The 61,796-nt window shown below is 34.1% G+C and overlaps 2 protein-coding genes across 2 annotated transcripts; both read right to left on the bottom strand.

The window, feature by feature from the left end:
* Positions 1-9,806: 9,806 nt before the first annotated feature.
* LOC133327988 (apyrase-like) lies at positions 9,807-34,189 on the bottom strand. Its single transcript, XM_061536536.1, has 7 exons — positions 34,176-34,189; positions 31,513-31,738; positions 31,254-31,451; positions 30,788-31,196; positions 10,553-10,807; positions 9,981-10,338; positions 9,807-9,903 (listed from the first exon to the last, which is right to left on the bottom strand). Exons 1-7 carry the CDS (start codon positions 34,187-34,189, stop codon positions 9,807-9,809), a joined length of 1,557 nt encoding a protein of 518 aa, XP_061392520.1.
* An 8,855-nt stretch (positions 34,190-43,044) lies between these two features.
* Positions 43,045-44,876, bottom strand: LOC133327978 (lipid droplet-associated hydrolase-like). Its single transcript, XM_061536524.1, has 2 exons — positions 44,675-44,876; positions 43,045-43,799 (listed from the first exon to the last, which is right to left on the bottom strand). The coding sequence occupies exons 1-2, from the start codon at positions 44,874-44,876 to the stop codon at positions 43,060-43,062; spliced, it is 942 nt and encodes a 313-aa protein (XP_061392508.1). The 3' UTR covers positions 43,045-43,059.
* Positions 44,877-61,796: the final 16,920 nt, after the last annotated feature.

Here is a 61,796-nt window from a genome sequence, read left to right as displayed (position 1 = left end):
CCTACACAACTACCACGGAATTCTAACCTTCTGCGGATATTTACTCCGAGCCTGAGCAATATTTCGTGATATTTGAACCCTCTTGCCCGATTACAGGTCAACAACACCTCTTCCTTACAATGACATATTTTCCGAATATTACAGTCCTTCTAATTACTTGTCCAGATTTGCATCACTGTGGGTTGCATGGCGAAGTTTGGCTTACAATTGTGGCCTATAAATCGACTCAAAAAATACAAAAAAAAAATAAGTTTTCGGTTCACTTCATCCCAAAAATATTATCTGATCATCACCGAAAATTATAGGCGTTGTCTTTGACCAAAACTGGAACCTCATGGAACATTTCAAAGCGATCAGCGCTATATTTCCGCGCTCCAGTGTGGTATTGGGTTAGTAAATAATACCTGAATACGTAAGCACCTGTAAATATTTATGTGCAACTCCCACATCCGAGTACATACGAGAATATAATTGGTATCAAGTTAAAGGTGAACCACTTGTCTTGTGTATACTATCAACTTCTTGGGTCTATGTCCTCCAGGAGTAAATATATACGATATAGAATACAAATTTTGTAATTTTTCACACAAAAGTCAGGGTTCATTTGACCCGACGGATCTTTATCAAAACAGGCATTGACGGATCTTTATCAAAACAGGCATGCTTATTCTATGGCCCCATATAAAAATTCGCGATTTTTGGGCCATAATTGCGGCCTCAAAAGCGACCAGAAAAACCGAAAAAATTAAATATTAGGTCCATTTCATCCCCTTAATCTTAACCGGTCTTTATCAAAAACAATAGGGGTCTACATTGGCCCGAACCCTCCTACATGCAAAATTTCGTGAAGATTGGTCCATAACTGTGGCCTGTATCGTGTTTACAAATTATAATGGACAGACGGACGGACGGACACACATGTCTAGATCGACTCAGCTAGTCGAGATATGACGATTGGTATACTTAAAAGTGGGTCTAGGACCAATATTTCGCGGCGTTACAAACTCTTGGGGCTGCACAAAGCTATATAATTGTGTAAGGTATAAAAAGGGGTTATATGGGGACTAGCCCTAAAAAGGGGCGTATATTAATATTTTTTGGGAGGGAGGTTTGTTACCATATACGACTACAAAAAAAAAAAACCAAATTACAAAGAATTTGGTTGAAAAACACGTTCAGGAACCCCAAAATACCGAAAATTGGGTGTACCCTTATATGTGGGCTATCCGAAAAAATGTATCTATATTTATAATATTTAGTAGGGAGATTTGCTACCCAATAAGAACTCAAAGTACCAAATTTCAGCAAATTCCGTCGAAAAATGCGATAAAAACACCCAAAATACCGAAAATTATGGGTACACTTATATGGGGGCTATCCAAAAGAATGGACCCAAAGTACCAAATTTCAGCGAATTCAGTTGAAAAACGCGCTCAAGAACCTCGAAATACCGAAAATTGGGGGGTACCCTTAAATGGGAGCTATGTGCTACGTGGACCGATGTATCCCATCTTCTAACGTGACCTACAGACAAAAGATGAATCTATGCAAAATTTTGGCGATCTATCTCAATTCGTTTAGACGCTATAGTGATTACAACCGACAGACGGACATGGGAGGCAGTGGGTGGTACTTAATAAGAATTTTGTAAAAAAAATTTTCCACACCTATTTTTTTTAATAAAAATTAATTTTTAAAAAATCCACGCCTATGTTTATTTAATGAAGATTAATTAAAAAACACGCTTATGTTTAATAAAAATTATTTAAAAAAAAATCCACCCCTATGTCAATTTAATAAGAATTAATTTAAAAAAAAATTCACCCCTATGTTAATTTAATAAGAGTTAATTTAAAAAAAAAACAATGAAACTACTCAAAAAATTTTTTTAAAAAATCCACGCCTTCATAAAAATAATAAAAAATAATTTTAAAAAATCCACGTCTATGGAACTACTCAAAAAAGTAATTTTAAAAAATCAACGCCAACATTATATTAATAAAAATAGTTTTTAAAAAATCCACGCCTACATTATATTAATAAAAATAGTTTTTAAAAAAATCACGCCTATGAAATTATTCAAAAAATAACATAAAAATAATCCATACCCATGAAACTACTCAAAAAGTAATTTTTAAAAACCTACATCTACGAAAGTACTTAAAAAATAATTTTCAAAAAAGTCCACGCCTATGAAACTACTCAAAAAACAATTTTAAAAAGCCTATAAATCTTCAAAAAAAAAAATTGTACAAAATCCAGGCCTAAGAAACGGCTAAAAAATAATTTTAAAAATTATTGAATATAGTTGATACGCCTCAATATCATATAAATTCTGCAGATGGGATACCCTGACTATAAAAAAAAATATTCCCTACAGTTCTCCAATATTGTCTTAATAGACTATTTAATAAAAAAACATATACTTTATATTAAAAAAAAAAACGAAAAGAAAAGAAAAATAAATTAAAATGCATCTGCTGTCTGACACTGAATCAATGCCAAGAACAATTATTTAGCTGGCAGAAGGGTAAAGAGACACACGCTGCTATAGATGTAAACAAATCCTGCTGATTACACTTTTTTCCTAGCAATAGGGGCGATTTCTTGTTTATTATTAAGAAGGAGAGAAAGAAAAGAATATTGAAAACAATTACCAAGTTTGCGTGTCATCGGAATTGTTTTCAACGCCCACTAATCTATACAAATCTGTGCAACTAGGGAAGGAATGCAAATCGGTTTGTAGTTTGTGAGGATGTATATATTTCGATACGAGAATATTACTTCATTATTTTGTAAATTGTTACAAATTAATAGAGAAATGATTTGTTGATATGACGATTTTGGGAACGAAATTTATTAAGATTGTTGATAATAAATTTGAAAGGATTTAAATTGTTATACAAATTAAAACCCGATACTAATTAGGAAACTAATTCAACGGGTATACATATATGTAAACAATATATTTGTAATATTTATAAACATTCATGGTAAATAAACGATAGAGCTGTTTTTGTCAGTGTGTTGACCCACATAAAAATCCCAAAGAATTTTAGATCTTAGCCGGATTTTTCAACTGAACTGGCAAAAAAGAAATATTCGATTTTCTCAGTATAAAAATCTTTATTGTAAAGTATTTAAAGTATACGTTCATGGTTCGTTTCCTTATACAGGCCATACCTCTTTTCGGAATTTTCCATATTTATGATAGAGCTTTGAAATTTTGTGATATATCGGTTCACTTCTTAGGATAGACTCCATATGACCTCCATAATACTATTGGGCCCAATATCCCAAATATCGGTCTGCGTGTAGCCCCCCTATAATCGAAACAACCGCCCATTTTTCTGTATTCTGGGGGCTTGGTCACATTTTTTAACCAAATTGGCTCTAATTCGTTTTTCAGGATCTCTTTAGTTGTCAAATCTTTTTACCACAAATTTTCAGTATAGAGTTTATTTTGTGTAAAGCGCTCACAAAGTTAACTCTATATTGAAAAAATTGTCTATAGAGATCCGATTTTTATACAGTCCCCCGCCAAAGAAGAAGCAGGGAAATTAACTTCGTTTTCAATCCGGAATATTCTAATACCAAATATCAAACAGGTTATCCTGAATACAGAGGGTATAGAGATACATCAAAGTGAAAAAGTAAAAGTTCTTTGGCAGAATCATAACGAATTCTCTATCAAAAAAGGTCATTACGATATTAAGTTCAGAGAGATTTATGAAATCATAAGTGAGATAGCAATCTGGATCACCTTTATAGACAGCCTTGCGGCTCTGGGAGTTCTGACGATTTTCTAGATGCTGAGTGTTATAATTTGTTGAGGAGAGCAAGTGTAAGCAAATGCCATATGGTTTGGACGCCGAGTCAACAATCTATACAATTCAATGATGTAGTAGAATTTCTGGCGAAACAAGCTGTAAATGTAGGAGCACAAATTGTGACGAATCTGATCTTAAAGAGGCTATAAAACAGAGTAAAAGAAATGTGGAATGTTTTCAACAGTATTTGTTTCTAAAGGCAGATACCTTTTCCAATTCTTTAATGATGTTCATTTCATTTTTACCTGCCCAAATTATGGCCAAATAAAATACCAAATATCCAAAATGCTTGAACCGGCCCGGCATTGACGTTCGAACATCTTATACCCTCCACCATGACAATGACATTCAAAATATGTGAAATTAATGGAGGCTCTTAGTAGAAAACTCCTATAATATTAGAAGTTTGAAAATAGTGAAGAACACGCAGGAAATATGAGATAATGAATTTAATTTTTACTTAGATGTGAGGGTACCGCTATATATACTTTTCAAAAAAATTATTTTTTTCCCTAAAACATCGTTTAGATTCAAAATTCGATTTTTTTACCAAGTTACCGAAATTTTTGTGTTTTTTTTCAGAAAATAGTTAAAACAGTTAACATATGTATGAAACGCCCTCTAGCGGTGGGCATAGGTAAAAATTAAGATCAGAAATGAATTTCTTGACCCCCCATATACACATAAAGATAATATAACCATGAATAAAAAATCGAATTTTGAATCAAAATTATGTTATAGGCTTTTTCCTACAATTTTTTTAAAAGTGGGAGGCTCGAAAATCGATATAGACTTACGGTTCCTTCACCAAAGTTGCTTAGATTTGTCCATAGAATCATCCTAGGGGCTGGATTTAATCAACAAAAAATTTGGCCCGCCCTATTGTACATATTAATGAAAAAATTCTTAAACAAAAACAAATCCTCTACAATTCCACATCATGAAACCTCACCTACCACTGTGCTTTCACTGAATACCTATAAAATATAATTAAGTCTATCAGAATTTTATCAGCAATTAAAAAGTGATAGTGAAAACTAAAAAAAAAGAAGCAAATATGTCATGATTGTCATAAAAAAAACTTATGTATATATATAATGGGAAAATTAAAAATTATAAAATATCGTTTACGAATTATCTATCAAATGCAAAAAAAAAATAAACAATGTCATTCTTATATTCTAATTTGAATTGGGCGTTATGACACTGCGAGAGAGAGAGAGGAAGATAGAGAACAGATTATGTGGGGGTAAGTTGCCAAAATGTTTGACTATTGTTTGTTGTTGTTTTTTTGTTTTGCCACATATGTAAACAACAAATAAAGTTATCACAGTAGTTACCTGAAGAAAGACTGCAGCAGAAGAACCCACAATATACTCAAGATAAAGATGCTGCTGATAAAGAAGATGATGGATAGATGTATGAATGGATGATAATAAAGTCAAGTGATGCTAATGACGACAATAGAGGAATTGTGGCTGGCTGACTGGCCACTTGTGTTTGTTTGATTGTGTATTTATAGAACATGTGTTTATTTTAGATGCCAAATTTGACACAAGAACAATAAAAAAACTAACTCACACACAGCAACAACACCAACAATGAGACGAGGAAAAACAAAACAAACCAACACCCTACAACAGCTCTGGCAAATTGAAGGTCAATATACATAAAATATTGCAATGATGATAAACATACACTAAAGAGAAATGCCAAAGCACAAAAGGAAATTTGAAAAAATAAATCACAACATTCTTCTACTTTCATATCAAAAATATAAAAATGTAAAAAAGGAGGACAAGAAAATATTTACTTATGTTTGGAAAACCCAAAGAGTAAAATGATTGCGTGTTAGCGGGGGCCAGGCCAGCCAGCCAGCAGCCAAACAGGCGAGCCAAAAAAAATCATATCATATGTGTGGTGTTTGCTGTGTATTTATAAAATGACCTACATAATTAATAAAATAAGAAAGCACATCAGCAGCAACAACAACAAAAATACACAAAGAAAATCAAGAAGGAAAAAAGAGGATGATAACTAACCCCCCCAGAAAATTTTATACAGTTTTTATTCTTCAAACATGAAAACGTCTGCCTCCTACTGACCCATCATGATGACGGCGGCGACGATGAAAAACAATAACAACATAAAACAAAATCAGGCAAAACCAAGCAAAAACACACTCATATGACCACAAATACATACAAATTTACAGTTGCGTATTTTCTCTGTCCATCCGTCGTTTTTTTGTTTGTTTGTTTATTAGCTGATGGTGTTCGTTCTTTTATCTGCTGTTCTTAGCTTTTTCACTGCACTGCAATGTTTATTTTGTTTGTTGTTATTGTTGATGCATTTGCATTCGTACTTTGAACCACTTTATGTTGTTGTTGTTGGTATTTTTTGTTTGTTTTCTTCTTCTGTTATGACTTGTTGTCAATTACAATGTTATCGCACTGCATTTCTGAACCGAACAAAAACAAAAAACAAATTTAACACACAAAATACACAATTTCAAAACGCCTCTTCTTCTTCTTCGTTTAAATTTTCATATTTCTTTGGTAGAGAGCCAGCTCCCATTTGACAGCTCTGCGACTGCAAAGTTATTAGAGCAGAGGATATACCGCTGTCAAATTTGTCATTCACTCTCTCTGCCTCTCTTTAAGACAGATAGAAGAAGAAAAAACAGTGGCAGCGGCAGCAATAAACACACACACTTTATTATCTATCTTATTATCTTCTTTCTCGAGCGGGGGACCTTTATTGCTTAAATTTGTTATCTTTTTTTTTGGGAAGATTTGTTTTTGTTGTTATTTTCTCATACACATTTGCAAAAACACATTTTTTTCGCACAACTTTCTTTTGACGTTACCGTGCACGTAACTTCCCCCTTTTTATTTTCAATTTGCAAAAATTTTGCCACACCGAAACCGCTACAATTGACAATTCGTTAATGCACCATAGGCTCTTATCAATGGCAAATCCCTAGAACCCGTAACCATATGATAACACTTTCCACACCTCCTCACAAATACCTTTTTTTCTTTTGAAGCACTGACAACCAACCAAAAGGCTACCAATTGGCAAGTGTTAGGGCAGCAGCAGCCTTTTGGGGAAGTTCTTCTTTTATTTCTTTACTTTAAGAGGTCACCAATGTTGTTTGTGTGGAGTTGCCTCAAACACTAAGTCACCGCCGCCGCCGACAGTAGCTATGTAAATTGTATGTGGAACAAGATTATGCTTGCAATAATAATAATTCTCGCGTGTTTTCAATTCAATGGCACGACAGCAACTGTTTTTTTTTATTTTTCCATTGGCGCCGCTCTCATTAACGCCGGAAATGTGTTGTTGTTTGTCGGCTTTGAGGCAAGGTAAACTGATAACAGTTTTTAAGAGTGAAATTAGTGGACAACGTAACGTAACAAAAGCTTGTAGTAAGGCAATTAATTGACGTTAGTTATTGGTGCACATGAACATTGGCGAAAGCAGAAAAAATATATCAATGTTGTGTTCACACAAGATAAAAAACACAGTTAAAAACACAAATTATATAAAATGAAACAAATAAATTGACGTATTTATAGTTTTATAGAATTTTTGTTTTAATTATACATACATAAAAGCAGTGTAAGAGAGGATTTTAAAAATCTCTGTACGTAACAAAACGATTAATTTCATCATGGCACTATTCGGACATGTTCTGGCATTCACTTCAACGGTAGAAGTGTATTGAACACACGTCGAGCTGTTCTGTAACACACTTTACACCCGTTTGAAGCGAGTTCTTTAAACTTACATTTTCATAGTGAGAGTCGGGTGTATTCATGTTTTTCTATATAAAATAAATGTTTTTTTTTTAATAAAAAAGGGACATGATGATATTTAAAAATTTACATGAAACGCCATTAAAAGCAAATTTTAATTGGATACTAAGGTTTGTCTTGTACTTTTTTCAACTGAATTGCTCGCTTGACACAAACAGCTGATTTGAAGTAAAGCCAAGGAAGATAGGGTTACCAAATGTTCCGCTTAAACCAATCAACAAATTAATTATATTACAGAGTCTTTCATACACATATTTTATGTTGCGAATAATAAAATATTAAAAAAAAAATAATAAAAAATATCGTTTGAATTAACGGAATTACAAAAAAATTAGAGAAACAATGTTAAAAAAGAATACAGTTTATATTGTATGACAACACTATTTCTGCCAAGTACCATGTTGACGTTTATTTTTGACACAGTTCGAAAATTTCAATTCACGCGAGATGCAGAACAGGAGGTAACGTCTGAGGTGAAGTGTAAAAAAGACGCCGTGTGTTCCAGAACATACCCAATGTGCGTTAGCTATATGTCAAATAAATCCTCATAGAAGATGTTAACCCGGCAAATAGTTCTTATGTAAATGCCGTTTGACTAACATTTGCTACCACAAAAAGTATTCGTACGCATTAAGGCTTATTCTGGCATGCGAAACAGCTGTTTATTGTTTTGGTGCAACAACTACAACAGATTGCAAAAGACATAAACCGCATTGAACGATGTCAAAGACACAACGCAGTTAATGTGCCTTTTTAATTAATTTCGATATTTTATCTCCCTAAATTACACAAAATGCCTTTTTTCGCCTCCCAATAGCATAAAACTCGGTTTTTTTATATTCCGTGGCAATATTTTGTTGAGCATGCATCGTTACCAATAGGATTTCCAACGTTTTTGAGATAAAAAATATGCATACAATTAATAATAATATTTAAAATCGTCGTAGAATATGTATTGTGTAGATATTTTTCATACAAATATTTAATACTAATATTTTTGTAGTCAGCTCCCTTTACATTTTTTAGCGAACAATTTCGCACAAAATATCATCACATTCTCCCACTCCCTGTAATCCCCCAAAGCAGATTTTTTTTTTGCTTTCGAACTTGATTCAGAACAACGTTAAAGTGAAGAGCGAACAAATTCACGGTGAATTGATGTCCAGAATAAGACTATGTTTACACTACTAAATCCACTCGATCTCAAACGTCAATTCCATAGCGTATACGTCACCTTAATCGTGTTCACAAATCCAGTGTATTATATTTGACGTATACGCAATGAAATTGACATTTGAGATCGAATGGATTTCGTAAATCTAAACGTACCTTTATATGATGTAGATTTCAGAAATCCTGAAAATAAATTGTCAGCTGGCATTTGTTTACACATACGCACACTCACACTTGTTAACAAAAATAGTAATAAAGCTTATGGTGATTTTACACGATATGTATTTTACATATGTACTGTCACTTTTTCCGTCCATATGTAACTCCTTATGTGTGTCAAAATTAGCTGCGTACACAAGACTTTTAGTTTTTTCGTTCAAACCAGCATATGTATTTTTCATATGACATAACCTATAAACAAAACCTTTATATTTTCTTTTAAATCAACAATTTATAATTTTTGCCTTTTCATTCTTTTCTTTGACTTGCAATAGATATATTTTCTTCCATCAATGTGTTTCTTTCAAACAGCTGATTTCCTTATGTTTCACATACGAAAATGGAGCGTGTCCTATTCGGAAAAGTACATATGTATGTAATTACATATCATTTTGACACATTGAAATTTTCGTATGTTTCACACGACGAGTTCGAGTTGCATATGTAAATAAAGTGACAGTACATACAGTGTAAAAACACCATTACCTATATTCCAGAATGTAATAACGGTCCATAACCTAACAAAATTTCCATTTTTTAGATAATGTTCGTAAATTTTATTTTTCCAATGCAAACAAAAATATTGAAAATAATAAAATTATATTATATTTGTTTTAAAAATTGTTTACTCTGTAAAATAGTCGTTCCCTTGGCATTTGTACATACATCTTCTTAATACTCTTTAGTTACGTTAATACTTAGTACAATTTAACAAAACAAAGTACAATAACAAACAAAACTTTTTTATGTATTCAATTAATTACTAATAAACAATTTTGATTCTACCTTCCAAACCTGTAGTAATTGGGCTATTGTCTTTGACATAATCACAGACAGCTTCTAGATCTGTCAACTCTTTTCTGAAACAATATACACAATTAAATATATTTATATTTATTAATTTTTTATTATATTAATCAAAAATATATTTACTTACTGAAAATCTTTTCCATAATCCCGAAACATTGTAAATCCTCCGCCACCTTCGGCAATAAAATCAGACGTTACAATACGATATTCTCGATCCGCCACTAAAGGCTCATATTTGGGCACCTTACAATCCTGACAAAGGACTTTAATTTTCTGTACTCTTTCGCCAAAGGGTTTGGTAATATTATAGGTAATTTTCATGCCAGATACTTGTAGAAAAATACTAGATGTTATTTTTCCTTCATTTAAATTCAGTTCCTTTAAACTGAATTCCAAGGCATTCAAAAGTTTCGCTCCTGGTAGCATGAAGGCTGTCATTTTATTTTCAAATGGTGACATTGTGGATAAATGGCCATAGGTAAGATCTAAGAGGAAATAAATTTGGATATTGAGGATAAAAAGTAACTCATGTAAAAGTGTGTTTTCGATTTACGAAATCCACTCGATCTCAAATGTCAATTTCATAGCTTATACGTCAAATACAATCCGATGGATTTGTTAACAGGATTTAGTTGACATATACGCTATGGACGTTTGACGTTTGAAATCGAGTGGTAGTTTAAACGTGCTATTACATACTTCCTTTGGAGAGTGGCACTCTTATGGCACCTGTATTTATTAGTGCAATTGATGCCTGGGACCAATATATTTCATTGTAGGGTGTTAATTTTGTAAATGCATATACAGCGGCATCGGCAAAAAAATTACCAATATTACATTCGGTTCTATCACAATCACTTTTCTCGAGATCCACTTTTGTTTCGCCTATAATTTGTGCAATTTGTTCGTCGAGTGATAACTTCCAGGGCTTCATGGCTTCGATGACATCTTTAGCTGAAATCAGAGCATAAAAATTAATTTAGAAATAGTCATGTGATCAATGCTTTTGTATTTTCAATACATCATCTCATATCTCGCTTAATTTCTATAGTACGTTTACATTGGACTGGATTTTTTAAATCCAGTAGATCTAAATTATTATTTTCATATATGTTAAGTAAATAATCACGCGGCAATAACTTATAATGTAAATGCCAAGATCGAAATGACTATTCTAGAGAAATACAACACTGGTTTTGTAAATCTTTTTGGATGTACCAAAAGTTGCAAGTGTTTCTTTTTTTTTTGTAAACTCTAGCAGTGTAAAAACGCATATACACTTAGAGCGCGTTTAGACTACTAAATCCAAACGATTTCCAATGTCAATTCCATAGCGTATACGTCACTTTAATCCTGTTTACAAACTCAGTGGATTATATTTGACTTATACGGTATGGAATTGACAGTTCAGATCGAGTAAACATTATTTTGATTTAGGATTTCATCTCATGATTTATCATACACAAATAAAGACGCCTTCTAAATCGAGGTATTAAATCCTAACTGTTTACACTATTATTTAAAATGGTATATAAAGTTGACAATCAGCTGTTATTTGTTTACGTATTCAAACACATTTCCTCGGTTTCATAACTTCTGTAGCAATTTTTGTTGGTAAAAATTTTCACAATGCCAATAAAATTTGCTCTCCATTTGGTAAGAAATCATAAAAACATATTGTGTTTTAAAATATCATAAACAAACATAAAAATTAATTGTTGCATTTTTGTTGTTTGGAATTTTAACGTAAACAAATGACAAAATAAAGGGTTGCCATTATAGTACGTTTAGGAGAAGTGATGCATTTTTATCTCGATTTAGTGTAGGATTTCAGACAAATCGAAATATTGAGTTAATTTAACTTTGTATGGTAAATCGAGGTAAATTCAACTTGATTTAGCAATTAAATAAATTCACATTATCACACTAAAAGCTATAGTCTAAACACGTCATAAACGTACATTTACATTCATAAATGACAGTCAGCTGATGATTATTGGTATACACCATGATGCAATAATAAGGTGATGTATCAAAACAAAACAACCTTTGTTTTTGTCTATTTTCAATATATTTCACATGGTTGGCAACACTGCACATCGAATTCAAGTGGAAATTACCCACTTTGACAGTTAATCAAGGCATCAGCTATGCTAAATGGACTATCTATTCATTGTGTACAATTATAAAAGGTAACAGCAAAACTCAGTTGTTTTAATTCCAACGTAATACTAGTGTCAATATGAATATGACAAACTATGTTTTTAAAAATCACCCAACAGGAAAATTGGGAACGCATACAATTCGAAATTGTTCTTTATTAAATGTCCTACCGTATTCAATTTACTCAATCTGCCTGCTGGGAAAGTTTGAGGAAGCAAATCTTTCTTCATGGAATAACTCGCATTTCGCAGCAATTTTATATGTGTTACACATATAAGTGGCAATATATAATCTATCTATCTATAAATTTGATAGATTTTTCATTCATGTTTTTCAATTTTGTTTTGAGTATTCGAAAATATTAAATTTTAAAAATAAATCTAATTTGTTTCTTTGTTTACATTTTTCTGCCAAATAACGTTGACACTTTGACGTTGTTGTAGAACAACACTTGCTGTTACCTTCTATTATTATACCATGTTGCCATAGTATGAACTTTGACAGTTAATCGGATAGTCAGCTGCGCTATTTATTGTGTCATGGTACTGACTATATTCTCAAAATAAATAAAATGTAAAATTTTCGAATTTTTTGTTTTTTTTTTTTTTGTATATTATAACAGTCAATATTTTTTGTAATTAAATTAATTCACAATTTGAATTCGTCCTTCGATACCAGCCACAATTGGTTCTTTGTTTTCCATATATTTTATGAAGGCCTCCAAGTCCCCAATACCTCTTCTACAATTAAAAAAAAATTAGCCACATAATTTAAAAAATATATATTTCATTCCAAACAACTCACCTCAAATCTTTGGCATTTTCACTAATTAGGCTAAAACCATTTTTACCATTTGCCAAATATTCCATTACCACAACACGATAATCTTTCTGCTCATCAAATTCCACATACTTTGGAATTTTACATTCTGTGCACAATACATTCAATTCTTGTACCCTTTGACCCACAGGCTGGGTTATATTGTATTTGATTTTCAATCCGGAAACTTGTAAAAATCTTGATGATGATTTTTTCATGGCGGTAAATGGTGCAATGGAATCTTCTAGTAGCTCTCGTATAATGCCACCTGGTAGAGTAAGTGCATAGAGGGAATTTTCATAAGGACACATGGTAAATAGTTGATTATATGTGATATCTGTAATGGGGAAGTTTTTATATTTTAGAAAATGGTATTTAATTCAATATGAGGTTTAACGATACTTACTCCCGGGGTTTAGCGGGACACGAAAATTACCCTGCGTTGTTAATGCAATTGTAATATTACTCCAATTTGAGGTTTTGTATGACTGTTCACCTAGAAACTATTAAAACTACAAATTAATGGGAACACAGCTGTAATAAATGTAAACATAACATGTGAACATAATTTGATAGTGTAAATACGCCTTAGGGTCGTACCTAAATTCATGCGTATGCATGTATTTCAATGAATGTTACCCAAATACGCATTGCGTATAAAAATATAAAGTTGAAAATTTTCAAAATTGACAATGCGTATTTTGAATTTTTTGAAAATATAATTCCAGCCATTGAAAATTTTGTTTTTCTATAAACGTAAACGTTTTTCGGTTAATTTTGAAAATGTTGTCATCCATTTTCGCCGTTTTCAATTGACACACAAGTAAATAAAGTTCTTGCGTATTTGGGTAATACGAAAGCTCAACGAACCCTATAAAGGTGAGAAGGTGGGTATTTTAGTACGCAACTCACTGAATTTAGGTACGGGCCTTAAATGTAGGGGTATATACACAAACACTATATGTGAATTTTTTAATTTGATTTTTAGACAACAAGACTTAGAAAATAAATGAAAAATATTTGAAACCAAAACAAACAATGCATATTTATGGTCACATAAAGCTATGATGGATATTAGATTAAGTGCGTAAAGATAAATTTTTGATTTCTTCCGAAAATAAGTAATTATTTGCTAAAATCGGATTATTAAGAGCGGCTTTAGACTACTAAATCCATTTGATTATTATATGGATTATATTTGATATACACCCTATGAAATTGACATTTTAGATCGAGTGGATTACGTAAATCTAAACGTACTTTAAGGCGCGTCTAGATCTGAATTTTCCTCCACTCAATATATCTATTTATCGAAACAATTTTACAACCTAAATGAAAAGTATTTACGCTTCAAAATACGTTAAATTTTAAAAATTGGCAGCAGCTGTATATAGCGTCTTTTATATTTATAATGTAGGTATATTTTTGTAATTTAAAACAACATATATTTTATGTATTTTGTTGACCTAATGACGAGCAATTCCTATTAGAATTGTGAAAATAGTGATTGAACAATTGCCACAGAAATGTGTAGGTTTACGTAAACAATTAACAGCTGACTGTCATCTTTATACCATTCTAATACTAGTCTAAATAGTATTGTGGATCTCTACATAGTCTAAATTCAGCTTAATATTATAATGTAACTTATTTTACATCTTTATTTTATACCTCACAATAAAAGTAGAAATAATCCGTTGTGACATATACCATGTGATCACATTTACTTTGAATGTGTAAATACGCTGCAACGCCTTTCAGATGTTGGATGTATATACACATGGCACAATGAATAGGTAGTCCATTTAGCACAGCTGATGTCTTGATTAACTGTCAAAGTGGGTAATTTCTTCTTGAATTCGATGTGCAGTGTTGCCAACCATTTGAAATATTATATGGAAAAATTTGACAGATAATCGAGACAACAACAAAGGTTTTTGTTTTGATACATCACCTTATTATTGCATCATGTATATACACAAACACAAGGACAATACAATAGCTCCGTTCCAGAAACTAAATTGATCTACTAATTTTACAAGTTTTGCAACTTTTTACACGAAAACCGAATCCACATGAATCCACAAAACTGGTAAAACATTGAACCAAATTTAAAACAACACAAAACAAAATGGCGTTCTCTTTGTAAACTTTTTACTAGAAAAATTTGTAAAAAGGAATGTCAACTTCTGATTGGCTGTTATGTTTATTTTGAAGTATTGGAATCTAATTTTGGCATATTTAATGCGTGCCCTAACTTAACAAATTATTCTCACTCTGAGAGCGATTTTGAAATGTTTCTCTTTAACTAGCTTTTCTATTAAAAAGTACTGGAGCAGACCAGATATGCATTTTTTCACTGATTTGTTGACAACAAAACTTGAAACAAAAATATCTAATTCCAAATTAACCGGATTTCGTCAACCCAGTGGGTTTCAATTGTCAATTCCTTTGCATATATGTCAAATAAATCCTCATAAAGTAGGTTAACCCGGAAAAAACTTCTAATGTATATGCCGTTTAATGTTCTCATAAAACAACGATGAGTTTTATATTAACATTTTACATAAATAATGATAATTTTGGATTTCTTCCGAAAATAAATAATGTATTACGTTTTTGCAAAATAGTCAGGCTGAATCCCAGTTTGTTGTTTTTTATAAAAAAAAAACAACTATTTATTAGTGGGGAATGTATGGCATTGTTTGCCGAGGGGTAAGGCAGGGAAGACTATAGTTTCGGATCACGCCACTGATCCTCATCAGTTCCCTTAGTTTTTTGTTGGGATATTCTCCCCAGAAGCTATTGCTTCTATACAAAAAACCTTTCATACCCAAATGTCTCTTGTAACAAAGCGAAGTACTTAGCTGACCAACGACATAAACTGCATGAGAATTTCGTTGGAGCCTCACTTCGAGGTTAACAAGGCATTTACAAACAATACCACACCTTTCCCACTGTTGTGTGTTGTCACATCGCGACAAATGCACACAACGACTTTGTTGGTGTTGCTAGTATACAGCAACAAACCAAACAGTTCAACCGTGCCTGCGTCTACAACTTCAGTAGTGTTGGCGGTTTATTTGGGATACCATTTGTATTTTGTTTTTGCAAAATAGTCAGGCTGAATCCCAGTTTGTTGTTTTTTATAAAAAAACAACTATTTATTAGTGGGGAATGTATGGCGGTTGAACTGTTTGGTTTGTTGCTGTATACTAGCAACACCAACAAAGTCGTTGTGTGCATTTGTCGCGATGTGACAACACACAACAGTGGGAAAGGTGTGGTATTGTTTGTAAATGCCTTGTTAACCTCGAAGTGAGGCTCCAACGAAATTCTCATGCAGTTTATGTCGTTGGTCAGCTAAGTACTTCGCTTTGTTACAAGAGACATTTGGGTATGAAAGGTTTTTTGTATAGAAGCAATAGCTTCTGGGGAGAATATCCCAACAAAAAACTAAGGGAACTGATGAGGATCAGTGGCGTGATCCGAAACTATAGTCTTCCCTGCCTTACCCCTCGGCAAACAATGCCATACATTCCCCACTAATAAATAGTTGTTTTTTTATAAAAAACAACAAACTGGGATTCAGCCTGACTATTTTGCAAAAACAAAATACAAATGGTATCCCAAATAAACCGCCAACGCTACTGATAATGTATTACCACAATCGAACAATGGTATAATTTAAACGTTAGACTATGACATCCTTAAATTTATTCCATATCTTACAGCGTGTAACATTGCATCGGTAAAGAAATTCCCCAGATTACATTCACCAGAAGCACATTCCTTTTGTTGTAAATAGACACGAGATGAACCCACAACTCGGTTGCTATATGCTTGAAGTTCTTGACGCCGGGGTTCTAAAGCTTCCAGAACTAATCGATCTTTGGAAAGGAAAGAAATTAGGGATTAGATTAGGAAATAGGTTATAAATACACAAAGAATAATCTTTAACAAATTTAAGCAATTTTCGAAAATTATTCGCGGATATATTTAGATTTCGAACACTTAATTTTGTAAATTTTTTAAAGATTCAATATAGGTTCATTTCTCTGACCTCATTTGCTATGCGATATACAAGCTATAAGTATGCACTTGGGATTTTTAGAGATTTGTTTTCAAAACCAAGAATCCTTAAACGGCATACACATTAGAACTTTTTACCGGGTTAACCTACTTCATGAGGATTTATTTGACATATATGCAAAGGAATTGACAATTGAAACCCACTGGGTTAACGAAATTAAATGTAAACGTACTATTAGTTTTATTCCAGAGTCTCTGATAAAATTTACAATGAACTTGTTACCGCATTACAAGAACTTGTTACCGCATTAACCTACATTATGAGGATTTATTTGACATGTTTACAATGGAGTTGACAATTTAAACCCACTGGGTTAACGATACCCCAGAACCAATAAGAGATGACGGTATAGAGTGTATACCACCTAGCCAAGATGAGGTCAGAATAGTAATAAATCGGCTAAAGAAAAATAAAGCAGCAGGAACCGATGGGTTACCAGCCGAACTATTCAAGACTGGTGGTGAGATGCTGATCAAGAGCATGCATCAGCTGATTAGTAGAATTTGGTTAGAGGAATGAATTTCCAATGATTGGAACCTCAGCATCCTGTATCCCGTGCACAGAAAAGGAGACAAGACGTTATGTGCCAACTATAGAGGAATTAGTCTTCTTTTCATCGCATATAAAGTGCAATCCAGCGTGCTGTGTGAACAACTGAAGCCAATGATATTATAGGACCAATTTTCACTCTGCGCCAAATCCTGATAAAGACACATGGACAAATTTCACCTATTCGTCGACTATAAAGCTGCATTCGACAGCCCTATCCATTCAGATTTATTTAAAACCATGTCTGCGTTCGGCATTCCTGCTAAATTTGAACGGCTATGCAGGATAACTTTGAGAAATATTCCGCTTTGACATATCATGTCATGTGAACATATTTACTTCAGGTGGTTTAAATACGCCGTAACGCCATTCAAATGTTGGAAAAGACACATCGACAAATTTCACCTATTCGTCGACTATAAAGCCGCATTCGACAGCCCTATCCATTCAGATTTATTTAAAACCATGTCTGCGTTCGGCATTCCTGCTAAATTTGAACGGCTATGCAGGATAACTTTGAGTGGCACAAGGTCAGTACTCAAAGTCGGAAAGGATCTCTCGGAGCCCTTCAGTACCAAACAAGGATCCGGACAAAGTGACAGCTTGTCGTGTGACCTGTTTAACAGCTGGAAAAGGTCATACGAGATGTAAATGTGAACAGAAATGACACTCTGTACACTAAACAGGTCGAACATTGCGAGCGGTAACAGCCACCTTTGAACGAATTGAGAAGTAGACTGCCAAAGTGGGAACGGCAGTAAATGGCGAGAAGACCAAGCTGATGGCATCAGCGCGCAAGACGTCCAGTAGACTCGGACCAAATGTGGAACTTGAAAACTACAGCTTCGAGATAGTGAACGATTTTATATACCTCCATACCGCCATAAACAAAACTAATAACACCAGCTTTGAAATACGGAGGAGAATGGTGTTGTCCAAAAGATGATACTATGGTCTGAGTAAGCAACTCAAAAGCAAGGCCATCTCTCACCAACCCAAACTCACACTCTACAAGACGCTGATATTATCCGTGCTGTTGTATAGATCTGAAGTATGGGTACTTGCGCAAGCAGATGAGGCAGCTTTTAAAGTGATTAAAAAAAATTCTTTGGAAGATCCATGGGCCGATCTGCGTCGACGGTGAATATCGTCGTCGAACGGACATCGCGATTACGTTGGCTAGGTCATGTTGTGAGAATGGATGATGATTCCCCCACTCAAAAGTCATATAAAAGCGATCCAAGTGATGGTTTACGCAGAAGGGGATCGCCACGAATCACATGGAAAAATCTAGTGGAAGACAACACCTCAAAACATGGTCTTTCAAATTGAATTAGGTTCGTACACGGCCGACGCGCTTTGAAATATTTTTTAAGCTCGGCTTATGGAACAACCGTTCTGTTACAAGCAAGCTACGTAAGTAAATAAGTTAAATGTTACATAAATACAACAACCTTTTGCGTATATTTATTTTATATTTGACAGAAAAGGCCACTACCTACATAGTTGCATTTTTGTTATTCATCTCAAGTTGTCCTACTTTGTATTTTTGTACTATGGTAGCATATATTGGGGCGAAAAACAAAAATACAACTCATCAGTTATAAAATAAATATGCTATATGTCCCGTTTTGTGGTCTTGCAACAGGTCCATTAAATTATTTTGCATTTTCATACGAGAACAACATAAAATGCCAATTTGGCAAATTATTTCAAATAAAATTTTCATTTAAAACGTGGTATACTCAGTAAGGTAGCCGCATCAGCGACAAACAAATGTTATAGTACCGTGATATGTCAAAAATATTTTGCAAAAACAAACGGACTTATAAATTTTTTTGAACAAATTCTTTCAGAAAAGTTTAACAAATGTATTGCCGAATAAGCTTTCAAAATCGAAAATTTTTATTTATAATTCTGTTTTTATTTTTTGTTTTTAAATTACAATAACATTTGTTTGTATCAACAGCTAGTCTGACACTACCTTGATTTAAGGCCGTAGGGCGTATTTACACCAAATTGTGTTCATATGTTATGTTTACATTCATTATGGCTGTGTTTACATTACTATTTTAGTTGAACAGTCATATGAAAGCTCAAATAAACATCAGCTGTTTGCCGTTTAGATAATGATCAAAGGTTTTTGTAAACATTAAGGACGTATTTCTGGATTTCGTTTATCGAGTGGATTTAAAATCGTATATGTAAATGTACCTTAAATAGTATTAGTTAATGGTATGTAGCTGCCTAATATTTTCACAATTTTAATTGGAATTAATTCCCATAATAAACATGTGTAGATATTCATTATATGGTCTTTTCCTGTACTGCAAGAATCTACTAATTTTTACTATATTTTTCGATTAGCAATCAAATTGAGTTAATGCACATTTTCACGATAAAATCTACAGTCTAAACGCGTTTTAAAAGACCGCTAATAATATTATTAATCGAATCGATTTAAATTCGTTTATGTAAATGTACTTTAAATAATATTTCGTTAATCCACATGATATAAAGGGGTATAAATACGACCAAAGAAAGACCAATGTTCTTTAATTCCAATTAATGACAACGTTTATTATTGAAAAATAAATTTCAAAATTGCTAAAAACAACAATTTTCAAAGTAATGTTATGCGATTTTCCACTCCTGCATATAGGGGAGAAAATTGCTTCACATAATCCATCAAGGACTCAAATTCTGTTGCATATTCTCTGAAATAGAAAACTCGATTAGTTACAAACTTCCACTTTATTAAAATCAGCAAAAACTTACACGACATTCTGACCATATTGATCAAAAATTGAAAAGCCATAACCTCCCGTGGCCACATAACGTGTTGCTAGTATTCTATAGGTTTCCTCATCTTGTAGCTTTTCAAATTTAGGTACTTTACATGCAGCGCAACGAATTCTAACATCAATAACACGTTCATTAATGGGATTTCGTAGATTATAGGTAATTTTCAAACCCGACACTTGAAGAAATGAATTTGTACTATTGTATTTATTGTTATCGATGCGGGAGACACTATTCTCAAGGGCTGCTCTTAAGTGTTCGCCTTTTAAATCGAATGCTACCAGTGGAGCTTCATACGGTGCCATAGAATATACTTGAGCGTAGGTTATATCTGAAATAAGAGAAAATGATTTTGAAAATAATATGTAATAATGAAAAGAGGTGTAAATATATGTCGATGTGAACATATCATTAGATAGGGTTCACATGCTGCAGTTCTGGAAGTTCGGCCCATGATGCAATAATAAGGAGATGTATCAAAACAAAAACCTTTGTTTTCTCCAGTCCATTTGGCGCAACTGATGTCTCGATTAACTGTCAAAGTGGGTAATTTCTACTTGAATTCGATGTGCAATGTTGCCAACCATGTTAAATCTTATAAGGAAAATTTGACAGAAGGTCGAGACAAAACAAGGGTTTTTGTTTATTATTGCATCATGAGCAAGACCTGATACCATCACCGAAGAAGATTAGCTGCTTCTAAAGTTTACTGTCAAAATCCAGAATTTTGAATTTACTTTCATTATGAAAACCTAAACAACATCCAGTTTTTTTATATTAAACTTAAGCTGTTTTTTGCCTTATTGTACAATGTACACAATGTGAACCCTATGTATTAGTAATTTATATTCGTTAAGGTCCTTTAAGCGGGAAACACATAAGAGGTCTTCAGGATAGACATGGTAAGTTGGCTTCTTTTATTTAAAAAAAATAAAGTGAACGGCGTTCAAATTTAAGTTTGACTCTGACATTCTCTTATAAATTTACATTTCATATAAAGCCAACATACTAGGATTCAGGCCTGGCCTGTTAAGTTATTTATTTACTTAGCTGGCTTGAGACAGAATATTTGTTCCATAAGCCAAGCTTCAGACAGATATCCAGGCGCATCGGCCTTGTGCGCAGCTCTTTCAATTTCAAAGACCCTGTTCCGAAATGCTGTCATTCACTTGATCTTTCCATCGAATTCGTGGCCTTCCAAGTACCATGCTTCAGATAAATACAACAGATCGGGCAGTATCAGCGTCTTGTAGAGTGTGAGTTAGGTCTGGCGAGAGGTGGTCTTGTTTTTGATTTGCTTACTCAGACCATAGAAACATCTATTGGCCAACACGATACTTCTCCGAATTTCCAGTACCGAGGTATATAAAATCTTTCCACAGTCTACTGTACGTCTTGCGCGTTGATACCATCAGTTTGGTATTCTCGCCATTTACTGTCAGTCCCACTTTGGCAGACTCCTTCTCAATTCGTTCAAAGGTGGCTGTTACCGCAGGCAATGTTCGACCCATTATGTCGATATCATTGGCGTTGGCGAGTAACATGCGTTGTTTGGAGTGTCATTTCTGCTCACATTTGCATCTCGTATAATCTTTTCTAGCAGGATGTTAAAAAGGTCACATGACAAACTGTCCCTTGTTCGGTATAAAAGGGCTCCGAGAGGTCCTTTCCGATTTTAACTGCTGACCTTGTGCTACTCAAAGTTATCTTGTATAGCCGTATTAATTTTGCATGAATGCCGAACACCGACTTGTTTTAAAACACCTTTGGACGGTTAGGGCTGTCGAATGCGGCTTTGTAGTCGACGAAAAACGTAGAATGTGTCGATGTATTTTTCGTGGGTATTTTCCAGGATTTGGCGCGGTGGAAAAATCTTGTCTATGGTATGGTATGGTCCAGTAATGTCATTGACCATTGGATTCCGTTGATTACACGCTTTGAATGAAATGTTAATTTATAAAAGAAATATCCGAGTCAAACTTTTGGGCGCCATTCTATTTTAGTCTTTTACAATAAGAAAAACCAATATAACATGCCAAGCCTGAAGTCTTCTAAAGTTTTCCCCCTTTAAACTATATAATTTTCGACATTCTTATTTCTTAACGTACCTCCCTTGGGCCAATCTATATACAATTCACCAGCAGCTAGAACGGCAACCGAAATATTTGTCCAATCATTCATGGCATAGGGAACCAAGTGCATTAACTAATAAAATTTTATAAAAATATCATCATTAATATATAAAGTATTAAAAGTTCATACCTACTTACCTTATATAGTGCCGCATCTGTATACATATTTCCCATATTACATTCCTTGTAACCGCACTCATGACTCAGTAAATTCACTTTGGTTTCACCAATTTTTACCCGGCCTTGCGTTTCTACAATATTTTTCCATTCTGGTAATTTTTTTAGAATTTCCGAATCTAAAGAGGAAATTTTGGATAGGGTTTTACTTCGAGATTTTGATAGGAGGATTTACAAAAAAAAAGACGATTGTACGAAAGTTTTATATTTTCAAAATTGAATTTAAATGCTTCATCGGCTTAAGAGAATATCCTATTTAATCAAATAATTTATAATGTCAAGACCTCAATATATTTATTCCTCTTCGATTCAATGAAGCATATAAGCTCGAAATAACGAGTAAATTTTAAAACCTAATTCAATTAAGAGAAAATCCCATTAAATCAAATAATTTATCACGTCAAAACCTTAAATGTCATTTAGACTACTAAATCCACTCGATTTCAAATGTCAATTCCATAGCGTATACATCACTTTAATCATTTTCTCAAATCCAGTGGATTATATTGAAGTATACGCTGTAGAATTGACAATTGCGATCGAGTTGATTTCGTAAATCTAAACGCAATTTTATTCTATTTCTCTTTATCGAATCGCCCGAATAAAACACAAATAGTGGATGTTTTCTACGAAAATATTTTATTTACTAATTTGTGTATAATACTTGAGATTCTCGGACGTAGATGCTGCTGCTCCTCTTATCTGTTTATCATACCATAACAATACGTCCCTCAATCTTTGGAGAAATGGGAGAGAATTTCTGAGTGTATTCCATTATGGCATCAATATCGCGAATATATAATCTAGAAGTAAATATTAGCAATAAATCAAAGTTAAAAATAAGCAACGGAACATTATTTGGCATATATTCAAAGGAATTTGAAATTTAAACCAACTGGATTAACGAATATCGGTACAATGTAAACATACTATTAATCCTATAGCCTATCCCTTCTAAATCATGAGCAAACATCTCAAATTTGGGTGCCTATGCATCTGCGTCTGAACATGACAAGTACAGCCATCCTAGAATGCCGATGGAGCGTAGAGGATGATATGATGGTTAAGGAAGTGAGAAAGGACATCGCCAAGCGCATTACAAGAAAGAAATGGTTATCTGGGGGCACAAAAGCGAAAAATAGACAGTGGCGGATATTTTCCCAATAAATAAGACAATCAAACTTAAGCTGGTGACAATCAAACTTAATACAAAAAACAAGGGGCATTCGTCCGCGGTAGCAGCGAGTTCGCGACAGAACGCATACTGGAAGTCTTTGATCTACAAAACATGACACTGCTGGTAAAGAAATGGGAAATCTTCCACAGGAAGGAGAAAGAAGATGGAACTCGACTTGTGGTGGGCCTAGATAGATCTTCATTGTCAGATTTGATCTGAAGACTAAGGGCAGGGCGCACTAAGTGTCCAACGCAGTCTATTTCAAAATTGGGAAGGCAAGGATTGGATAGGACTAGGGATAAGTAAATCGACTTTCCACTTTTTTTATTGAGAAGTCAAGATCGACTTTCGATTTTCTTCATAACTACTTGGTTTATTATCATGAAGCCCCAAATTGCCCAAGAATTACACACTCCAGAACTCTATTTTATCTGTTGACAACAATTCATATAAAAAATCAAATTTTTAGGTTAGCAAAATCGAAAAGAGACGAAAGCAAAAATCGAAAAGTCTAAAAATCGCCTTTTTGGTCAGGGGCAAAAAAAGAAAAGTCGACTTTTTGGCTCGACTATGTATCCCTAGAGAGGTGGATGTCATAGAGAGCAGCGGGGAAACCAACAACAACATTTACCTAGCATCCGCCTACCTTCCGTTCGACTCGACGATACCACCACCATCGGCGGAACTGCAGCAATTGGTGAGAACATCAAAGGAAACAGATAACGAAGTACTAACAGGACGCTAACTCACGCCACTTTGCGTGGGGCAGTATATTACTAACAAAGGAGGCCACACCCTCTTAGATTTCATCAATACTAACGATGTAACAGCCTTAACATATCCAATAAACCAACCTTCTTTAATCAAATTAGAGATGAGGAATTAGACATAACTATTGGTCTGCTCCCGTACTGCAAGAATCTACTACTTTTTACTACGATAACGAATTTTCCTTTATGATATCGAAGAAAATAGTAAAATCGAGTAGATTCTTGCAGACTATATATGTTCAGCAAACTTAATAGACGAGGAGAGGAATGGAGAGTCTCAAAATAGTTCCGTTCCACAACCTAAAAGAATCACCTAATTTTACATGTTTTGCAATTTTTTACTCGAAAACCGTTCCTGAACCCACAAAACTGGTAAAACATTGAATCAAATTTAAGAGAGCACAAAACAAAATGGCGTTCTATTTGTAAACATTTTACTCGAGAAATTTGGCCGAGTAAAAATGGTAAACAGGAATGCCTACTTCTGATTGGCTGTTATGTGGATTTTGAAGTATTGCCTTCTAATTTTGGCATATTTACCAGATTTGCGTTCCCGAACTTTTCAAATTATTTTGTACAAGACTAAGACTAACTGGGTAAAATTCGGAAGACTGATCAAAAATAGGTTAGGGCAGCCCACAGACCACATATACAGGAATGTCAACAATTTAACGGTCATAATTGCAAAGTCTTTCGAGAAAAGAAATCTGCCTTCGAAAAACTCTGAATGACTGGGGAGATTTGGAACAAAAGTAAATATGTCTGAAGACTTTACAACAGAGTTCGCCGCAAGAGAACTGTAGCATACTGTGACAACTTTCACAGGAAAGAATAAAAAAAATTACGAGAACCCCTAAACGCAACTCCTGGAAGTAAATGGCGTCTCAAAAATAAAGAATTCTCTATCAAAAATCCACACTAAATTCGAAACCATGGTAGATAAGGAGAGAAATAGAATAGAGACAATAGATGAAACAATAAACAATAACATTGGCACGTCTGACTCCCAAGAGGTAAATCTCCATCCGAATGAAACTGCAATTCTGGCTCTGATGGAAAGAATAACTAAAGGCAATATACACATTGGATTAATACGGAACCTTGTACTGTAGTTTTTTTGATTGAGTCACATACATTCCCACCTGATTTCCGTCCAAGAACCTGTACAAGCTTTATCAACGTTGTTATTTTCGCTTATAGTACATTTACACGGAACTACATTTAGTAAATCCAGTCGATCTAAATTTGTCAATCCCATTGCATATTTGTAAAAAAATTTCATAGACAAGATTAACCCAGCTAAAAGTTCTAATGTACATGTCGTTTAACTTACACATAGTTATGCTTGTGTAAACATTCTATTAACAATTTTAAATTTACATTTTTTCCACAACTTACCTTAAATTTGTACCATGTTCCCGAAACATTTTATAACCATTTCCACCGTTTTGTAGAAATTTTGGTGTCACAAGGCGATACATTGATGTCTCATCAAAATCTTCATATTTCGGTTGAGGGCAATGGGCACAACGTATTTTCATATCTACAATGCGTTGATATGCAGGTTTACGCAAATCAAATGATACCCTAATACCAGATAATTGTAGAAAATTATAAGAACTAATAATGCCTTTGTTTAAATCGATACTGCTGACCGAAAACTCGAGAGCCTCTTTCAAATATTTGCCGGGTAAATCGAATGCCACCAAATTATTTTCAAATGGTGACATGGCTATTAATTGGGCATATGTTAGATCTGAAACGGGGAAGATATATAATAAATATTTTGGAATATTGTAAATATTGTCTAAAAAATACTTACTGCCCTTGTGCAAGGAAGATTTCATGGCACGATTATTTATTATGCCAATGGCCACATCGGTCCATTGTTTGGGATTACGTTTCACATTCTTAAACTGTAGTTTATTAAAATTATCAGTATTGATTATAACATAGATTAATGGAGAAAGAATATTTCCTTACCGAATACACCATGGCATCACTAACATAATTTCCCAATTTACATTCCTGAGAATCGCACAGCTGTTGCGGTAAATCCACCAAAGATTCGCCTATTACTACACTGCCTCTGGCGTCAATATAGTTTTTCCATGGTTCCATTGCTTCCAAAGTTATTGAGTCTAACGAAATGTATATAGTATCATATACTTATTGCACTTTTGTTCTAAAATAAATTTATAAAATACCTTTACCGTATATTATCCGTGCTCCACCATTAATGTTAGTCACAAATCACTTAGTAAAAAAACAGAATTTTGTTTCAAAAGTTATTTTTTTATTTTGGAAACATTTGTTAATTGCGTTTTCCAAAATTTTTTTTGCAAGCACATAAGTTTGGATAGGCACTTTTAGGTACAAACCACTAGACCCAGAAATCATTTTGTTTTCCAAAGCATTTTTTTTTTAATTTGTTAGGAATCCAAAAATGTATTTTTGTAAGCCAAAAAAGTGAGGAAAATTATATATAAATACATGCATTATGTACAATATTAGTAATATAATTAAATTATTTATTATTTTTAATTAAAAATTTATAAAGAAATATTCAATATGTAAATTCCTTTGAATAGGTGTAAAAACGTTTGATGTAAACACGGCCTAAAGTTCACACCAAACATCAATGTGTCAACCATGATGCAATAATAAGGTGATGTATCAAAACAAAGACCTTTGTTGTTGTCTCGATCATCTGTCAAAATTTTCCATATAATATTTCACATGGTTGGCAACACTGCACATCGAATTCAAGTACAAATTATCCACTTTGACAGTTAATCAAGACATCAGCTGCGCTAAATGGACTACCTATTCATTCTGCCATGGTGTCAACCATGATGCAATAATAAGATGATGTATCACAACGAAAACATTTGTTTTTGTCTCGACCATATGTCAATCAACCAGAAACCACGGAACAATAAATAGATAATCCACTTAGCAAAGCTGACTATTCGATTAACTGTCAAATTAACTGCATTGTTTCTACTTGCATTTGACGTGCAATGTTACCAACCACACTGTCATTGCACGAAAGAAAGAACAAGAAAAACGTGAGCCGCAGCAAATCGAGATGTACAGAGGTCGGAACGAAGTCCGGCAATTTTACCATCGAATAAAACACCAAAACAAAGGCTTTGAGAGATGAAGATGGTGACAGATACAGATATCGTGTTGAAGATCTGGATGGAGCATTTTGCAAAGATTCTGGTATCAAATAGTGGCGGTGAAGAAGATACCTCAGAACCAATAAGAAATTACGGTTTAGAGTGTATACCACGTTGGCAAGATTAGGCCAGAATAGCAATCAATCGGTTGAAGAATAATAAAGCAGCAGGTGCCGATGGATTACCAGTCGAACTATTCAAGACTGGTGGTCAGATGCTAGTCGGGAGCATGCACCAACTGATTAGTACAATTTTGTTAGAGGAATACATGCCCAATGATTGGAAACTCAGCATACTGTGTCCCGTGTACAAAAAGGTGAAAAGACGATATGTGCCAACTGGGAAGTTGACTTATTCCTCTATAATAAGTCTTCTACCCATCGTATATGAAGTGCTACCACATAATTTGAAGGTGATTGACACTTTCGTATTTTTTTAGTGCCAAACTTGATTTCCAAAATACTCCAGATACAACAGTCCAACGGATTTGTATCCGGAGATTTTAGTGGCTATTTGCGCTGGAAATGAAGCGAGGAAACTCATTTTGTAACCATTCTTGATTGGCGCGTGCTGAGTGCGATGGTGCTGAGTCCTGTTGGAATGTCCAAGGTCTGCGGCCAAAATGTTTGCGTGCCCTAGGCTTTTATACACCCTCCAGAATATTTTCGCAATAATATTTGGCATTTAATCTGATGCCACGATTGATTAATACGAGCGAAGAACCACCATCGGCAGTTATGGCGGCCCACACCATCACCATGGACGGCTCTTGAGTGGCCAACCGAAGTTCAGCTGAACTCTTTGGCAAGTAAAGACGATCATTTTGTTTGTTTACAAACTGCTGGACAACGAATGTTTTCTCATCGGAGAAAACCAAATTCGACAATTCACCAGTCTGAAGTTGATGGCAGTTCCTCCATCTCACCCTGTACAGTGCGCTGTACAGGGTGAGGGAACAACTAAAGCCAATGATCAACGACATTATTGGACTATACCAAGGCGGCTTCAGGATTGACACATCCACCACATCCACAAATCGACACACTTCACCCATTCGTCGTCTATAAATCCGCATTAGACAGCCCTATTCGTTCTGAGGTGTTTAATGCCATGTCTACTTTCGGCATTCCTGCAAAATTAATACGACTATGGAGATTAACTTTAACTGGCACAAGGTCAACAGTTAAAGTCGGAAAAGACTTCTTGGAGCCCTTCAGTACCGAACGAGGATTCAGACAAGATGACAGTTTATCGTGTGACCTTTTTAATATCCTGCTGGAAAAGGTAATTCGAGAGGCAAAGGTGAACCGAAATGGCACTCTGTACACCAAAAAACACATGTTACTCGCCTACGTCGATGACATCGAGATAATGGATAGTACATTGCGAGCAGTAACAGCCAATTTTGAACAAATTGAAAAGCAGTTTACCAAAATGGGTCTGGCAGTAAATGGCAAGAAGACCAAGCTGATGGTATCAGCGCGCAAGACGTCCAGTAGACTCGGACCAACTGTGGAACTTGAGAACTACAGCTTCGAGGTAGCCAAAGATTTTGTATACCTTGGTACAACCATAAATAAAACTAAAGACATCAGTTTTGAAATTCGGAGTAGAATAGTGTTGGCCAACAGTTGCTACTATGGTCTAAGTAAGCAATTTAGAACAGATTCCACGATGGTCTAAATAACCAATTTAGAAAGAAGGCCACCTCTCGCTAGACCAAACTCACTCTACAAGACGCAGAAGAATAGGTATTTGGCAAGCCGTTGTGGTATCTCTTGGAGTGTTTAAGACAAAAATTCTCCAAAAGATCTATGGGTCGATATGTGTCGACGGTGAATATCGCCGTCGAATGAATCATGAGTTGTACCATGTATTCTTGAACATCGACATAGTCAGACAGATCGAGTTGCAGCGACTACGTTGGCTAGGTCAAGTTGTGAGAATGGATGAGGATGCCCCAGCTCAAAAGGTATATAAAAGCGAGCCAACTGATGGTTTACGCAGAAGGGCACGAATTCGACGGAACAAGGACTTTCAAATTGGGAGAGATGCGCAAAAGACAGACGCGCATTGAAATTTTTTTTAAGTTCGGATTATGGAATACCCAACCATACACAAAATATAGTGTTTATGCAGATAAACCTTCAAATCTTGGGGACTTAAAAACCAACATTCCTCAATTTATGGCTGAGAAGTTGAAGCGTTGGCCGATCTATCTTTGTGGATAATTTATGGACAGATTTCGTCTATGAAATATTAATATTATAGTCTTTTAAAATAATCCTTAGGCAGCCTTTCACACATACAACTAATGTCCGTTTCATGTATGGAACGTTGGGCGCCATTTGTTTATATGACAAGGTAATAAGAATTTTCCATATTCCAGAATAAAAAAAGGAGTTCTCCAGGCGATGTTGTATTTCATAAAACAAAGAAATATGAGGCGGAATGCTCTCGGGTTGATTTAGAAACATCGTAGGAGGTATCTTAACAGATTTAGCTCGAGCATGGATAATATGAGCAACCCCAGTCTTCGGATAATGAAAAAATGTCTGCTACAAATAGGCATGTTATTAGAATGTGTGTTATGTAAACATTACCCTTAGTACCTGCGATGTCGATGTGGTCTATCATAAGCAGGGAGAGATTTATCAGGAAAGAACGATCTACTGGAAGATGGTTTGAGGTGATCAATGTAGAGAGAGCGACAACAAGAGCCTCCCAATCAGTTCATTGTCACATTACAAATGCAAAAATAATCAACAACTTTAAAGCCAAACTGTTTGTAACAAACATTGGGCGCCAGTTGTTTATATAAGTAGGATAAAGAAAGTAGTTCAAGCGATGTTTGAAACGATTGATCTCAGTCTATCATATCATATTTAAAAAAACATAAAGCATAGTAACAAATATGCTATAGTAAAATTTCGAATAATTAAAAAAGTGTTATGTAATACAATTAATTTTCCCGAAATGCCACTTGTTAGTCATCACAATAAAAAAAGCGTATATCAAACACCAATACAAATAATAATATCTACAAAATACTGAAATAAAAACTTACCCTGCGGCACATCACTACCCATATAAAGTGGTGCTCCCTCATAATCCGCAACATTACCCTCCTGGTCAAAGTAAACCGTTATATTGCCAACATATTTGGCATAGGCTCCAGCTTGAACAATTAAAACACGATGACCCGTTTCCGAATGGGTTACAACTGTGGGATAATCACCTTTGGGTACATCAGGGCCCGGCGGTGTATCACCCGTATATAAAAATGTGTGTGAATGAGAACCGACAATAACATCGACAACTGAGCCCGCCTTTGAGGCAATCAATTTATCCACATCATAACCACAGTGTGACAAAACAATTATAATATTTGCACCTTGAGCTTTCAACTTTTCCGCTTCCTCTAAAATTGTTTCACTTTCATTGCGGAATATTAATTTGCCGGTGTTAGCCAAATCCTAAAAAGGGGCTTGTGTTAGAAAATGTTTAAAAAAATTATTTTCTCTTAAACTTACATATGTCGTCTCCAAAATAATTCCAATAACACCAATCTTGCGACCACTGCGCTCAATAATCATTGATGGTTGGTATTTACCCTGCATGGTGGGTTCATTGCTTGCATCGATATTGGCCACCAGCATGGGACTATTTAAAGCTTCCAAAAATGGTACAACACCTTCAACGCCATGATCGAATTCATGATTACCCAAGGTCTGGAATTTTAAGACACTATTTAATGAAAATTATTAAAATATAAATTTTCAATGACCTTACCATAGCATCAGCTGGTAGTAAATTTAAAAATTGACTTGTCACATTCCATCGGCCCACATTGTACCACAGCGTTCCTTGAAAACTGTCACCGGCGTTGAAGTATACCACATTATTATCCTTTTGCTGTTCCAGTAATTGCCGCACGGTATAAACTGTGCGTGCATAGCCACCAATACATACTGTATCACCTTCACATGCACCTCCAGAGGTATCGGTAGGTTCATATCTGGTAAAATATTGAAAGTTGAACAAAGAATATTTTAAACAAAGATTGATTTTGAGAGAAGTCGATTTTCCTCTGAGATTCAGATAAGTTACTCTCCATTAATCAATACAGATCCTATATTGAACAGTGAATTCAGTTCAGTATAATTTTAAATATCGTGGAGGATGTGAAGTTAAATAAAACGCCAGGAGAGGATTATACCTTAGTTAATATATTTATATTCCACATCTATAAAAAAATAGGTATGACCGAGGGGATGATAGATACCAAGTAACGGCTCTGATTGTCATTAATATGAAAAAGCCCCGGCTTATCTTGGTCGTTCTTTCATCTCAATTGTGGACACTGACCTCCTGCGGTAGCTACTTCCATCACCCGTTGAAAAAGTGAGCCGATTTGTGCCCATAAGAACTATAAAAACTGGGTTGAGGCGTCGTGTTAGTTGCTCACACTCGGAAAACCCCTAATACTATGAAAAAGCAACGAAAAAGAAACCCAAAACCCCGCTAATGTTGACGAACCCCGTAAACGTTTAAAGGAGTCAGAATGAAGTCCGGATATATTACCAACGAGTAAAACACCAAGGCAAAGGCTTTGGGATGAAGAAGAAAACCTGCTGACAGATACAGACAGCGTGTTGAGAATCTGGAAGGAGCATTTTGCAAAGCTTCTGGTATAAAATAATAACGGCGAAGAAGATACCCCAGAACCAATAAGTGATGGCGGTATAGATTGTATACCACCTAGCCAAGATGAGGTCAGGGTAGCAATTAATCGGCTGTAGAGCAAAAAAGCAGCAGGTGCCGATGGATTATCAGCCGAACTATTCAAGACCGATGAACAGACGCTGATCAGGAGCATGCACGAGTAATACACCAAGGCAAAGGCTTTGGGATGAAGAAGAAAACCTGCTGACAGATACAGACAGCATGTTGAGAATCTGGAAGGAGCATTTTGCAAAGCTTCTGGTATAAAATAATAACGGCGAAGAAGATGCCCCAGAACCAATAAGTGATGGCGGTATAGATTGTATACCACCTAGCCAAGATGAGGTCAGGGTAGCAATTAATCGGCTGTAGAGCAAAAAAGCAGCAGGTGCCGATGGATTATCAGCCGAACTATTCAAGACCGATGGACAGACGCTGATCAGGAGCATGCGCGAGTAATACACCAAGGCAAAGGCTTTGGGATGAAGAAGAAAACCTGCTGACAGATACAGACAGCATGTTGAGAATCTGGAAGGAGCATTTTGCAAAGCTTCTGGTATAAAATAATAACAGCGAAGAAGATACCCCAGAACCAACAAGAGATGGCGGTATAGATTGTATACCACCTAGCCAAGATGAGGTCAGGGTAGCAATTAATCGGCTGTAGAGCAAAAAAGCAGCAGGTGCCGATGGATTATCAGCCGAACTATTCAAGACCGATGGACAGACGCTGATCAGGAGCATGCACCAACTGATTAGTACAATTTGGCTAGATGAATGCATGCCCAATGATTGGAACCTCATCACCCTGCGTCCGTGCACAAAAAAGAAGACAAAACGATATGTGCCAACTATGGAGGAATTAGTCTCCTTCCCATCGTATATAAAGTGCAGCGTGAACGACTGAAGTCAATGGTCAATGACATTATCGGACCATACTAATGCGGCCTCAGACCTGGCAAATCCACCATAGTCCAGATTTTCACACTCCAACATAGACCAGATTTTCACACACACAAATACTGGAAAAGACCCACGAAAAATATATCGACAGATTCCATCTATTCGTCGACTATAAAGACGCATTCGACAGCCCAATCCGATCAGAGGGGTTTAAAGCCAGGTCTAAATTAATATGGCTATGCAGGCTAACTTTAACTTTTTAACAAGATCAGCAGTTAAAGTCGGAAAGGACCCCACAAAACCCTTCAACGATGACTCATAAAAGGTGCCAGTTTGTCGTGTGATCTGTTTAACATCCTGCTGGAAAAGGTCATACGAGATGAACATGTGAACAGAAATGGCACTCGGAAGAAAATGGCGAGAAGACCAAGACGGACGCAAGACGTCCAGTAGACTCGGACCAATTGTGGAACGTCAAAACTATACCTTCGAAGTTGTGAATGATTTTATATATCTCGGTACCGCTATAAATAAAACCAACATCGTGTTGACCAACATATCCTTCTATGGTCTGAGTCTGACCTCTCGCCAAACCAAACACTCACTCTACAAGACCCAGCTACTATCCGTGCTGTTGTATGGATTTGAAGCATGTTTACTTACGCAAGCAGATGAGGCAGCTCTTGGAGTGTTTGAGAGAAAAATTCTCCGGAAAATCTATGGGCCGATCTGCGTCGACGGTGAATATCGCCGGCGAATGAACCATGAGTTGTACCATTTATTCTCGGACATCGACATAGTCAGGCGGATCGAGCTGCAGCGACTACCGTGAATAGGACATGTTGTGAGAATGGATGAAGATGTCCCAGCTCAAAAGGCATACACTGCGTATCATAACTATAGACGCACCCTTAATTCAATTGGTATGTTAGTTGACAAATAAAATGGACCCATTAAGTTATTGTTCACAATAAAACGATCAAAAACACATATTATTCAACAAAAATAATTAATTTATTCTTTATGGTTTCGCCGAATTCTGCACTTTCAAAATTGCTGGTGTTGCATAACTATAGACGCACTTTTACAAAATTAAAAAAATTAATTTTTTAAAACTTAAATAAAATAAAATAACTTTTATAAATAATGGGTAGGGCCTCCCTTATTTTGAATAAGTTCAAAAATTTTATCCATCACACTGTTGATCAAAATTATTCGCAAGTCTTCATCGATTGACCGCCATTCATCGATAATCACTTCTTGGAAATAAAATAATGTTTGGTATTGGCGGTTTTCTGCATTGACACGACGAGGCAAGATTCCACACATGTTCTCGATCGGATTCTGGTCGGAAATTTTAATATTTTTCGATTTTAACCATACTTGAGTATGGCCACTTTTATGAACTGGTGCGTTGTCCTGCTAAAAAACGAGTCCTTGATTGTTGCTGCTTTCCCAAAATGTCAATAATTTGTCTTCCAAGACTTGAACGTACTCCATTGAATTCATCCGACAACATGGAAATGTCAAATAAAGCATTCCGTGGCTATAAAATGCTCCCAAGGTGGCGGTTACCGAAATATCGTTATTTCTTAATACAATATTTCGGTGGCGGTTCCTTAATGGCCTTGGGAGCATTTTATAGCCATTATTTGACATTTCCATGTTGTCGGATGAATTCAATGGAGTACGTTCAAGTCTTGGAAGACAAATTATTGACATTTTGGGAAAGCAGCAACAATCAAGGACTCGTTTTTTAGCAGGACAACGCACCAGTTCATAAAAGTCGCCATACTCAAGTATGGTTAAAATCGAAAAATATTAAAATTTCCGACCAGAATCCGATCGAGAACATGTGTGGAATCTTGACTCGTCGTGTCTATGCAGAAAACCTCCAATACCAAACTGTATTTTACCTCCAAGAAGTGATTATCGATGAATGGCGGTCAATCGATGAAGACTTGCGAATACTTTTGATCAACAGTGTGATGGATAAAATTTTTGAACTTATTCAAAATAAGGGAGGCCCTACCCATTATTTATAAAAGTTATTTTATTTTATTTAAGTTTTAAAAAATAAATTTTTCTAATTTTGTAAAAGTGCGTCTATAGTTATGCAACACCAGCAATTTTGAAAGTGCAGAATTCGGCGAAACCATAAAGAATAAATTAATTATTTTTGTTGAATAATATGTGTTTTTGATCGTTTTATTGTGAACAATAACTTAATGGGTCCATTTTATTTGTCAACTAACATACCAATTGAATTAAGGGTGCGTCTATAGTTATGATACGCAGTGGATGAGATGAAAAAACTGTAACCAACTTCAGACTACTGTCATTTCTAAGCCACTCATGCGAAAGTTGTTAAAATCCAGTGACAGCTCATTATATTGTTTACAAGCGTACAAAAGCATTTTGGTAAGAATTTTCCAGAAAAAAATTATTCGTGATGGAACAGAAAGATAATAGACTGAAAAGAGCTAAAGAGCATGGCCGAAAGTGGTGAACTGCCGAATTTGGTTTTTTTCCGATGAGAAAATATTCGTTGTCGCATATCATCAGAATAAATGCCGAATATTATCGCCAAAATATTCGGGATGGTGTATTAAAGCCTTGGGCACGCAAACATTTTGGCCGCAGACCTTGGACATTCCAACAGGACCATCCTGAAAGCGATGCACTATGTCGCGAGTTCATATAAACAGCGGCCAAAAATAGAAGGAGTTATCGTAAGTTAATGAAATTTGGTGCATGTGCTTTTTATTGGCCTAAAGAGCAACTGACAAAAAAATTGATAGATCGGACCAAGATTTAGTATACTTCCCATATAATGGGTCTTGAGAATGCCACCCTTTTTGGCCTATAAAATCTTTAATATTCAAACAAATTCAACGAAAATTGGCAATTTACATATAATTAGGCCTCTAAAGCAACTGACCACAAACTGGGTAAATCGGACCAAGATTTGATATACCTCCCATACAAAGGGTCTTGAAATTTTGGTCCTTGTCCAATTTAGATTGGACCAAGATTTGATATACCTCACATACAAAGGGTCTTGAAAAATCCGCTTTTTGGACATATAAATTGTTTATATTCATCCAAATTACATGAAAATTTCCATGTCTTCGTCCAAATTACATAGGTATTGTAATTTAGTTGTTGGCCCATATTTCAGGTACCTACCATACCAAAAGTCCCTAAAAATGTAACATTCTGTACTATAAAATCGTTATATACTGCTAAATTAAGTTTAGTAGATTTATTTTTGTTATTTTTATTATAATATAATTAATATTTGATATCATTTAGTAACTAATAAATTAATTTTTTATCATTCACAACATTTTCAAAACACACACATCAGAGATGCATATAAAATATTGTCTTCCCAAATGTACGATTTAGTATCATCCACGTTATAATCTCGGGCCTTTACTTTATGGGTGTTTAAGGATATCACAAGGTCGGATTGTAATATAAAATTCTAAATAAAAACCTTATTTAACTCGGCTTTAACAAAAGTTCGGGCTTTTAACAATTTTTTTGTTGGCATGACTTGTTAGTATCTTGTGAAAGTCGCTCAAAAGGTATTGTACTGCACTTTGCATATCCCATGCCTGAACTAATATTTTTCTGTATGAACTTTCCACATTCCAAGGTAATTCATGTGCGACCTCTAAATTTAGATTGTACGATTATGTCTCAAATGATCTGATAAATAAGTATAATTTTCAAACTGACTGAACATTTATTTAAAAGCTATATTTTAAAACCAATTCTCCCATATCTCCGCTTCGAATAACGTTTTTACCACTTAATTGCATATTTTATGTAAAATATTGTATTATTACTATGTTCTGAATCCATCTTCTCCTTCATATTTGACCCGCAATAACTTATTTAATTGTATACATAACATATTTGACCATTCGCTTGTAACCATTTCTGAATATGTCATATTTTTTCATAAGGTGGTCACCAAAAAGTTAAATAACTCTTAGGACCGCAGGACTCCGCAGCTAATTTTTTTTATTCCTTAAATAACACACTTTTCACTACTCAAATAAAACAAAATTAGAGCAAAACTTTTTTAAACTTTTTTTTCTGCTCCATTAATTTCAAAATTTGTTTAAAAAAATACATGAACTTAGTATTACAAGTGTGGACGACTGTATACACCATATGATATCTATATACATACAAACTAAAGCGAATCCTAGTATTTACATCCACAGCAACCAAAATAAACACTTTTTTAATAACCGTTAATTTGAATATTCAAATATTTGAGCATCAGAAAAACACACCCATTTTTCGAAAATATGGTAAAAAATCAGTTTATAAATAATTATCAGATTTGAATCTTTGTAGAGACAAAACTACTCAACATATCGATATAAAATTTCATATTTATTCTAATTGGAGTGTTTTCTATCATACCTCATCAAAAAAATTTGTCCTACAAGGTACTTGGCAGTGGTCGTGACACTGTGCGATGGTGGACGCGCCACCCAAGAATTGTTACAAAATGAGGTTCCTCACTTCATTTCCACCGCACAATGGCCACCAACATCTCCTGATACCAACCCGTTGGACTACTGTGTCTGGAGGATTTTGAAAAGTAAGGTTGGCACTAAAAATACCAAAGTGTCGATCACCTCAAGCAAGCGCTTCGCCGGGAATGGGCCAAAATACCGCAGAGCAAAAATCGGGCAGCGTGTGATGGTTTCATTGGCCGTGAAGGCCATAATCTAAACTTATTCTAAAATTTGAGGCTATTTCCGACATTTTTGCTTTCATTCAATAAAATTTAAAAAAAATGTGAAAAAATTATTGCGCTTGACTTTGTTACAGTTTTTTCATCTCACCCTGTACATTTACAGTATCTTCATCATAAAAAGAACAAATAGTTCTTCGAGTGTTAAAAAGTCTTAATAATTTAGAAATAACTTGCAAATACTAATATATACAGTTCCACAATTACCCTTCTCTTTTGTCCAGTGAATGACGTTAATATTTAGTAATATTTTTAGAAATTAAAAAAATAATTTTTAATTGTATTTGCTTTCAATGGAGTTAGTAACATGTCGTTCTCATTAATAACCTGTTATTTTACACTACAAGCTTCACACTTTTAAATTAGAGTTGTATTTAAAACAGATGGTTTACAAGACGGCCGTGTTTACACAAATAACTTTTTAATAGTGTGCGTTATTTACAAATAGATCGTAAAGACCATACAAATTATTTCGTTGAAAGAAGAAAAATTTTATTAAAACAACATTTTCAAGACATATTAGATTTGAGTTAATACTTTGCCCACACTGAAATCGAATATAAATATTTATTGCTTTGTAAATAAAGTTGTGGTTTTCCAATAACAAGTTTTACCTTCCAATAAAAATGCATTATGGCATTTTAATGCAAATAAAAATTATGTAAATTTCTAGACGCAGAAATAAATAACTGTATACGACTGTGTGGTTTCAAGTCTACTTTATTTCCATAAATGGTAATTAGTTAATTAATTAATTTAAGGCTGGATCTTTATACCACGCTAATGTTTTAGTCTACATTAGGTTACATTTGCATACATTTGCAAGTTGGCAAAAATGTGTATAAAATCAGGGTTTATTTTCTTAATCAGGCTAAATTTACCATGATTTACCATACAAAATTAAATCATCGTGCGGCATGGTTTATTTTAAATCATGATCGGAATCATGATACTACTGAGATGCAACGCGGTTTTTGTGCTAAAAAATACAACTCTCTCACAATGTAACAAAATTTGCAACTGTTTTCACATGTTGTTTGTTTTTAAATTTAACGGTTACCAAATACAAAATTAAATAACAATTATTTATAGAATTTTTGTGTTTTTCGTTGTTTTTTATAATTTCCAAACGATTACAGCATTGCAAAAACATTTCCATTGTTGTAATTCTTTGTTTCATGTTGAAATTGCAAAAAAAATTTTTGCAGCAAAATTTATAATTTTGTATGTATACTAACAAACATCAGCTGATCCGTATTTAGATCATGATTAAAGGTATGTGTAAACAATTAGGGTGTATTTCTGGATTTCGTTAATCGAGTCGATTTAAAATCGTATATGTAAATGTACTTTCAATTTCTCGATTTTCTCGAAATCAGATCATTTCAAATACAACTCTGCTTGTGTACCAAAAAATGCATCACTTCTCCTTAAAGTGGCAACGCTGTACGCCTCAAAATTCAAACTACAAGAAAATTGTAACCGCCGATAATTATTAAATTGGTATAGTAAAATTTATAAAATAACAAATATTACTATAATTTTTGATATAATGTAGAGCAATTCCTATTAAATGTATGAAAATATTAATTGAAAAATTGCCACAAAAAAATAAAAAACCAGAGAAATGTGTAGGTATATATAAACAATAGCAGACAAATAAACTTCATATCATTTTAATTCTAGTCCAAAGATGTAGGATTTTGTATTTAGAAATAGAGTCGATACAGAAGCCATGGTCTATATAGATTTATAGATTTGATGTATGTCGTATGTATAACGGAGTAGTTTAAATTCCTCTTCTGATCCTTAAAGTGCGTTTAGATTTACGAAATCTACTCGATCTCAAATGTCAATTCCATAGCGTATATGTCAAATATAATCCACTGGATGTGTGAACAGGAGAAGAGTATATATATGTCACTAAGTCCAGTCCATGATGTATCTTGTTCTTCTTCCTTCGTGGCCTTCTCCTTATCTCGCTTTTTTATGTCTTTTGAGTGCCGGAATTCTCATAAATTCTCACAACATGACCTAGCTAATGTGACACTTGTTTTAAGCGGATTTGGTATGCAGGTCTTAGGCTGCGGCTTAGCTCGCCGGAAATGGGTGGATTCTTTCCGCTTTAAATGTCAATATAAAATTTTATACCTGTTTTTGAATTCAAACGAAGTTAAATAAATGATAAGTTAAATTGAATTCTATTAATCGGATGTATTCCAAAATATTATACCATTAAGCCATAGTTTAAATTGAACACCATATAGATTTCCACTTTAACGAGGTTTAGATGTTACACCTCTATGGCTTTTCCCTCCCCTTATGACATTTTTCAGTCAGCCATGGTATTTTCATGCCATTAATTTTTGAAAATACCCCAAACACAATCAAATCAGCCGCTATCTAATTAATTTTCAACCCATTTTTAATTTAGAAATCAACACATTTTGCTAAATATTAACAAGTTTCAAAAATGCATCATATAAATAATATTCATTTTTAATTTCGTTTTTTTATTAATTCAATTTAAATTTAGTTATTTTTCTTTTAAACAATTTATTTAAATTTATAGAATTTTTAAATATTTTACACAATATTTTAATAGTATTTTTTTTTATTGTTTGTGATTAGAGTATAATTTTTATAATATATAATATGTCTTTTTTAACTTTTTATAGCATGCACTTATTTTTATGTTTTCTTACATTATTTTATTTATTATATATTATATATACAATTTCTTTTATTTATCTGTTTTTATATTTATATGTATTTTTAAATTAGCATTATTGATTAATATTTACTTTAGGTATCTTATTTTAATTTTTCATATTTTTTTCTTTAAAAATTAATTTTAGATTATATTAACGTATATCATTGAATTTTTATATGCAAATTATATATTTTTATTTTTTAATTATTTTAAATCATATTTAATTATTGTAGGATATTTTCGTGAATACCCCTAATACGATATAATTGTAATGCAATTACCAACGCCTTAAAATATTCTTTACAAAAATCAAAATGGTTATGTAATTATTGTGAATGATGTAACCAATTTAATCACGTGGATCAATAGATTATGGCTCTTTATGGCAACTTTTGGGTTTGAGGTTATAGCAAGTTTTTTTGGGTTTTGGTACTCACTCAAATTTTGCTTCTATTTTCCAAACCTGAGGATTTTAATGTTTTGTGGGGTTTCTTTTAGGCTCATTTTGTTATTATATTTCACCATAGAAATATGTTCGTGCTATGTGGTGTATCCGCCTTTATTTCACAGCTTGTATTTGCTGATTGCCGCGGTTAAAAAAATCAGCAAATAGTTTAGCTGTGGTATTTTTTTGTTTACCACTATATTCTATGGAATATAATAAATATTTTTCATATTTAAAGAAAATGGATTTTTTTAAAAAAAAAATATGTTTCAATAAAAGATTCTCACCTGAATATCTTGTTCAGTTGATTTTTTTTTATCTTAAAATTTTGTTAACCAACAAAATTATCCGGAAATTATTAACTATTGATTTTAAAAAATATATAACTGTATATTTTTTTTTGCAATTTTATCGTTATTTTCTATTTTTTTAATGATAAAATTTCACCACTTGAAGTAATATAATTGCTTGACTTTTGGTGACCTCTTTTAATCAATGTGGCAAACTGATTGTTCACTGTGATTCTTTTTAAGGTTAACCTCACACGTTGGAGTTTCATACCAGTGATGAAAAATCGGATTTTTCCAACTATGGTGGATCCTACATTTTTTTTAATGTTTGGCGATCTATATAGAGGGATCTTACACATTTTTAATGTTCGGCGGCAATTGTAGGGGGCGGTGATGTCATTAATTATTTAATAATTTATTTATGTTTTTTTGGTTAATATTATTAATCAATACTACTATAATTGTTATTATTATTTTATAATCATAAAAATTATAAAAATTATTCTATGTATGTTCAAATTGTTCTATTATTATGTATTTGTTTGGATATGATGCGATTTGTTGTTCAACATTGAATATCAAACAATTTGTACTGCCGATCGTACAACATTTCACCTGAGAACAGTTTGGTGTAGTAACGCCACCAAAAGTAAGAAGGTCAATTTTCGATCTAAGAATCCCTATAGATCTTTTGTTTACATTTTTTTATTGGATTGGTGAGTCGTGAATAATATTATTGTAAAAATAATAATTTTATTCTAAAAAAAAAATTACAAAACGAGAGATGGGGTACTACAAATGTTTCTCATAAAGGTAAAGTCAGAGACCCCACAGAATACTTTGGAGGTGATTGATATGTTTGGTGTTTTTAGTTGGTTGCTGCTGGTGGTATATGTTCATTCACAATGAATGATGGAAAAAGGGTAAGTGTTTATCAAAATAATTAATACCAACTTGGATAAATGTTTTCTTTTTTCTTTCAGGATTAAAAGACATGACGAGGAAAATATGAGGCAGTCAAATGACTGAAACAATAACAAAAAATATCCTCTTCTTCGGGATGCGATGTTGGTGTTGGCGGTATCCATGTGTGGTTACACATGGATGTAGTGATGGGTGAAATATGAATATGAAAAACTATTCATATATAATAAATAACATATTTTGTGTGATGTCCCACAAAATACCTTTGCTTGGATTTATGAGACAAAGTATGAAGTATGGCCTAAGGTATTCATACACAACCATAAGGTGGTTGTCACATCTGGGAAAACAGTAGGTATTCGATCATGTTTTGTAAAAAGCGTTTTCGATATTCTGCAGAAGGTTCTTACATTTCACATTTGTGCTGGTCATATGGATGTGAATAAACCAACGAATTGAAATCAATAAATTACCATATAAATAAATAATTTATTTTAAATGCAATAATATTACTTTTCATAAATATTTTATTCTTATAGACTTCATACAGCCTATCTTATTTCGTGCCCAGTATTTCCGAATTTTCAATAATCATATCACCAATAATCTCTCCCATTTGTTTCGAATGACGCAACACAAATGAATGATCAATTTTCTTGGTATCCAATTGAGCATCAATGTCGGGAAATTGTTCTTTCAATTGATTATAGTATTTTACCGGAACCCAGCCATCAGTTGTGCCATAGTAAAGCTTCAGCAACGGCATATTATCGCGGATTATATCCTTTTGTAAGCCACAGACACGAGCCATTTCATCTTCAGCTAAAAATACTACTTTTTCGGTAACAGTAGCCTTTATGTAACCCAATACGGTGTTTAAATGATTACTGGGTATGGATGAAAACCAAAAATAGATTTGTACTAGCAGAACTAGTAAAAGTTTAGGCAAGCGATTTAGCAAGGCAATAAGGAAACCAAAAACCGAATATAATGGCAAACCAATTTTTGTGAAGGTCCAGCCATTTGGTGATTCAATCATTCGTTCGATGGTGGGAAAGAGCAGATAACATTTTTTGATACGTTTGCGTATGGATTCATTTCGTAGAAGTTGTAGAACCATCCATGCTCCTATTGAATGGCCCATTAAATGGATTTTTACATTTTCGGGGACATATTTTTCAATGAATTCGATTTTGTGACGAATTTGCCCATCCAAATCGAAAAGTTCTTCATTGCCTTTAAGTTGAGGTACTTCACGAAGGCTATTTTCGGGAGGATCATCATGGCCAGCATGTCCTATAGGATAAAAAGTGTGATATTATAATTTATGAAATACTAGACAGTAAAGATAATAAACTGGAAAATGATTCCAACTAATAGCTAAAATAGTATTTTACTAAAATTGGAAGTAATAATAATTACATCGAAATAAAAATAAATAAAAAGTATATTCAAAAAATAATATAATATATATATATATATATATTCAAATAATATATAATAATAAAAAATATTTCGAAGAAGATAAACTTTAAAACACCATATTATGAAAGGATTTTATATCATTTCGTTTGGAACTCATAAAAATAATGGACATATAAATATCGGAGTAAAATTCTAAGACGTATTTTCCGAAAAAAAATTGAGAAAGAGTGCTGAAATTGGTTGTAATTTGATAGTATCAGTTTTTGTTGGCAAAATCTATGAACATTGCCTCACTTTTCGGGGTAGACCACATATATTTTCAATTCAATTTTGTTCAACTTGGAATTCAAAGCCTTCAGGTCCATTAAAGATAAATTACAAAATGCATATGAAACGCTTAACCTAATAAAGGTTACGTTTTCTTTCGTCGAAATCGGGATCTGGTCTAGTTCGAAGAATTGTGACTATAGTATTGCGTGTAATGATATTTTTGAAAATCATTCTAAAATTCTACTGTACAGATTCAAATAATATACAAAAATCTAAATCCTCAATAAATTATCGATTCATTTTTGAATTTTAAACGTTCTTAGTTGAGATTATTTGTTACAAAAATTGAATATATTCCAGAGGGAAAAAACACTTCTTCAAAATACCTCATAGAAATTAAGATTTGAATGCAACATCGTCAGCGACATGAGTCAGCTTTCACTTTCTTAGCTTTTGTTTTGAGAGACGACACTTACCAATTACCCAAACGGGCATTTTCTTTTCGAGACGTTCATGCAAAGTTTCACAGAATTCGCCATAGAAGCCAGGTAGACCGGGATTTCCAGTTATACATATGGCTACTTCTCGAACATCGTCCACAGATTCTTCCACCCAGCCACCATAGGTGATGATACGAGTTGGTACATTACAAATATTAACAAACGCCTCCTTCATCATTTTATATTAAATGTAACCTTTCAACTCTGTTTGATAATGATTTCCCAGTAATCTTTCAGTTAATAACAGGTAAAGCCCTATAATCGGCCGGCTTTTGAACAGTGACTGGCGAGCAAATCTTTATATTTTGTTGTTGTTATGTCCAACTTTCGTTTTAACAGCTGTTGGAGAACAGGGATACATAAGTCGATTTGATACAAACCGATAAATCGATATTTGATAAGAAAAATTGCTGTTGATGTCATGTTCTGACGGCTATTTGAACGATTTTGAAACGTACTTTACTGACCTCTACATTTCAAAGTATTTCAGAATCGTTATTTCGTGAACAAAAATCTTTTTGAATAGAAATATATACCTTACAATTATGAACCTTTTCCGAACTGTAAGATTCTACAATTTTTTACAACGACAACAATTTTTTATTATATCGGGAACAAATAGTAAATTCTTGCAGTGCGGTAACATTATCAAATCCTATATAGAAATTAAATATCTGCGGCGATTTCTGAACCACCGTGCATAAATAAAACAAGTAAAAACCAGTAAGGAAAATAGTAAAGTCATGCGGGCCGACTATATGATACCCTTCACCACTATGGGTATATTAAACAGATACATCCTAACTGACGTCGCATTTTCCTTCCTTGAAAGACCATTAACATGAAATTGAATGAACTATGAAATGTGATCTTTATCTAAATGCGAACCAACTTAGATCAATCCATAAGCATGCCATTAGTTAGTTATAATGGTACAAAATCATGTAAACCAATTTAAACAAATATCAATCGGACAGACGTTCATTATTTGGAGTCCAATTAACAAGAAGTCGGTCGGAAATCTATATGGGCTATGTCTGTACGTTGTGCAAAATTTCGTGTCATTCTGACAAACATGAGGAGTTTGGTGCACCATTTACATAAAATCGGACGAAAATATACATGGACGCTATATCCATATCTGAAACGATTTAAACGAAGCTTGCTACAGGTTTGGTTATACAAACTTCTGTATGTTTTGTTCATATAGTCCATATTTGGGTCCTTGGTGAATCATTTACTTAAAATCAGACGAAAATATATATGAGATATGTTGCATGTGACTTTATTATTTTTTTTTTATTTTGTTATCGGCAGCTATTTTGTTATCGATGTGTTTCGTGGCTGCCGGTCTAGAAGAAATAAGCCGGATGCGGTAGGCTATGAAGTTGGCTGCATATAAACAGTGTTGCAAAGATGGAAAAATGAAATGAATCATGAATTGTAGTTAGTGGATGCGGTCACGTAACGTGCATGAAATGCAACACTGCGTGAGCGTAATAGGTTTGGATGTAGCATAAAACAGACATAAATAAATGTCGGAAAATTGTGCGAAAAATGAAAAGGAGGGAAAATCATGCTTGGGTTTCGGCCATATAAAAGGAGCGAATGAGAGAAAAATCGCCATAGTTATTTGTGTCAATTAAAAATCCAATTGGATTTTTTGCCCAAAATAAAAAAATCAAAATCAACAAAAAAAAACCTAATTGGAAATAAACAAAATTTATATATTTTTTCTTCAAAGTTTATTGTGGTGTTGTTGGTGCATGTTGTGCGTATACCAAAATGTAAGCATGTTGCTTAATGTGTTTGTTTTTTGTCGCTTCAATATCTTGTACTTTTTTGTTTTATTAAAGTTGAACGCCTATAAAAAACTGCACACCGCCGAAGAAACTGACCCCTCCCAAATATCTGCGAGGAGGAGGTCAGATAAAATTTTGAAGAATATTCGGAAGAAATTTTGAAGAAGATATTTGAAGAAAAACGTTGGGAAAACAGCCTTGAAAAGTTGCCAAAATCCTGCCAATAATCCCCTTTAAATCCGTATGGAGAGGGAACAAAAAATCCTGGTAATCCGTGATGATTTGCTCTGTCGCTGGTAATGAACCCCTACAATAAAGAAACCAGAAAATATATATATTAAATCGTTGGAAACCAGGTAAAAGAATATTAATATAATACTTACCAATTCGAGCCAATGCTGGAATAATGGAATTGTCAGTTTCCCTATGCAAATCAAAAAAACCTGAAATGAGATAAAAGAAAGAAAACGTTAAATTCAATTTTTACGAAAAAGACACAAAACTATAAAGAAGACAAAAAAATATAAGTAAAACAATCATCTATGTTAGTAATAAGTTGTGAATGTTAGTAGTTAGTTTAGTATTAAGGAATTTTTAATGAGTATATATTGTGAGGATTTTTAACTTCTTTTATTAACTGGTGAGCTAGATTACCACATAGCTACGTGGAGCAAGTATTTGAATAATTTTTCGGATGAAATTTAACCGCCTACGTCACCACTAACAGAGCTCTCTTAGGTAGGTGTAGTTGTCTAAGGTAGCCTAAATTTGGCAGTGTAACATGCCCAACGCTAAGTGTTGGTAATCTACGATATTGATTCACACTGAGAGAAAAGGAGTTAGGAGTTCATGAATTGACATAATTTTTCATGTTTTGTGTTAGATTAAGGTCCAAAAAAAATGTCAATAAATGATTTTTATGTTTGATTTTATGTTATTAGAAATTATGTTGTGTTAAGTTTTCTTTGTGAGAGAGGGAATTAGGTGTAAGTTTTCGTGAGGTAAGTGTGTGTGGAATTTGGGGCCCTTTTAAATATAAAACTTTATTAATTGGACTAAAGGGTCAAGGATGGGCGGGCATAGTGGAGGAGCACTAAACCAAGCTCCTTCGTCATAGGTGTATGTTGTGTTTGTTTATGTTTTTGTGTTTTGTATGATCCAAAAATTTCTAGTTGTTCGTTCCCTAGGGTTGATGGTGGCAAGGGTTGAGAACTCCCCTGATCGAAAAGTGTTCCCAACTGAGCTAGTGCGAACCCCGCCATAACGCCGCATTAGGTCTAGAACGTAACAATATGGCGCCCAATATAATTCAAAAAAATCAGCATCCGAAGCACCGTACATCAATATGGCGCCTAGGATGACACCAAAAATATGTGCAATAAAACTTAAGCACTGTGCAATAGCCTATAGGGGGCAATAGATTAAAATGAAAGATCGCATTTTTAATTAGCTAACGGATATTGCATCCACTTTTTAGATTTAGAATAAACTGTGATAAATGTGCAATATTTAGTTTAGAGAATTAAAAATTAGGATATTTCATTCCATCATTAGGGTCAAGTGCAATAGCTTTTTGTTCGTTTAGTGTAACAAAGATTGTATTGTCTTATGACCTGTGTTTTATGTGTTTCTGTTTGTTTTTAAAGTAGCAGCAATAGGATTTAGGTTAGCAGTGGACGAAATTGCAATATCTGCTATGACTATGAGAGCCATAGACTGTATTGACGATCTAGTCCGTAAATGAGATCTCTTTTCTTCGATGTGTTAGAAAACTGCCATACTGCTACCCAAAACGGAAATTATGTCCATTTAAATGTATGTAAATGTCCAATATATTTAATCAATACATCATGACGACCTAATAAGGCCACTTTATTATGAAAATGTTTTTTGTTTACAAATAAACAATACCCCACACACAATCTCACGTTAGCCGAAAATACTCCTAAGACCTCTCGTTTTTGTTTAAAAATATTTGTTTATCTCTTTTGTGTTGTCTAATTGTTTTTACCTTTATATTTTTTTTATTTTTTGTGTAACTTATATATTTTAATTTTTGTTTAACCTATATATTTTTAATTTAATTATTCTTTAACGATTACGTAGATTAGGTGTTTATCTCTTTATGTTTTTTTGTCTTTACTATCAAAAAATATATATAAAAATATAATAAATTTTAATATATTGCTATCTAATGAGCACAAGTAACGCCGGTAAAAGTCGAAGAAAGAGAAATAGATCGCTTGCGTTCGATCTTAGTAGAACGTCTATTTCTTCTCCAAAGCCCAAAACTAAGAAAAAAGAAAAAGCTACAAAAATGCCTAATGTTAACAATAACGCCGACCCAGCAATAAGGGATTTATCGGGTTCTATTAACAACCCCAAACCTAGCACTAGCGCTGACTCTGGAGTTTTGCATCCAAATATCCCAAATCCTAATATTCCACAATCTAATATACAACATCATAATCCACAACCTACTCATCCAATCGAAGTTGACCAACTGGTAAGGAGTTTGGTCCAGGATAGTTTAAACCACGCACAGGCGAACCTACAATCTATGGTTCAGCAAAGTGTGACCAAAGAAATGGAAAAGGTCTACACTGTCCTTGATAAGTTGAACGATACTGTGGCCAGATTGTCACTAAATACACACCATGAATCGCAACCTCCAACAACACAGCCTACCCAAAATCCATTGCGTCCATCTCCAACTCCAAGTAGGGAAAATGAACCGAGGTTAGGTAGAAGCCACACCATTACGCCATCTTTCGTGAGCACCCATAGTTGCCAAGGTATAAAAATAGAAAGGTTTGGCCTAAACTTCTCTGGTAGACCCAATACATTGTCTGTAGAAGATTTTATATATAGACTAGAGCATTTTCAAAAACTCTATAATTTGGATTGGAAAGATATCCTTAATGAATTCCACATGATAGTTTCAGGGCCAGCAAACGAATGGTTTTGGTTAGAACAGATGAACCACAATATATCCAGTTGGGAATCGCTGAAACACGCCTTATGCGAACGTTTCAAAGTAAAAAGAACATGCTTTGAGGAAATGCGCGATTTACTAGAACGCAAACAAATGCCCGGAGAATCAATTGACTCATTTTTTCACGACTTAAATTCGATGAGGTCGAAATTGGAAAGACCAGTATCCGAATACGAGATGATTTCCCTCGCAAAAAAGAATTTGAGAAAAAATTTAGCAGGAATAGTTTATTCAATGCAAGTATCTTCTCTTGAGCAGTTGAGGATACAATGTTTAGAAGTAGAAAAGACGTTTTTCCGACGCGAATTCACTCCTACACCTACTCCTTTAAATAATAGACCAGTACGCGTTAATGCTATGCAAGAAATAAGCGATGTAGAAACTTATGAGGTGATGCCAGATCCTGAAGAAGTGGTAGACGTTTCGGCAATTAAGGCGCAATTAATATGTTGGAATTGTCTAACACCTGGGCATGGGTTCAGAGATTGCCTTTCTTCACAGAGAAACCTATTTTGTTTCAAATGTGGCAAACCGAACACCATAACCCCAAAATGTACAAATTGTAGGTCGGGAAACCCGAAGAAGAACATGGTTGCAGCGGGAAACCACCGTTCTGTCGAACAGCCCGCAGATCCGAACCCTCAACTAATTCAGAATGTCAACTAAACCAGGAGAGAGAATATAACAAACTACGTCATTATTTGCCACTGAAAGAAAGGGAACAAAATTATGACAAAGTTAGGGCTAGAATATTCTCCGAACAACCCGAAACAGACAATAGTCTAGTACAAAACTCAAATGCCATTAACAATTCCGAAAAATTATTCAAAAATAGTAAAAGAATTAATAAGTTAAGACAGAAACAAAAACAAAACAAAATATTAAAAAAATCATTGTCTGAGGCGGTCGTAAGATCCCAGCATAGTACCGATTTAAGACCTTATGCCGATATTAAAATAGAAGGTAAGGAGATTAAAGGCTTACTAGACTCTGGTGCTACAGTCAGCCTTTTGGGAAAGTCATGTAGATAAACGGTTGAAGATTTGGGAATCCAAATAAAAAACTATATCTCTAATGTAACTACCGCATCTGGTCAAAGACACCGTATATTAGGAGTAATCGAAGTAGATGTAGAGTACCAGAATAAAATAGGCAAAATGAAATTCTTCTTGTGTCCTGATTTGGAGCAAGAGTTATATCTAGGGATCGACTTTTGGAAAATCTTCGGAATTGCACCCGAACTCTTCCCTGTAGAGGAAATAAGCTTAGATATCCAGAAGCAAATTCATGGCTCAACAACTAATGAAAACAGTAACATGCATGTGTTAACTGAAGACCAGCAGAAAAGATTAAACGAAATCGTCAACAAATTTCCATCGTTTGAGAAGAATGGATTAGGATGTACCCATTTGGAGAAGCATTCCATAAAATTAGTCGAAGGAGCAAACCCAGTCAAGGATCGACATTATCCTCTTTCGCCGGCAGTACAAGACATTGTTTACAAGGAAATTGATAATATGCTAAAATTAAATGTTATAGAAGAAAGCGACTCGCCGTGGAGCAACAGGACCACAGTCGTAAGAAAACCTGGCAAAAACCGATTCTGCTTAGATGCAAGGAAATTAAACGCATTGACCATCAAGGATGCTTATCCGTTGCAGAATATAGATGGTATCTTGAGCCGCATAGACCAAACGCATTATATTAGCAGCGTCGACCTGAAGTATGCGCTTTGGCAAATTGAATTAGAAGATGAAGCCAAACCATACACAGCCTTCACTGTACCAGGTCGACCGCTATACCAATTCAGGGTAATGCCATTCGGCCTATGCAACGCTGCACAGAGACTGTGTCGTCTAATGGATCGTGTAATCCCCGGCCGATTAAAATCTAATGTGTTCATCTATCTAGACGACCTACTTATTATTTCTGATGAATTTGAGACACATCTAAATCTCTTAAACGAAGTAGCGGAGTGCTTACAAAAAGCCAACCTTACTATTGGCCTAAAAAAATCCTTATTTTGTTTCCGTGAATTGCGATATCTTGGATTTATAATTGGAAACGGATGTTTAAAAACAGATCCAGAAAAGGTGAGCGCAATTCTGAAAATTCCTATACCAAAAAGTCCACGTGAAGTAAGGAGCTTCTTGGGAACCGCCGGTTGGTACCGACGTTTCATCCAAGACTTCGCGACCTTATCCTCTCCCCTTACGGACACACTCAAAAAAGGACAAAAGTTCAATATAACTCCGAAAGCAGCAGAATCGTTCACAAAATTGAAAAAGGCACTAACCTCCGCACCTGTTTTGCGCCATCCCGATTTTAGAAGAGAGTTCTTCATTCAGTGCGATGCCTCTGAATATGGGATTGGAGCAGTACTTTTCCAAAAGGATGATGATGGAGGTGAATACCCAGTAGCATTTTATTCTCAAAAACTGAACGACAGTCAGAGAAACTACTCGGTCACAGAAAAAGAGTGCTTAGCTGCGGTATTAGCTGTTAAAAGATTCCGACCATACGTGGAGCTCATGAAATTTTCAATAATAACAGACCATGCAAGTCTCAAGTGGCTGATGTCCCTAAAAGATTTGAGTGGGAGACTTGCCAGATGGTCGCTGCAGCTACAGGCCTTTGACTTCTCAATTGAACACCGTAAAGGCTCGGAGAACATTGTAGCCGATACCCTGTCTCGACTCCCAATTGACTCAAATATAACTATAGAAGAGATTTCAGAGGATAATCTGCTTGACTTTGAAACCACAGCATTTGAAAGCGACGAGTATATGGAGTTAATAAACACAATCAAAACTAACCAAGAACGACTTCCAGATTTGAAAGTGGACAATGGAAAAGTATACATCCGACTGAACCATTTTGATGAAACCACAATGGAATTTGAGTGGAAATTATGGATACCAGAGGATATTACGCACGCAATAATCGAAAAAGCACACAATTTTACACAATCTGTGCATGATGGTATCCACAAAACCCTAAATCGGCTGAAAACTTATTATTATTGGCCTAAAATGACTTCTCAAGTCAAACAATATATAAATAAGTGCCAAGTTTGCAAAGAAACAAAGTCCACCAACCAAACAATGCGACCTTCCATGGGAAACGAAGTGGTGACGGAACGACCGTTCCAGAAAATTTATATAGATTTTCTTGGGAAATACCCTAGGTCAAAGGGAGGAAATGCTTATATCTTCATAGTGATGGACCATTTCACGAAATTTATATTCTTAAAAGCGATGAGAGAAGCTACAGCGAAAAACGTGGTACAATTTTTGGAAAAGCAAGTGTTCCAAATATTCGGAGTTCCAGAAATAATACACAGTGACCACGGCAAGCAATTTGTATCTAATATGTTTGAAGAAATGGTCAAAAGTTATAAAATAAATCATATGACAACCGCATATTACTCTCCACAATCGAATGCGGCAGAGAGAGTGAACCAGTCTGTGCTGGCGGCGATAAGGACTTACGTCGAGAATGATCACCGCGACTGGGATTTGTACCTGGGCGAAATTGAGAAGGCTCTCCGAACATCGGTACATTCTGCCACAGGGGTCAATCCGTTCTTCGCATTATTTGGATACAACATGTTCACTAACGGAACCGATTATAAATTAGCGAAAAAACTGAGATCACTTACAGACCATCAAATAGTGCAATTAAATAAAAACGATAGATTAGAATTATTGAGGGAACAGATTAAAAACAAGTTGCATCAATCATATGAGTCCAGTTCTAAAAGATATAATCAAAGGTCAAGAAATGTTAATTTTAAACCTGGCCAGGAAGTATACCGTAGGAACCACATTTTGTCCAATTTCAAGAACAATATTAATGCAAAGTTTTGCAAAAAATTCTTGAAGTGTAGAATTGTACGACCTATCGGCAACAATATGTATGAACTGGAGACTCTTCAGGGAAAACCCCTTGGCAATTTTCACACGAAGGATATAAAAGCATAATAAAAGAATTAAAAATAAATCTGTGATATAACAACATAAGTGCAATATTTATTAATAAAATGTCTGTAGTGTAGTCCATTTTTTTAATCAATGTTGTATTTGTTGTAATTATATCAAAAGATTATTTTCTATTTTTTTTTTCATTTATATCCAAGTAGTATAATATTCAGAGGCAATATATTGAGAAGATCGTGCAATAGACATAAACATATATAACAAAGTGCAATAACAACATCTGTGATACCAAAAATCCTTAGTGCAATATAGGTTAATTAAATTAGTTCGTGAATGTCCCAATTTATTAATCTATGTTACAATGGACTTTTGTCCCAAATAGTGTTATTCACTTAGTTGTAATGTTATGACTGAAGCAAGGAAATTTTCTCAATAGCCCGGCTGAATGAGACTACAGGGCGTGGGAGTTCCCCACGTTGGGCTCACAACACACAAATTCAATTATTATTAATATTATTGCCACCATCTCATATGTTCCTAGAATGCAACAAAACCATAAAAAAATCTGTTTGAAAAATACCAAGGGTAAGCATATCCTTTCATTGGAAACGTAATAAAATTACATCTCCAAACCAACATTATAAATTAGCAACCAAGAGCCTGCCACACAAAAATGTCTTCCACAAACATTGAGATCTCATCATCCATATCTTTCTACCTGAGCTGACTATACAGCCCAAGAAAATAGAGAATTTGTTCGTCAATACAATAATCATTAACTATAAAATGTATAACACATTGTTGTTCAGAAAAAATCACATCATATAATCCATATAAATGAATTAAATATTCTTATAAAAGTTTTCCGCTTGAAAATTTGTTTCTTTTTTATTTATATGTTGAAATTAAGCCAAATCATAGTAGGAGTAGTTTCATATACCACATACTACACATCATTTTAAAAAGCTTCCATTAATACCACAGTTCCAAAAATATTTACCAACAATTTATCTATTTTTTGTTGCATATAGCTTTGGAGCGAGATAGTAAAACAATATTTCATACACAATCAATATATTTTTCACTCATATCCTTGTGCCGAATTATGTACCAGATTGTCTGAATAAACAAATTGTAAATCGCATGAGAAGACCTGTAAGATATTTAACGAGGAAATTACGCTCCAGGTAAATGATGATGGCGCACACACAAATGTTTAGCAATCTAACCAAACTTTTACGATATTATATTATTTTTTATACCTATCCTCAAACCACAATTTCACCATTATAAATAATTTCAAAACATATTATATTGTCCGTCCGCACAAGAAAATTATTTGTCCGTCCGCACCAAAGAAAATATACAACGATCAACTTACCTGAATAGGAGTTGCACTCCAAACGAACATTTCAACCATAACCGGCAAATGATGTTTTGTTTTTGTTATAAATAATTCAGCATGCAAATGATGTTGGTGTAATTTTTAAAATGTCCATCGTTGTCGCGGGTATAGATTGCCTGCTTTCCTGGGATCTGTTGTCCTTTTTATTAAGAAAAATTGAGTACCTATAGGAATAGAAAACAATAACATTAGTAAATAATAACAACATCAATGTAAGATGAACCTGAAACTATATAAAAATGGGAAAAAATGTTATATTAACAGTCTATTGAAGAATAATAAAATATGTAGTTAAATAAAATGCTCTCTAAATATAAAATAAATGTAGTCAATTTTGAACTGGTTACACATACTGCCCAACAAACATTCCCATTTTCCAAAGCAATCATTTTCAAATAAAATCATCCACCACTCGTATACAGAGATTTGCAATAAATATGCATTAGATTGATTTAGTTAGTTTTCCTTTCAAAAATATTCATTAAAAGGAAAAAATCTAATTCACAAATGTCGTGTATGTACACATATCCAATTATTTTCCATTTTAAACTATGTTTATTTTCACTGCATTTATCAGTAAAATTATGCTGCGGGTCAGTCACATAATCACAAAAATTAAAAACACTTCTTCCATATTAAAATTCACATATTCATTGGTTAACCCACAAAAAAAACACCATCTTCCACAGCTGAAAACAATCAGCAATGAGAAACCACTCACCTAATGCTCTTAATTTCAAAGGTGCCAGGAATGTTTATAATCTCATGGGCAACATAAAATAGTATTTTCCAACAGCCACCATTAATAAAAATTATGTGGTTATATGGCTGTAGCAATTACACACAATAATCAACACCAATTTCACCAGCCACAATTTCTGTAAAAAGAAAACAAAAATGTTAATAATCAGGTATCCAATAAGAAAAAAATAAATATGTTACCTCTTTTTTCTGTTTTGTATTTGAACATCACCACACAAGCCTGCTATGTATTGTCCCAATGTTTCTTATTGGAATATGGACAATGTGCAATATGCTGACTGCAAGAATGAATACACCGCATACGCATCTCATTGAAATATGAAGGGTGTGAATGGCAGGTATGTGTGTGTTAGCACACACAAATGTATGCGACTGACGCTAAATTTTAGGCGTGCAAATACACACACACTTACGTATATACATGGCCACCGCTAGTTTTTGCGTACTCGCAAACACACATACCCCATAATGAAAATTTTCCATTCATTTATTTTGCGTTTTACCTGAAACAAAAAAATGAAAATTTAATATTCATTGTTTTTTGAGTAATTATGATGTATGTGCTTACCTGTATTCCGATTCAATGTCTCCACTTAGCACTCCCATTGAACCTCGTGGCCACCAGGAACTTGAGGGCTGGTCGGTCAGCCATCCATTTTCATGACCATCTTACAGGTAGTCTTTTATTGGGTAGTCACTTTATTGCAGAAGTCATGCACATCACCATATCCATTGAAATCAATGGATATGGCGAAGTTTTGTTGCATGTGACTTTATTATTTTTTTATTTAATAAAAAACCGGCAGCAATTTTGTTATTGATGTGTTTCGTGGCTGCCGGTCTAGGAGAAATAAGCCGGATGCGGTAGGCTATGAAGTTGGCTGCATATAAACAGTGTTGCTACGATGGAAAAATGAAATGAATAATGAAGTGTAGTTAGTGGATGCGGTCACGTAACGTACATGAAATGCAACACTGCGTGAGCGTAATAGGTTTGGATGTAGCATAAAACAGACATAAATAAATGTCGGAAAATTGTGCGAAAAATGAAAAGGAGGGCAAACTCATGCTTGGGTTTCGGCCATATAAAAGGAGCGAATGAGAGAAAAATCGCCATAGTTATTTGTGTCAATTAAAAATCCAATTGGATTTTTTGCCCAAAATAAAAAAATCAAAATCAACAAAAAAAAACCTAATTGGAAATAAACAAAATTTATATATTTTTTCTTCAAAGTTTATTGTGGTGTTGTTGGTGCATGTTGTGCGTATACCAAAATGTAAGCATGTTGCTTAATGTGTTTGTTTTTTGTCGCTTCAATATCTTGTACTTTTTTGTTTTATTAAAGTTGAACGCCTATAAAAAACTGCACACCGCCGAAGAAACTGACCCCTCCCAAATATCTGCGAGGAGGAGGTCAGATAAAATTTTGAAGAATATTCGGAAGAAATTTTGAAGAAGATATTTGAAGAAAAACGTTGGGAAAACAGCCTTGAAAAGTTGCCAAAATCCTGCCAATAATCCCCTTTAAATCCGTATGGAGAGGGAACAAAAAATCCTGGTAATCCGTGATGATTTGCTCTGTCGCTGGTAATGAACCCCTACAATAAAGAAACCAGAAAATATATATATTAAATCGTTGGAAACCAGGTAAAAGAATATTAATATAATACTTACCAATTCGAGCCAATGCTGGAATAATGGAATTGTCAGTTTCCCTATGCAAATCAAAAAAACCTGAAATGAGATAAAAGAAAGAAAACGTTAAATTCAATTTTTACGAAAAAGACACAAAACTATAAAGAAGACAAAAAAATATAAGTAAAACAATCATCTATGTTAGTAATAAGTTGTGAATGTTAGTAGTTAGTTTAGTATTAAGGAATTTTTAATGAGTATATATTGTGAGGATTTTTAACTTCTTTTATTAACTGGTGAGCTAGATTACCACATAGCTACGTGGAGCAAGTATTTGAATAATTTTTCGGATGAAATTTAACCGCCTACGTCACCACTAACAGAGCTCTCTTAGGTAGGTGTAGTTGTCTAAGGTAGCCTAAATTTGGCAGTGTAACATGCCCAACGCTAAGTGTTGGTAATCTACGATATTGATTCACACTGAGAGAAAAGGAGTTAGGAGTTCATGAATTGACATAATTTTTCATGTTTTGTGTTAGATTAAGGTCCAAAAAAAATGTCAATAAATGATTTTTATGTTTGATTTTATGTTATTAGAAATTATGTTGTGTTAAGTTTTCTTTGTGAGAGAGGGAATTAGGTGTAAGTTTTCGTGAGGTAAGTGTGTGTGGAATTTGGGGCCCTTTTAAATATAAAACTTTATTAATTGGACTAAAGGGTCAAGGATGGGCGGGCATAGTGGAGGAGCACTAAACCAAGCTCCTTCGTCATAGGTGTATGTTGTGTTTGTTTATGTTTTTGTGTTTTGTATGATCCAAAAATTTCTAGTTGTTCGTTCCCTAGGGTTGATGGTGGCAAGGGTTGAGAACTCCCCTGATCGAAAAGTGTTCCCAACTGAGCTAGTGCGAACCCCGCCATAACGCCGCATTAGGTCTAGAACGTAACAGATATATATAACTTGCTACAGATTAGCTTAAAATAACTTCCGTAAATAAATAAATAATTTACTTAACATTGGATTTCGATTCCGATTTCTACGAAACTTGACATATATTAGACTAGACTAACTTCAGTACTATAGATATATGCTATAAGTAAATCTGAACCGATTTTTCCCAATTTCAATAGGGTTCGTCCTTGGGCCTAATAAATGAGCTGTGCTAATCCAATTCGGATCACAAATGCGACATGTATTTTGTTTACAATTTAACATGGACATACAGACGGACATGCATACATCGACTCAGAAAGTGATTCTATGCATATTCTAAAAAAGAACCATATGTCTAACTCGTTTCCTTTTGTCTTTTACTCATGACATAACTTTACAAGGTACGTTTATATTTAACCGGATTTCGTTAACCCAGTGGGTTTCAATTGTCAATTCTTTTGAATATATGTCAAATAAATCCTTATAAAGTAGGTTAACCCGGCAAAAAGTTGTTATGTATATGCCGTTTTAAATCCAATTTGATTAAAAAACTCAAGTACCTAAAATATGGGACAAAATTTATCATTTTGGTGAAGAGATTTTCTACCCAAGGAGTATCCAAAATACTAAATTACAGTTTATTTGGTTGAAAAAGTACCCAAACTGGGAGCTACCGTAAAATGTGGACCAATATTAATATTTCTAAACCAATAAGAACTTAAAATACAAAATTACAGCTATTTCGATGTCGAAAATTCCTAAAATACCGAATTTTGGGAAGTACCGTTATATAGGGACTATCCCAATTGAGAGCCAATAAATCCCACATTCAATTGGTCTGTTCCCGTATTGCAGGAATATACTATTTTTACCTCGATAGTCTTGGTTTACATATGCAATTTTTTTAAGCTACTCCGTTGTTGCTCTCTTCGATTCTCTTTTCTTCTCCCTTGTCACTTTTTATGTCTCTCTCTTCTAAGAACTCAGCAACTATGAATAAAAAAGTTGCATGTGTAAACTATGCTTAAAAAAGTTGCATGTGTAAACCCAGAGATAAATGTTCCTTTAGAGGTGTGAAAAAAAAATTGCTCGGAGAGTAAATGAGATACAGCCATATAAAATGTCTTACTAAAAGAGAACGAGCTTATTGATACATGTAAACAAGGATACCAGTTCCCATGCATGCCCAGCATTACTTTATGATATCGAGAGAAATAGTAGATTCTTGCAGTACGGAACAAGAGCAAATATCAAACACCCTATGAGTATTAGCAACGTATGGCTAGTTCTATTATGATTTCAATTCTTCGACAGACGCCCTGTTCGACATAGAATTTTTTTCTGATCAATATATAGGCTCTTCGGTGAATATTTCGAGGTGTTGTAAACGTCATGACAAATTTAACATACACACCACCTTATCGTAGGGAACCGGTAAGTTAGTAAACATTACAATTTCTGTTTGACTTATAAACGACCAAAACGAAATCAAAAATGTAATCTGGCAACAACAAAAGAGCGCAAATAAACTTGTTCTCTTGTTTTATGTGAGAGCATGAAAATATGAGTCAATTAATTTTGCAGCACATTGGAATGGTTCGCAAGTCACAGTTGAATTTGAAGTTTGAACGGGAACGCGCGTATTTTAACAGAGGATCGGCACAACGATATGATAGTAAACAAAATCGCAAAATTTTAATAGAAAATAACGAAACGAAATTTATTAATCGCAAAATTCAAAATACAACAAAGATATTATATTTTAAATTTATGTTGAAAATTGTGGTATTGTCTATTGACAGAAGTGAAGTGAATTTCTTTAGAAATTATTAATGTCTGCGTTTTTAATTCCAAACACGTCTTCATTTATAAAAAACAAGTCAATCGATTAATAAGTGAAATTATTGATAGCATTAAGAAAAAATATTATAAGTAACAACAATTTACAAAAAAAAAAAAAAATCCTAAAAGAAAAAGTTTTAAATTTAAATACCCAACCTTAATAAATCGCAACAATAAATGCGTATCGTGTTCTACTTTTCATGTTGTACGTAAGAGTGGTGTTATTCGTAAATAAAACACAATAAAAAAATTTAAATAAATTAAACTCCAACAACAAAACTAAAAAACCAAACGACCTAAGGTAAACAATAGCCAACAGCCAGAGGGATCTCAAAAGAACAAAAACCCAACGAAAACCACATCACAACCCCGTTGGCACACATATGAATAAGAATAATAACAACAACAAAATAAGAAACTCCACGCCACTGAAGACGACAAACCCAATAAACGGGAATTTCGTTAGAAGACAAAAAGAAAACTTTATTTGGGTTTCGACGACACTTAACATTACCACTATCTTCAATATAACAACCAACAACTAACTAGCCAAGCAAGTAACCAACCAGCCAATCACTCCTCAACCAGCATCTTCAACCAGCCGGGTCATAAACTTGTTGCTCGCCAGTCCGCCTGCATTTGGATAACACAAATTCTGAATAGTTAAAGGTAAACGCAACCTATTCCGTTGTTTGATAACTCTTTTTTATATCTAATTGCGTATGTAAATATGTTTTTTTTTTTAAGAATTAACAATACGACATATCATACTAAAATGTAAAAAGGGGTCGCGCCGTATGATATAACGATCATTAAAAAAAAGAACTCCCAATTACTTTGATACAAAAAGAGGAGAAAAAAAAACAATAAAATTAAAAAAAAGTTGTTATGCCGGTTTGGAAAAGAAAATAACATAACATACAAACACACAAACCAACACACACACATATATGGACATACAACTCCAAATTAACATTGATCTTTCCTTTATTTTTATTTTTTATTATCTTTATGAACTTGTGTTTTGTTTTCTTTCATTTGGACTTAAATTTCCAGAAATCTGACATTTCGGCAATGTGTATGGCCAAGTTTTTTTTTATGGGTACATACGGATAGCGTCAAAAGTGTGTCAAGATCGGTGAAATTTCCTGTTAAAAAAGTAAGGATTTTTTAACCCACCTTGGGCGCCGAGCTACCACTAAAACCAGATATAGAATGGATTACGCTTCAATGGAGAAATGGTCGAAAAAAACAAAATTACTTATCAATTTACAGTTGTGTTCATAAAAATAGTAGTGCAGTTTGGGGACGTACGCAGAAAAAAAAGAGAATATATATTGAAAGGCATTACTAACCGTGCTTTGTATTGGGCTATGTATTTGATTTTTCACAAATTTTTTACTCGATTTTTTTACTTTTCGTCAAATACTACAATAGCATCAAATGGATTAGATGTTCGGAGATCTTTCTCTCTCCACATAGTGATCCCCAAATCCACTTTCAGATATTTTTAAAATTGTATGATTTCTTTAAAATCTTAATGCCATGTTCTGACGAGCATTCGAATAACATAGTTGTTTCTTGTTTTACACCAAAATTGTAACATATTTGCGTGAATCACATATGGTTCTAAATAGAAAAAAAAATTCTCTTTCTCCTGACTATAATATGAACCCATATTTATTTACTTTTAATTCATGTTTTCCATTTTTTCTGAAAATATTGTTGTTTTCAAAACATTTTTATATTTTCTCAACTCAAATGTCACATTTAAAAAATTGCAGAAC

Source organism: Musca vetustissima, unplaced genomic scaffold (assembly GCF_032173495.1).
Source record: "Musca vetustissima isolate MV318-11 ecotype Yass unplaced genomic scaffold, APGP_CSIRO_Mvet_v1 utg20399, whole genome shotgun sequence".
Taxonomy (NCBI): Eukaryota; Metazoa; Arthropoda; class Insecta; order Diptera; family Muscidae; genus Musca; species Musca vetustissima.
Note: the sequence above shows the minus strand (reverse complement) of the source record. Positions and strands in the feature narration are given on the sequence as shown.

Coding starts and splice junctions, on each gene's coding strand:
- LOC133327988 (XM_061536536.1), bottom strand. Junction 31,452..31,512: donor TACTACCAGCTGATGCTATG/GTAAGGTCATTG, acceptor TTAAAATTCCAG/ACCTTGGGTAATCATGAATT. Junction 10,808..30,787: donor GGGTAGTGATGTGCCGCAGG/GTAAGTTTTTAT, acceptor CTCTGATTTCAG/CTAAAGATGTCATCGAAGCC.
- LOC133327978 (XM_061536524.1), bottom strand. CDS start 44,876: ATGATGAAGGAGGCGTTTGTTAATATTTGTAATGTACCAACTCGTATC. Junction 43,800..44,674: donor AATGCCCGTTTGGGTAATTG/GTAAGTGTCGTC, acceptor TTTATCCTATAG/GACATGCTGGCCATGATGAT.